The 58,272-nt window shown below is 35.8% G+C and overlaps 4 protein-coding genes across 6 annotated transcripts in view; 3 read left to right on the top strand and 1 right to left on the bottom strand.

Moving 5' to 3' along the window:
- The window catches only part of ccdc15 (coiled-coil domain containing 15), an 11,259-nt gene extending 9,220 nt beyond the window's left edge, over window positions 1–2,039 (top strand). Inside the window, exons 9-10 of one of the 2 annotated variants that reach the window (XM_015383595.1) lie at window positions 460–608; window positions 690–2,039. In XM_015383595.1, the coding sequence (XP_015239081.1) occupies window positions 460–608; window positions 690–739 (199 nt within the window). In that variant the 3' untranslated portion in view covers window positions 740–2,039. The remainder of the gene's footprint in view (window positions 1–459; window positions 609–689) is intronic. The other variant, XM_015383596.1, reaches the window with a different exon arrangement.
- Window positions 2,040–5,624: 3,585 nt separating this feature from the next.
- On the top strand, window positions 5,625–23,342 carry slc37a2 (solute carrier family 37 (glucose-6-phosphate transporter), member 2). Of its 2 annotated transcripts, XM_015383589.1 has the most exons (19): window positions 5,625–6,138; window positions 8,696–8,777; window positions 9,585–9,675; window positions 10,403–10,481; window positions 10,559–10,694; window positions 12,575–12,651; window positions 13,838–14,004; window positions 14,116–14,153; window positions 14,240–14,386; window positions 15,867–15,957; window positions 17,326–17,388; window positions 17,976–18,061; window positions 18,651–18,699; window positions 20,150–20,223; window positions 20,324–20,402; window positions 21,408–21,505; window positions 21,667–21,731; window positions 22,533–22,587; window positions 22,991–23,342. In XM_015383589.1, exons 1-18 carry the CDS (start codon window positions 6,080–6,082, stop codon window positions 22,540–22,542), a joined length of 1,491 nt encoding a protein of 496 aa, XP_015239075.1. In that variant the 5' UTR covers window positions 5,625–6,079; the 3' UTR covers window positions 22,543–22,587; window positions 22,991–23,342. The 2 variants fall into 2 exon arrangements, with proteins under 2 accessions (XP_015239075.1, XP_015239074.1); XM_015383588.1 differs by lacking the exon at window positions 22,533–22,587.
- Window positions 23,343–25,402: 2,060 nt separating this feature from the next.
- Window positions 25,403–50,461, bottom strand: pou2f3 (POU class 2 homeobox 3). The gene is made up of 13 exons (XM_015383586.1): window positions 50,325–50,461; window positions 50,096–50,152; window positions 38,148–38,176; window positions 34,134–34,235; window positions 32,903–33,008; window positions 32,542–32,630; window positions 31,339–31,515; window positions 30,967–31,108; window positions 30,488–30,621; window positions 28,990–29,154; window positions 28,521–28,563; window positions 28,231–28,348; window positions 25,403–27,485 (listed from the first exon to the last, which is right to left on the bottom strand). Exons 2-13 carry the CDS (start codon window positions 50,142–50,144, stop codon window positions 27,443–27,445), a joined length of 1,197 nt encoding a protein of 398 aa, XP_015239072.1. The 5' UTR covers window positions 50,145–50,152; window positions 50,325–50,461; the 3' UTR covers window positions 25,403–27,442.
- A 3,836-nt stretch (window positions 50,462–54,297) lies between these two features.
- On the top strand, window positions 54,298–57,973 carry LOC107090291 (E3 ubiquitin-protein ligase TRIM37-like; the record flags this gene model as incomplete). Its single annotated transcript, XM_015383597.1, has 5 exons — window positions 54,298–54,534; window positions 56,626–56,695; window positions 56,846–56,947; window positions 57,163–57,203; window positions 57,857–57,973. Coding segments are annotated over exons 2-5 (281 nt in total), but the record flags the coding sequence as incomplete, so codon positions are not given.
- Between the last annotated feature and the right edge of the window lie 299 nt (window positions 57,974–58,272).

Below are 58,272 nucleotides of genomic sequence, written 5' to 3'. Positions count from 1 at the left end.
AGCAAATACATACCAAAATTCAATTTGAAATGTAAAAGTTGAAAATGAAAAAGCATTTACAGAAATGCTTTTTCATTTTAAGAATGTGGCTGCATTATTTGGCTCATAAATGAAATTAGTACAATGCAGCCATATTCTTAAAATGAAAAAGTATTTCTGAAAATGCTTTTTCATTTTAAATATGGTAATGATTTGCTTCCATACTTATTTACTCACGTTTCACATATGAGCCTTTTACTCTCATGGCTGTAAAATTTTCTTTGATGACCATATTTAGGCCAATTTAAAAAAAAAAAAAAAAAACTCTCAACGAGCAATTTGTGGTTTACTTTGATTCATTTAAACACAAACCTCATTGTTTTTATTTTATGTATTATTATTTTGTATTATTACATGTGCAAACAAGCTGGATTGTTTACATTTAAAGAAGATATCAGCAGCTCTGATGAATCCCTGCAGGTTTGTTGAATCTCTGAGAGCTCAGCTGAAGGAGCGCCTGTCTCAGACAAAGCTGGAGCTCCCTCCTCTCTGCTGCTGTGCCTCCTCTTTTTGGGATTCCCACCCTGATACCTGTGCCAACAACTGTTCCTTCCACAACAATCCCAGAGGTACTGATGGCACTCTCTAGTCCCTGTAAACACACACTGCCTCTGAAGCTGTTTCTGAAAGGTTTCTCTCCTCTTCCACAGCATATGCCAAAGCTCTACGTTCAACGCTGGTGAGTTTGGATCTACAGTGAACGGAGCTGCATTGACCTAATGGAGATGGCTTCTTTTCAAACACACTAATCCAAACTATCCGAAAGACTAAATCTGGATTATTGCATATTTACCTTGCAGAATAATTAGTTTAATGTAACTTTCCCTACATGTTATTTTATTGTTTAAATGAAACACTTATTGGAAAATTAAGTCTCCACCTTGACTTTTCTGGACTGTTCTGAATTTTGCTAATTTTATTCATGTATTTATTGTAAGTTATGAGGTTTGTTAATATTTGAGCTGTGTGCAGCTAATGATTAACATAACTTAAAAGAATCAGAAACTCAATCAGGGATTTAGTATCTGTTTAAACTTGAACTCTGCTCTGTTTTACTGGGCAGGTTTACAAGATTTGACCTGTACTGCTGTTTTTTTCCATCTCTTTCAAAGAAGTATTAAAAATAACATCTCACATGTGTCTGTGTGTACCTGCTGGTTTACTGATGCTTTCAGTCAGTTAGTCATTTATAGTTTTTTTTTGTTTTTTTTTTGAAAGGCCATATCAAATATCTTGTGAATTTCTATTTAAACCATAATGTAAAAAAAGACATTTTGCAATTTTCAAAGATTGTCAGAAATGTGTTAAAGTGCAGAATGTTCTCTAGTGCATCGATTAAAACGTGACACCAAAACAAAACAGAGGACTGCCAGCTATCGCTAAGATTTATTTGAATATTACTAAACAATGCTGACCATTTTAAAGTGGTTCTATTGACCATCCATCCATCCGTGATAAAAAAACAAAACAGATCTTTGTAATTTGAGCCACATGCTGCCATATGTCTGTTTATCTCTTTGTTTTCTACATTTCCTTCATTTGCTGTTTGACTGGCCTGATTATTAGTATTATTACGTCTGTTTTTTTTATTGTTATAAATGAAGCTTAAGCATATATTCAATCTGGAGGACTCTGATCAGCCTCACCTTTATCACCTGCTGGAGTCCTCCCTTCAAACCTCAGCCAGTCAGCCTCGGGGCCGCACCTTCCCTGGAGCCAATCGATTTGCAAGGTGTCCTTCCAGCGTCATTCCATGTCTCCTGCTCACCAGCCCTCTCTCTACCCATCTCCCCCCTCGTTCCCCAAGAAGTGACTCTGGACAGGAACCATCCGATTCATCCTGGGCTTATTAAACCATCAGTGTCCGTACACCGGGGAAAGTCTTATCCTCTCTCTGTTAAATCAACCGATCTGATCATCCATCAGCTCTGAACACAAAGGTTTCAGCCGGTGTCCGAGCACCAAAGAACTTATATATTATTCATGGAAATAAACGATTCTAATTAGTACTTCTCTCTCTGTGAGTCTCTCCTGGATGAACTACCATTTCTCTGTTATTATTAGAGAAAAAAACATAATTTTTAGTTTACCAACTTGCTTTTTCCTGTTGCAATCATTGATCTGATTAACTTTACAATTATTGTAAATTTCATCAGCATACTTAATGTTGAACACCCGAACATGATTGTTAAAAAATTAATAAAATGAAAAATTTAAAAACCGATACTTTAGCTGAATTACCAACACTTGTACTTATGTAAATATTACTGTTTCTCATCACCATGTTTTGAAATTTTGGCAAAATATGTAATAAATCAGGAATGCTTTTAATTTAATTAGTAAAATAACATTCATTTTCAGCAGCGAAAAATAGGAATAAGACTTGCTTGATGCACATTTGCACAATAATTGCAGCCTGCTCAAGTGTCCTGCTATAAAAATTGTAATTAAAGCTTGTAATTCATTTTAAATATATCATCCACAGTTTTAGTCTGTAAAAGCCTCACAAAGCTGTTTTTTTTATACAGGAACCAGGTCAGTACATTCCTTTGGAGTGACTTGTTCTCAGTATAATGAAACAAGTTATTCCAGTTCAAAGTCGGTAAAGTTGCATAAAGCAAAACGCAGCACAGTTAAAATTTACCTGTCGTGTAATTAAATTAGAAACTGGCACAACCTTGTAGTCTTCTCAATGCTCATAATAAAATGCTCCAAGTTCTAATACTCAGGGTCATTAAAAACTTACTGCACTTTTTAGTAATAGTTGTTTTTTTATTTAAATATTTCCCCTCTTCCTAACTGGTACGGCAAGCTATTTATCATATAGTGATAAGTCAAAAAGTTATAAATCCACAGTTCAATTTCCTGTCAGTATGAACTTTTTGGCTTTTTTTGGATATCTAAAATGTTATCGCCAAAAATAGAAAAAACTTTTCTCATTCATTGAGCTCCTGCCTTCAACAAGAATGTAGGATTTTGAAACTTACGTTTGGAAGAAGCTTTATGAATCCTAGATAGACTTTAGGGGGCTTTGCCTAGTTCATATCTAAAGGTTTTACCCACATACTTCCATTTGATTGCATTCCTGGTAAGGATTTTCAGATTCATGCTGTAATTTCAGTGTATACTATTTACTGAAATTCTGTATTATATATTTTATTTCTGATCTCTGTTAATTAGTTAAAATTAATTAATGCTTGCTGATCTCTGATCAGAGCAAAAAGCTAGAGTAGATATTGAGTGGAGTCATTTAACCCGAGTTCCTTACAGTCAAGATGGATATATTGTAAAAAAAAAAAAAAAAAAAAGGATTTAAAAAATCAGTTATCAGTTAATAATCAGTTATTAAGCATTTAAGCATGTGTGATCCATGCATTTAGCCAGCTAGTGGTCAAGACAAAAACCTACAAATCAAGCAGGATGAGGAATAAGTTAGATGAAATTGTCTGATCATCGAGTAATGGGATGCCAGGCATGTCTTAAGGTGTAAGAAATTGTCTACTTATTTTCACATAGAACACCTCTCAGGTTTACAGAAAGTAGTCCAAAAAATCAAAATATCAAGTAGGCAGCTGTTATTCAAATATGAAAATATCAACCGTGCAAATCACAATGTTTTACAAGCAGGGTTCTCAGTCATCCATGAAATGATGGAAGCTGGATGACCTCTCCTTTTCCCTGAAGGCTTTTTCCTGCACCTCCAAAATAAAAGGCTTCCTCAGTTCAGAATGATGATTAGGAGTATAATGCTTCCCCATTTTAAATATGAGTGATCCCACTGACTTAAACCCTTCATCCTGTTTTTGCCTGCTTTAAAAGAACTGGGAAACCAGTGTCTGGAAGCTCAACACATTTCCAGCTGATGGTGCAAAGCAGCAGCAGCAGACCACACCTGGTTCTTTCCACTAACAACAAAAACAAGGCCATAGTTTAGAGTCTCCCCAGCATTGTTTTTTCTTACAGGTTTGAGTCTCTTCAGGTTGGTTGTGTAATTAAGTGGGGGATGTATGCTGGTACTCTTTGGACTCTTTTGTGCCACTTGAGTGTCATCTGAAAGCCGCAGATTACCTAAGTATTTCCACTGACCTGGTCCACCTCCTTTCAAAGTATACTCCTCCTCTGATTGGTTCACTGAAACCAGCGGGTTAATGAACCAAAACCTGAATCACCTTAAACTAGTGTCATGAACAGGTCACTGAATTTTAATAAGCCACAATGAAGAGCACCACTTGAATTTGCAGGCAAAAAAATCTACTGAATGATGCTATATCAATAAAGACCAGAATCTGTGGGTCTTTTTTTTTTTTTTGATACCTTGTCAAATCTAAACAAAGAGAAACCGTGGAACTATATTTTGATTAAATGTTCTGGATGTCTTTATATACAGCAGTTAAAAAATGGTACATGCATCACCCAGTGCCAGTTCTAGATCAAATTTGCCCCCATACACTGCTTATGTATGGGGGCACAGAACGAATAAATGACATGACCAACAGGGTAGTATTTCATTGTTTAATATAGTGAATGAGCCAAAGAGTGTCTTGCAGCCCTGGAGCTGCAGATAGAAATTGATCCTACCTAAATACCTGCATTTTAAAATCAGTTTTTAAGTAAGCCTGAAAGTCAAAAATATAATCTTTCAAAGGGAACAGTCATTTACAGTTTCTGTGCCAGCAAACATTATAGGATGTTTTTTAACATCTCTGGTGTTGCTGCTATTTTTTTTTGCACATAGCCATTACTTTAAAATGCCCACAGCTGTTTATTAAATATTTACTCTCCAGATACAGAGTATTTATATCATAAAAACACTATAACATACAGTACTTGTTTATTTTCTTAACTCTTTCACTTATTCTGTTATTTTTATACACTTTTCGTATGTCCACATTGTGTGACCACTTCTGCTATAACCTTTAGCTGCTGTAACACCACAATTTCCCCATTGTGTGACAATAAAGGGATTTTTTATTTGATTTTTCTATTCTAAATTCATTTAATATTATGTCTCTAGTATGGGGGCCCCAAGAGGGGCCAGGAACAGGTGTACTGGCCCTTATTAGCTCCGGTCTAGAATTGCCCATGGCACAAACATACAGATGATGCAGGTGGAAACTTTTTTTTTCAGGGCAATTTTTTTAAAGTCTTGTTATTAAATAGAGCTTTTTCTACAATCATATTTTTTGTGTGTTTTTCTACTCATAACAATTGCAATTTTTCTAATACTATTGCTGTATTTTTCTATTGAACCTAAACATTTAAATGTTTTGACTATTTTTCAATAATAACTTTGCAGAACTCATATTTAAGTTTGTATGTACATTCAAATTTTCGTATCTCTGTTTATTTTCTATTGCCTCTCTCGAGTTTCCTAATATAAGATAATTAAGGTCTTCTGTTCGAAGATTCGTTTTTTATTTATATAATATTGACCAAAATTTGACAACAACAAAAAAATTCTACACCACTGATTTAACCCCACCTAACTAGTGATCAGAAAGTGGCTGGATTGTTGTTAACAATGTCTTGCCATACTCGTTCTGTACAAAGCGACGCTGTGACGTAACAGCTGTTATTGACGACGGGAGGGACGCTCCTCCTGGAAAACCTTGTGGAGCAGTGCATCTCCTCCGAGTATTATTAGTAACTCTTTATTATTTTCCACCGTTTTTCCCCACCGTGTTTTTTGATTCAGGCTCGGGGAGGTAGGCTGGCTCTTCTCTTCGGTGTATATAAACTTAGAGGGACATTATGGAGCTCTGCTGGATGTTAACGGACTCTATCTCCGTCCTAGAAGCCGGGCAGCAGCCGCTTTTCACATCTAGCAGCTAGCGTCTGCTTTTATCCTTCGGCTGCTTTTACCATTCTTCCTTTTTTTTCCCACCCGACGACTGCCCTCGGAAAGCGTCCCCTCTGTTAGCTATAACTCGGTATTTAGTTACAAACCTCCTTATCTGAGTATCAGTTTCGAGGACACGATGTTTAGGATTAAGTGGTAACAGTTTAAGTTGAGAAGTTTTTAACCGGTCTTTAATCAACAATGAAGTCTCCTCTGGCTCCCGGGATTCGACTGATCACCTCCTTCTCTCGAGACAGCTGGTAAAGTTCCTTTATCTATTTATTTTATTTTCTACTTGGGTACAGGGCAGCATTATCTGTTTCTACATTATCTCCCGGCTGTAGATTATTTACTCAGTCCAGTCGATGGACAATGATTCTCTAAATAAACCATTGAACGCACCACGGTGTTTATTACATATTTATCTAAGATCTCATCGCTATAAGCGTTTCATTACTTGGTTTTAGTTTGGCATTATGTGTTTGTTTCAATCAGATTCTTTAAAAAGGGTCATTTTAATCTAATTATCGACTCATATTTGAACTTTAACGATCAATCCTGCCGTCCAGCAGTCAAGGAATCCGTGACGCGTTCAACGTCTGAGCCTCCAGCTCCTGATCACACAGCTGGTGCATGAGAGGGATTATTTACTACAGGATGACTTTATATTTAAAAACAAAACTCTGCCTGGGTTTTATTATACGTATACTTAAATAAAAAAAAAATTAAATTACAAACAGTCAAATAAATATCAGGAGATAGAAAATGGATTTTCCTATTTTGTATCAAACTAAATTAAAATGATTAAGGCCTAATCAGGTTCTACAAATTATGTAAACAGATCAGGAGCAACTCCACTCTGATTTTTCTTTATTTTGTTGCAGAAATTTGATTTATGCTTTTAAAGAAATCTTTCCATTTTTATTATTTGCCTATAATAGCAACCTGGAACCTGATGTTCGTTTCTTTTGATTGAATGCATACATTACAGTAACCTTTTATTACAACAAATTAGAACATGAGATTTCTTAGAATTGTCAGAGGTTTAAATTCCCACTAATCATCTACCAAAACAGTAAACTAGTCATTAGAACTCTGATAAACTTTTAATAATCTTAGCAATGAAATGAAAAACCAAATAGGTTGAAACAATTTCTGTTATGAGATGAAAAAAACTTTGTAAAAAAATATATTAATATACTTGGTTTTCACAGCCTCAACATTATGCCTGCAAATATTATACCAGAATAATGTTAATAAGAGTAAAATGAAAATGGCTTTCTAAAGCTAAAGCTGAAGTTGAACGTTAACACTTTAAAGCACAGAAAAGATCCTCTTTCAAAGTTCCTGTTTATGATGAGTTTTACAGCTTTTTCCAGGTCTGGATGAGTCTAGAAGAAGATTTATCTCTCCAGACTCATATATCTCATTGTTATAAATGTTTTATAAGACAGAAATACCGAAACAAGGAACCTAATTCCATGAGAGCATGAAAAAAAAATTGTGCTAACTATTGGAATCAAGCAACAGCTCACATACCTCCAAAAAACCATTACAGTTACTAAATTTGCTGTCACGAGACTGTCGCTTATTGAAGCATAGATGTTTGCAGAAGGCAGCAGCTGCACCAGATGTTAATATTTAAACACATTTGTCAGAATATAACACACTGAGAACTGAGGGCAATTAGATCATCATATGAGACGGATCGTGAGTCTGGAGCAGTCAGTGTGTAATTTATTTAAAATCGTACAATGAAAATTTGTCAGCAGGCAAACATTTGTTAGAATTAAGCCCGATTTTTACAGAGATTCATATTCAGTTTCAGGCTCTCTGTTCATGGAAAGGATGTAAACAAGGTCAGGTTGTGACACTAGATCCCTTAAACTGCTTGGACTTTTTAAAGCTTTGTTTTTAAACACAGTACAATAGCAAAAATTAACAACTTAGAGAGTTTTATCTTTCCAAGGGTTATCTTTCCTTACTCATCTGAACAGATTTTCGTGTCTCTTGTTTTAGACTAAAATTTGAGGTTTGAATAGGAATATGAAAATTGATTTTCCTATGAACTTTTGAAAACGTTTCTACAGCATATCTGTTGAGACATGTTATATATAAAGGTCTATTGAAAAAAAGCTTGTTTTGGAGTTATTCAAATGAACTTGATGGGATCATCATAACCTGTTGGAATTTAAACATTTCAACTTGTTTTTTGATTAATTATGTCTGTAGGCCACATTCGTTTATTTTGAGTCATTTTTCGTTTTGCTGATCCCGTTGATTTCCATCAGATTTTCAGTGTTTGAATGACAGCTAACAAGCGGTTTGGAGCTCAGCCTGTAAATCCCCCCTTAACTAATGCAGATTTCGTCCCTGTTAACAGAGTTTACTGACACAACAGCAACCATCGTGTTTCATTTGTAATGCCTAGATTGCTGCGACTGTTCAAACAGAAAAGATAGTTTTCCCTAGATTTCAAATAATTCAGCATACCAAAAGGTGTTAGCCTGCTTGGTTTAATGGCTGTCACTGTTTGTCTTATTTTAAAGCGTAAAATATGTATTTCCACTTAATTTCCAACCCCCCTGCATGGAAACGGTTCATCCACAACAGTTTGTTTTACTCTTAATGCCATCTATGTTATTCAAACACACATTGATACGTCAGTGGAAACAGAAAAAAGTTCTCCTAATGGATCCTCATCCACTCACTTCCCCTATTTCTCATTTCTGTTTAAAATAACAAAACAGTAAAGCGTGTTTTTGTTTAGATAATCCATTTTAACATGTGCTTATGTTTTATGTGCTTCTGTTGCAGGTATCGAGGTTTTATTCTCTTCCTTACATTCCTCTTCTACACTGCCTACCACCTGTCAAGGAAACCTATCAGCATTGTAAAGGTGACTAGAGAAACCCTTCTGTACACTTACCGAGATATATATTCATCTATAACTTGTAATTCTGTGTTAAATTTAGTGTCAGACAGTGGTTTTCAAAATAAGCTCAGGATTTAAAAACTTTACATTCACTTCTGAGGAAAATAAATGTATCATAACAAGTGGTTGCTGATATTTTTCTGCCATTTGCCAGATGAGAAGAGTATTCTAAATTGTTCATTGTTGAGGCTATTTTCTGTTGTTTGAGGAACAGCCTAACAATTTTAGTTCACTTTAAATAATGAAAGGGGTAAGAAAAGGGGAACTTTTTTGAGATAAGAATTAAGGTAAAATGAAAATAACGGCTAACTTTCCTATTAGCCTTGACCACATCCAAGTAAAACCTGGATATTTGCACTCTATTTAAAATTAATGAATACCATATGTCATTATATCTGATTAAATATTCCATTTTCAGCCAGTGAGAGTTTCACAAATATTTCTATCTGTTAAATGTCTTGCATACATTTAATTTCCTTTCTACAAGTTTACTTCCACCAATATCTGTAATCATTTAGTCAGATAAAAAGAAAACAAACTACTGTTGATGTTATTGCTTTGTAAGCTTCTAATTTGAAAATGCACTAGTTTTAGACACATCCATTTACAAGTTAAATGTTTGGCTATTATGGTGAGAAAATGGGAAGTTAGCTTGGGAACAGAACTCTAACTAATGTATGGGGGAGGCCGTATCATCCTGCATGGGTTTATGTGGCTTATCTGTTCCTTATCTGATTTGTTTGATCTATTTCTGTGTTATTTTAAACTCAGGGTGAGCTGCATAGAAACTGTTCTTTAGTCATCCGACCGGCTGACCTCAACATAACCAACAATGATACCTGGTGTGACTGGACGCCATTTGGTAAGTCCTTCATTAACGGGTCTTCATTTATGTTTTAGGCCATATGTGGGGCAGGTCCATGTGCTGAAAGAATATAGATGTTTTTTTTCTAACCAATTTCAAGAGTTAACTTAGCTAGTTAGTTAGTTAGTTAGAATTAAGGGTTAAGTTGATGACAAAGCCTCTTTACTGTCAGACTTTCTGCTTCACGCAGTAACTTTATGAGAGACAATCTGATTGGCTGTAGGGGAGGAAAGATAGAAAGTAGGTCAATAATAAAAAACCAGTTGAGGTATGGTAATAATTTTAAAATGCTGTTCATTCATCTTGAAATTAAAGCAAGCTGCAGTAATGGTCAAAATAAAAGTCTATTTCATCTGATATGTTTTTGATATTGTAGGTAATGGATATCATTACATTAGATAAAAAAGTTCATCATATTATATCAGATTTTAAGGACAGAAATTCAGTCTGTCTGTGCTTAGAGTGATGCTCCATTCAGCTGTAACATTATTTTGAAAATGACCTAATTCTGTGTATGATGTATTCATTATGCTTTTAATGCATGTGGTGTTTCGGTGTAAGTTTTATAAATAATTTCACATCACACCATAAGGGAACCTTTTCCATGAGTTAAACTACAAAGGATTCATTTTTCACATATTCCAAAGTTGGCCCACTCTGTCCTCTTTAGTATCATTAATAATAAACCGTTTTTTTTTGTTTTTTTTCTGTGTCCTTCCTGCAGATCAGGACAACTATCAGACCCTGTTTGGAGTCCTGGATAACTCCTTCCTCATTGCCTATGCCATCGGCATGTTTTTCAGGTTTGTAGCTGCAGATAGCTCTCCAGCTAACACTTTTAACTCACGCACTCACTCCAGGTCATCCTCTGTGTCCCCAGTGGGATCTTTGGAGAGCGCCTTCCTCTGCGGTACTACCTGAGTTTTGGGATGCTGATGAGCGGATTTTTTACGTGCCTCTTCGGGCTCGGCTTCTACTGGAACATCCACTCCTTAGGGTACTATGCCTTCGTGCAGGTATACAAACGCACCCCCCCATTCACCCAAGACTGATTGTTGGAGTTTGATTGTGAGAAATAACTGTTATCCCAAAAAAGTAAAACAAAACCAAAGTTAAGAATCATTCCACTGGACTTTGTTTTCCAAGTTTGAAGACATTTCACTTCCCATCCAGAAAGCTTTCTCAAAATGTCTGGATTAGCGTTGAGTTCAGGCTTAATGGAGTAACCCTACAAAGCCTTTTTATGGCTTACAAAACATGCAAATTGAACCAGAAGACAGGTCTATCCCTTGATAATGGGGAGTCGTTGAGGTCAATGTTGGCCTGCAATACCTGTTACTGTATTAATATTGATATTCTAAAAGGGAGTCGTTAGGGTCATTGTTGGCCTGGCTGACCAGGCAAGATGTTTTTGTCCCTAACGACTCCTTTTTCAGAGGCATAGGCCAGGTATGCATGTCATTATTAAAAGGGATTTATCCTTTTAAACTGTGGAAAGTAGATAAAACTTCTACATACATTCTACATAAATGGGAGTAAAGGTACGATAACAGAGCAGGACATTCTTTAGAGATCAAATTAAAAGTTTCACACAGCTGCAACCAGCCCTTTTGGTGATGCCAATGCGGATTGATATAAAAATTTATTTGACGTTTAACTATAATTAAACTGACCCTCATAATTCTTGTCAGAAACAACCTTAGATTAAGTGAAAAAAAGGGGAAGCATAAGGATCAGATGAGGTGTTTTGTTTCTGCTGACTAATATCCTACCAGAGCACAGCAGTCAGGTTTCTGTATGTGCTCAGATTGGCAGAAGTTTTGCTCCCTCCCTCACTGCACTGCTGCAAACAAAAGCAGCGTCAGGAGAGATTGTGTTTCACTTCACTATTTCAACTGCCTTTGACTGTTGATAATCAAATCCAGCTCAGAAGGATATACAGACTTGATTTCTTGTTAAACATTTATTTTTGTATAAAAAAAAAACCTTACAGAAACTAAAGTTTGTTAAAATCGTACTAGCTCACAGAAGAAATAAAAACTTCTCTACTAGATGGATGCAAAAACATCTGTATGATCTATTTCATCAGCTCCAGTGGTGTAATGGCTTCTTTTTGCCATTTTTCTTTCTTAAACAAACCAGTGGAGTTATTTAGTTAATTTTGTAAGGCGTTATGCACTTAAGATTTTCGGATCTTTAATTGGCCTTTATATTATTTCTATATGAATAATTGTTGATTCAGCATGCCAGGCAGTAAAACTAAACTTTAAGATATAATGTGCTCAACTACGCTTCAATTATGGTTTAAAAATGGATTTGTTATTTTTTTTTTTGTTTGTTTGTACTGACATAAAATCAGAAACAGAAAAAAACAAAACAAATGTACAAACACTTCTTTGTGTTTAGCATTTTGTTTTGCTTCAGAATTCTGCTCAAAGTGTGAATAAATTAGAAAGAATACAACCCCTTGAGTGTTGAATGGAATTTAGGGATATTTTTGTAGCTTCGCTTCAACACATGACCTCAGAGGAATAATAAAAACGACAAGAGTTGGTTGAAAAAGTAAAAGCTTTTGTCCAAAGACTCCTAAGGAATGATAGAATACAAAATTTAAGATAAAAAACAAAGCTCTCAATATGTATAATGAAAGTATTTATTAACAAGCTCTTTACTCCATTGCAGGTGTTGTAACTGTTGGTTAGTTAGGTTTTCCCCTCCTTAGAATAAAATGCTTACCCAGACTTCACCCACAACCATCACATGACTCCCAGCTGTGTCATAAGACTGCACATGCATGTCTGGGCTTATATTCCTGAGCTTTGGAATGTGATTAATAATAAGAGGACCAGATCCCTCTCTCTAACATAGGTGGGCTTCGGTGTGCTTCCCTCTGCAGGTCATGAACGGGCTCATGCAGACCACCGGTTGGCCCGCTGTGGTGGCTTGTGTCGGCAACTGGTTCGGAAAGGGGAAGTGAGTACGGAGAGGGAATCCAGCTGACTTTGCAGAGCTCTGGAGCCGTCTGAATCACACACTGATACTTTTTTCACATATAAATGTCTGGAGAAACTGGTCAAACTGGTTCATACTGGAACATTAGGGAGGCCTTGGTGTTCTTAAAGGTGCAGTTATAGATGACCCATGAAAACACGGCTGCTTCCAATTAGGTGAACTTAAAGAATATTTAGTTCAGTTTAAAAACAACTAAGAACATAGTCAACCTGGTCATCTTCATATGTAGATTTTAAGCATATTCATTAAGAAGAAGCAGAAAGTTATCTTTCTTTTAAGGTTGAATGTCTGTGGTTGTGGTTTTAAGTATTGCTCAAGATAGAAGGAGGGAAAAAGCCAAAGGAAAACACTAATTGGTAGAAGTTAGTAGATACCACTAAACAGCAATTTATGACTGACTCATACATATAAGAGCAGATACCCAGTATTGTTTCACTCATTTTCTCAGCATAGCAACATTAAGCAACATTTTACATGGTGTTCATGTGCTTAAAAAGGAAATACATACTAGAGCAGCATCTCTATACTTAGAAATAGCATCAGAGGATCTTATTCTGTTTGTTAATTTGGTTCTAAATATAAATTTAGATCCTTTTCAACCAGACTTATCTGAAAAAACTGTGAAAATAGATCTTTGGGCCAGAAGTTATCCTTCTCAATCGTATGACCCACTGGATCAGAGAAGAGCTGTACAATGATGACGCTCAACATAAGCTAGTACCACCTTTCAGGCTCTCAATTTCTATCAATTTTAGTATTACTGTTTGAAAAATGCCAAATTGCTGAACCTATTTTGTTTATTAAGTTCAAGAGTATTTGGTTTATGCAGAATGGCTTTGAGAAAAAAAAATGAGCAATTCCACTTCTGAATGATTTCAAATGTAAAAAAAATGCAGTGGCCTAGTCAAAGTCTGGCTTAGAATTGATTTGAGATTATGTTTGGAGAATCTTTGCTGTTGCAGAATAAAAAAAATGCAAAGATAAATCAATAAAAAAAAAAGGCTTGGGACATTTTAAAATACAAAAAAATTGATTTAAAAAAACAACAACTTTAGAGCTATTCCAACATAGATTTACAATCACACAACAGAAGCAGGATTGTGAAGATAACTGTTTTTTCTTCTTTGTGTGTCTCTGTAATTGTCAGACGTGGTTTCATCATGGGCGTTTGGAACTCCCACACATCCGTGGGAAACATCCTGGGCTCCCTCATCGCCGGAGTCTTCGTCTCCTCGGAATGGGGAATGTCCTTCATCGTCCCAGGACTCATCATCGCCTCGACTGGGATCCTGTGCTTCTTCTTCCTGGTTGAAAGTCTGTTTCCCCAAAGTTCAATTTTGCTCTTCTTCCACAGTCTGTGTTTCTGTTGTTTTTTTTTCTTTTCTATTTCAGTCAAAACTTAATTTATTTTTCATTCCCCTTCAGGGCCTGAAGACGTGAACTGCTCTCCTCCTCAGCATCATGTAAGCTTTTAACTTTAACCTTCCTCCGCCTCGTTTTGCCTTGTAACATTTGCTTTCTGAGCTCACAGCCGTGTTTTGTGCATCAGATTGTCCAGGAAAATGGTGAGACCGAGCCTCTGCTGCAAAACGGAAATGGAAACGGAAACATCAATGGCGCCGTCTCAACAGAGATTCCAGAGATCGTAGAGGAACACTCTGAGGCCATCAGTTTTGTTGGAGCTCTCTCTATACCTGTAAGAAGAAAGGCTTGATTTAACCAAAAAAATATTGAACTAGTTTGATTTAGTTCCAAATATTACTTTTTTTTGGGGGGGGGGAATTTCACGTTTCTGTGGCACCATCTACTGGTTTAATAGCACATTATACTTAAAAAAATAATAATTAGAAAAGTTAGAAAATGCTTCTGTTTTATTTGGGATAATCATATTATTTATTTATCCACCCACTCTGTTGTCGTACATGTCTCCTAAAATCGAAAACCCGTCAGTAACAGTATTATCAACATTTTACCTTTTAATATTAGTTCTCGCCATTTAACCAGGGTAGTTGTAGGAAGATTATAATCTATCATTTTACCTAATTATAGTATTTCATATACAAAAATGGACAAAAGAGCTTCCTAGAAACCAGTGGCTCACTTGAGCGTGATTTAAAAAAAATCCAAAACTCTTTTGCAATGGCTGGTAACAGTCGTCCTTAATTTTTATTTTGGTTGGTTTTTTTTTCTATAAGTAACTTTTTGTATTTTTTTCTTCACTTTCCAGTAGCTGTTTGCCATGTATCTAATACAGAACTGCTTAAAATGATTTGAAGGCTTGGCATATTTAGACTTGAAACTATTTACATCCAAAAAGTTTGATTCTGGTTGAATAAATGAGTAGTCATCACTAACAGACGATTAAAAAATTAAAGGAAGTAACAGTTAAAATTATAGCTTATTTTGAAAACTATCTATTTTACCCCAAATGCAAAAATCGGCTGTACTGCTAACAATCTCCTACAGAATCTCCTTCTGTAACTTCTATGCCAATATGGGATGAGTGAATTTCTCTGCTGTGAGATCAATAAAGCTGATCTAATCTAATCTAATTAATCAGAGATTATGTCCCTGTTCATCTGTTATTTATGTGACCTATTCCTAATTATGAGCTCTGGGACTTTTGAGGTTGGTAGACCTCCCTGCCATCACCCCAATTTTTAGTTAACTCAATAGAGTATTTATAAAATTTAAGCTGGGATTCTTCAAACCATTCATGGAAAAAAAGATAACATCTGCCATGAGAATAAATTATTTTAGGCTTGATTGTTTTTAGGGAACCAAACTACTTTTACATCCTCAATCCCTTTCTACCTATTTGAGATTTGAAGGATTATGTTTTATTAAACTAGTTAAAACTGTCAACAATAAGTAGTTAACATGGTTAACACTTTTAGAAATGTAAAAAAAAAAAGAAAAGAAAAGAAATGGTTATTAAATTAACCCAAAGGTGAAAAATTCAACAACATGAAGGAACTCAGCTGGTCAGACATAATCACCAAATCTTTTCCCTTTTTTAATACAATAACAGAAATAAGGACTGAATTCAAGCTTGTCTCCTTCACCTCTTCCTTTATTGGATATCTTCCTTATTTAATATGTTGCTTAATCTGGTTTTTGCCCTGTTTGGTGTTGAAGCCGCTTCTGTTTTTAATATGTGCTTCTGTTTCCTACAGGGAGTGGTGGAGTTCTCTCTCTGTCTCATGTTTGCCAAATTGGTCAGCTACACCTTCCTGTACTGGCTTCCTCTGTACATCTCAAATGTCGGTCAGTATTATTTCAACTTCTTATGATTTAAACCAAACATTATTTACTTAAGAAATCATCATCAATATGATTTCAAGTTATCAAAATAGATTAAAAATACAATATAAAACTTTTTTCTTTTATCCAACTGTCGATTGAACACAGACTAAATGTTTTCTGTTTTAGACCAGTCAGGATTTCTATAATAGAATCCCACCAGGAAGATTTCTTGTGAATTTCTTCAAAATGTGAGACAAAATTCTGGGAAGGTCAAATCTTTATGTCATGGCTTTGTAAATTTCTGATTTGCAACATTTTAGTTTAGAAGCTGTGGGTATTAAGATAATCTAAAAGTAAATAGATAAAATGATAAATGATAAATATAGATCTTCATAAGTCTGGTTCCACAAAGGCTACCTGTTGAGATTCCTGATTCAGATTCCAGATTCATCCCACTGTCCAGGAACGGCATTGATTTGTGTCTGGAAATAGACATGTTTTAAAGTGTGTTAGCTACGGTAACTGAAGCTACAATAGAGCTATTTTCAACAGTGAAAGGAGTTCTCTATGGACACTGGCTGAAAGAAAGGTAGAACCAATTAATCCGAAATCAATCGGAGGTCAGATTCCATTTTGCAGATGCATATAGATCTTAATTTTTAGAGACAGTTTCTGATTAAACCAACATTAGACTGTTTTGCCAAAGCTGCCACTGTTACTTTTTAAAGGAAGGGGGAAGCTTAAAAGCCATGCTACTCTGAGGCAGGATGGTGGCAGCATCATGCTGTGGGGGAGGAATAAGCGTGCTTCTCAAAGTAGATGAGAGAAAAAGATGTAGAAATAAGTAAACAGCCTCTGAAGACCTGAAAGTTAAAGATTTGGCACAAATAAGTCTTCAAATGGACACTCGCCCTGAATATCCCACCATCAGAGTTAATGCCTGACAGTGGTCATCAGAAAGGCCTGATCTCTGACACAGAGAAGGAGGCTGCCTAAAGCTTGTAGTAGGAAACCATAAATATTTGATGCATTTCAGTTTGAAAGACATTTGAAGAAATGGAATTTTTAAAGCTGTTCTCTTGATAATCTAAGATTTGGAAAATAATAATTTTATCAATCCTGCCTGCCCTAGAAAGGAGAACATTAGTCTGAAAGTCACTCTTTATGTATCATTTGCTACAAAATATGTACCGGTAAGTAGATACCGGTACATACATTATTAGTCTGGTTGGAGAAACAGGTTCAAATGTAAAGATATTAAGCCTTTTTTTGTTCATTTATGCAGGTTTATTTTCCTGAATATACATTTTTTTTTATGAATGTTTATTTTATTCTGTATAGAATCTGGTAATATCTCTTTTAACTAGCTGAATCTTTTCTTCTTTTCAGCTCATTTTCCAGCTAAAGAAGCTGGAGATATGTCAACATTATTTGATGCAGGAGGGATTCTGGGTAGGTTTGGATCAATATGGCATCTTTCTTTATATTTCAGTGATGGCAGAAAGTTAATTCATAACATGCAGATAAAACATATTTTGGAATTTTTCTTTTTATTGTTATCTAAAGATGCAAAGGATTTAGTTTTGGTTTAAAGGTCAAACTGCTACTGAGCATTTTAAAGCTGCAACTAACAATTATTCTGCAAATCGATTAATCTGTTAATAAGTTTTTGATTAATTGATTAATAATCTAATAGCCAAAGGTTCCTTATAGAAGACTTTTTATGAAATCATACCAGGTGAAACTAGCTTTTCCACTTGAAAAGGCTGGATAGAGCGTACTGACAACCATAGAGCTTTTATTTTCCACACAAAGAAAAGAAATTCAGGGTTTCAATGTGAAATTCAAAGCATTAAAAATTCAGGATCATATTATGGAGTTCTGCTCTTTCTGAAATGTTAACCTGTTAACAAAAAATCAAAGTTGTTTCTCTGGAGATCTTACATGACGATTTACATTTATAAAAACAGAGCTGATCTAGTGTTCTGTGTTTTATTTTTAAACTATTTTTAAACAGTCTCACCTCTTTTTGTCCGCAGGAGGCATCATGGCCGGCCTGGTGTCTGACTTCACTGGAGGAAGAGCCTCAACCTGCTGCGTCATGCTGATTCTCGCTGCACCAATGGTGACATATATCTCATTTCAGATTTTTTGACAAATATATGATGCGGAAAAACACAGTTGTGTTGGAGTTTTGTTTTTATCCCACATTAGTTTTGCCATTTCCTTCCTGGCAACCTTTCATCAGACAGAGACCGATTCTTTCCACAGAGACTTGTTTTCTATCATCTGCTCTGTGGGAATGTGGTTGTTACAGCAGTAAATAGTATAGCAGTACTGATAGTTATTCAGTGTTAATAAAGAAATTATAATCCCTATTATTTTACAAGTGACAAACTGTAGCCAAAATGATTAGAAATGGGGTATGAACAAAATATTCAAACAATAATTCTGATCAAACTATACGAGATACCAGAGAGTCTTTAATAGTTTGTGTACCTAGTTTTGTTCAAAATATTTGACTACTTCATAAATAAACTGATGCTCGATGGTTCATAGGTATAAATGGCTAATTTACCTTCAGCACTATTAATATATCACAGTATTTTTATGTTGAAGTAGTGATTTTATTAGCCCAAATATGATTTATAACAGCGAAAGTAGAAGGATGTCAGGATTTATTTTTTTACTCATCTCTTTTTTTTAACTTCCAGCTCTTCGTCTATAATTACATCGGACAAAGGAGTCTCGGGATCACAATTGGTAAGAGGCCCTCAATTTATATTTATATTTTTAAACAATCACTTCCTAACCCCCCACCCCAACTACGCAATAGCTGTCAAAACTTGAAACCCTTTGATATGTAAAGAACAATGCGTTAGGTATAAAATTAATCACCCATTTCTATCTAAACTGCTTTTTCAAGGGTAGATTATGGTTCAAGTGATTAATCGATTTTTTAAATAATCAACAACTGCTTAGGTAATTGAATCAAATCATTTGCTTAAAGATTGACCTACTTACAACAGTAATTAAGAAATACAATGAAAAAATAAAATCCTTTCTTTTAATATAAAATAAAAAATATATATATACACATATCATGCATGTGCATATTTAAAAGTTTGTGGTTTGCAATTTTTTCCAACATTTTATTGTCATTACATTGTCACAAGTACAGAGCAGCGAAATTAACTCTCTGCATTTAACCCATCCCCTTGGGGAGCAGTGGGCTGCCATTTTGGGGCGCCTGGGGAGCAGTGATGGGGTTAAGGCGTTTATGGGTCTTGTGCCAGTCCGTGGGAGTGGGGCTTGAACTCAGAACCTTAGGATTCCAAGCTGTATGCCCTAACAACTAGGCCGCCATTTCCCAAAACAGGCATTAGCATGAATGGTCTTGCCTAAGGACCCACACTGGCCGCTCCTGCTAGGCTAGATCAATGTAAAAGTTTTAGCATAAACACTTTCTGAAGGCTAATACCACAAGACATGACTGGAAATGACAGAAAGTCTCGAACCCAAGTGATCTACTTCCAGGAAACAGCAGCAGAGAGAAGCAGCACATTCTGCAATATCACAACTGATAACCTTGTGTGTGTTTTAGCATCTATAAATCGACCGCTAGATAAGACAGTCCTATGTGGTTTTATTTATTGATTGAGCATGTGTTTTCTTCATGGTGTTTATTAGTCCATAGGTTTAACACCTTAAAATTAAAAAGGAAGCTGAGTACTTTAAAAGAGTGGATAGATTCTCATACATGAAGGTTTGGAGAGATCAGCTTATTGTAAACTGAAAATAGGTCACTCAATACAGCATTATCTGACCTAATCTGTGCAGCTTTAACATTTAGACACTTTGGATTAATCTTTTATAAATATCTTAAGTTGAATGTAAGAAAACTAATTCCCAGGTGATAATTTAATAATTGAACCCTATGGATCTCACATTGGAGAAATTTACCTCTGCATTTAACCCATCCACTTGGGGAGCAGTGGGCTGCCATTGTGGAGCGCTCAAGGAGCAGTTTTGGGGTCTGTGGGAGTGGGGCTCAAACTCAGAACCTCAGGATTCCAAGCTCAATGCCCTAACCACTTGGCCGCTACTCCCCACAAAGGATTAGCTTGCAAGCAAGCTGTTATTTTCTTTTTTTTTGGTAGTTTTTTATTGTGTAGACTATTAATCAAGTTATTATTTTTTTTTGTTTATGTAGGTATGTTGCTCCTATGTGGCGGTCTGGTTAACGGACCTTATGCCTTGATCACCACAGCTGTATCTGCTGACCTGGTACGTCATAAAACCAGTATGACACGAGATCCTGTGCTGCCTCTGTGCATTACACCTTGAAAAATGATTTGATGATGACAATTTTTTCTGTTGGTTGCAGGGAACACATGAAAGTCTAAGAGGAAACTCCAGAGCTTTATCAACAGTCACTGCAATCATTGACGGCACTGGATCAATAGGTATGCTTTCCAAACGTGTATATATTCCCCCTATTGATTAATCCACACCATTTGTATCCCTATTGATTTGCCCCAAATAAAATTTTAACAGATTTTTTGATTGAATGAAAGGATTTTCAAATCGGAAACAGTCAAATAAAAACATTTACTTGGCAGTCTTGAGGTTTCTTTTTATACAGAATTACTGCCGAAAATGATATTTAATTGATTTATGTTTCTAGCAGTTTGTCAACCGCCCTGTAGATGAGTCACATTTTTGATCGTTTAACTGCTTGTCTTCCTTTAGAAAATCCAGATTATTTTCTAAGCCATCTAATGCAGGGAAAGCTGTAGAATCAATCGATCAGGTTCTTGTAAAATGTTATCATGAAACCTAAATTTTTCTTAATGCAGACAGGAGTGGGTCAATTCTTAGTTTAAATCCAACACAAGATGATAGCGTCAGTCTGAGATGTGATAAAATTGATCATAACTGGGTACAAATGTAAAGGTATAAGGACAGAAGCTTAAGGGGCTCTGTAGGCGATTATCGAAAAACTGCAAGAAAATCTTGCTTTTGTTATTTTCTGGAATCCTCTTTTTCATTTTAAACTGCATAACATTTTATTGTACTAAAAATACACATGCCTTACCCTAGCAGCATGCTGTCATGTCTCTTTAATTTTGGTCAGTGGTTAAGATGATTAAGTTAACTATTTATACCCCATAAAAAACGAAATCCATGGATTACTAAGAATAGTGATGTTCATAGTTATCAAAACAGGGGGGTTTGTCAAAACAAACATTTCTCACAAAATCGATTGTGAAACTCTGACTGAAGAAAAAAAAAATGTTATTTTAAACATTTTGCAGATTTTACCCCTGCAGTTAATTCTTAAGTATAGTATTACCATTAAAAGCTGTTTTGTGAACCTTTGAACCCTAAAACCTTAAGAATTTAACATTTAGGCGGAGTCTGTTGGACAAAGGAAAGCTGACATGTCTCTTATGTATGTATTTTTGCAGGTGCAGCGTTGGGTCCTCTATTTGCTGGTTTGATCTCTCCTACTGGGTGGAATAATGTTTTCTACATGCTCATCACTGCTGACATCTTAGCCTGCCTGGTCAGAAGCAACACCTAAATAATACTAATTCATAACATTTCTTATAGCAATGCCTGACATTCTTTTGCCAAGTGTTTGTTGGTACTTTTTACAGTATTTACTGTAAATGTTTTTGCCACATCCAGAGTGATAATTGGCTCATTTTCTGCTGTTTTTCACAGTTTTTAACTAGACTCGTCTTCAAGGAAATCAAAGGCTGGTGTGGACAACTCTCCCGATCCAGAGGGTGAGTTACTACCAGGATAAGAATTTGTACTGAAAAATGGTTTTAACTGAAATCTAACAAGACACTATCTTCGAAAAACTAATAATCGAAGTATTACATAACAGAACAGTTATATACAAATCTAAAAAACTAATTTTCACATCAGAAAAGGTTTAGGATTAACTTAATTGATGTTATGTCCTTACTGGGTTGATAAGGCTGATCCTGGAGGGTTGATTTCCTTCATTTTAAAAACTAGCTTGTGCAGCTTTTAGATGCTTAAAAAAAGGAGTAAAGAAAATTCCTTGGCCGTGGTAGAGGGGGGCAGAACCATCTTCTTTAACTATCTCTCTAAAAACAACCTTTTTTTCTCAAAAAACATTGTAAGGAAACACTGTACATAGGCTTGGTGTTGAAGGTACATGAAAAGGTACATATTTGCCATTTAAATTCTGGGAATCGGGTACCCCCACACTGGCATGGCTTCTTTAAAATTTGTTCATCCGCTCTTCTAAAGTACATAAGGATCACTGCACTGCAGGCAAATCTGGAGCCTCAATTTCACCTTCACCTTCAGGCAGTAGCAGCTCCATTGCTGAATATGGAGAAGCTGTGGGTACAGCCTAGCTTAAACAGACTGCTCTGTGCAGGTCGTCACCAGTGTTTGTTAGAGCTTTGATGGTGCAAACAGACCAGTTTCTGTCATTAATCTGTTGTGTATTATTACTAGGCGAAGTATTAGAACAGTTCCGATAGACCCATGTTAAATTACATTATTTATAAGAACGTTTAGAGGCTGAACTGTCTCTTTTTTTGCTTTAGACTCAGATGACTACCAGGTGCGTCCACCGCTGCATCTGCAGGAGCTGGGCTGAAGGTGAGCAACTGTGAATTCTATTCAGTTCAATTCAGTTTACGTATATAGCGCCAATTCACAACACATGTCATCTCAAGGCACTTTACAATTCAACAGCGAATGAAGGTATAGAACCTCGACTACTAAAGAAAAGTTTTAACCTTAACATTGGGTACTCAAACGTAAACATGTTACTCAAGCACAATTCTTTAAATAAGATCACAGATGACTGGCACAGCTATGGAAAGCCAAAATTTGTACTTATTCAGTACATATAGTACCACCTCTACCCTGGTCCCCTTCATGTTGGGGGAGAGTTCGATATTTCAGATTAATCCAAATTTTTACTGATATGACATTGAAAAAAGGAAGATCATGTAAATAAACTTTCATTTATTTTTTTTATAATTTCTTGTCATTTCAGGTTTAAAAATGATCTACTCAAACAATGAAAACAAACTGGAACCAAAACCATCACTGAACCAGATATCACCTCACTGTACAAAGGAAACCAAGCCGGAAGATTTAAAGCCACGGAGTTGATGATCAAAGCCTTTTTATTGTAAAGTAACTGAGACAATGACTCTCAGAAACAGGTTTTAAATGCCTATTTCTTACTTGTATTGTTCTTTTATGTTAAACCTGTAAATACCTTTGTCTTAATCTTGTATTTTTTTCTGTCTCACGGGTAACTCATTTAGAAATCCAATTATCTCTATCGGGGTGCTCAGACTTGCTGTAAAAATTTTTGCTGCACATTTCATTATGAAATATAAAATAATTTTGAAGTATCAGACAAGCTTTCTGTCCTTATTTTCTCACTCTTTATGTACAAACTAAATGCTATGGAGATCCAGCTACAGCTCACTGCATTATTCTTTTTTTAACTTTTTTTGCATTGTGTTTAAACAGCTGATTTATAGCTGTCAGCTTTAGCAGATAAACTTTCTCTTTAAGTCACTATATTAATTATTTAATACCAACCTGTGGCTTTTCCTTGTCCAAAGATTCTTGACCTTCACTTTGAGAAACCCACCTATTTCATTAAAACCAAATAAAATATCTACAAGAATATTCCAGAACATTTTTAAATTAAATAAATGTGACACTGAAACTTGAAACTCTTAACAATTACTCAACTTTTCAAACATTTAAATAATTTCAAACCTGATGAAGCTAACCCATTACATAGACTTCACGTTTGTCTTGAAGACAAAAAAAAAAAACTGGATGACTCTTAACTTTCTGATTCTGAATTCAGACAAAACAGAAAGTTATTGTCTTTGGACCGGAGTCTTTGAAAAAAAAAGCTGATTAGTCAGTCACTTAATTTGGATGGAATTAAATTGATCCAAGATAAGAAAAAACTTTGTTGTAATCTGGCGTCCCTGGTGGGACAGTTGGTCAGATTCCCATGTATCTTTGAGCTCCCTGCAGCAGGTGAAGAGCTGGTCCCGTGTTCCACAGCCAGAACAAAAACCACACTGAAGCCCAGTTTCGACAGTCAGACAGATTTTCCTCTCCAGCACCCTAGCATAGGCCGTACAAGGGAGGCTAAGAAGTGTGAACCACCCTTTAGGCCCCTTTATTATGAAGGGAAGCCACGACCACTGAAGGGACGTTCCAGCCATGACAGTCAGTGTGACGATTTTCAGAGACATTCGTTACTCAATCATGGCAGATCATGGATCTTGGATCTTAACCATCCCAGAAACTTTTCCACTGTGGAGTTTTTAGACCACTTCCAGCCTTGGTGATATCTACCACCACAGATGGGGTGTCAACCCACCCGAGGAATTCCTCAAAGCATCTTCCACTGTCCAACAATGTCCTCATTCAAGTTCAGCAGCTCCCCACTCCCACTAAAAACAGTTTCAGCAACGCATCGATTTTTCCTGTGGTATTGCTTAGAGGTTGACCAATAGTCTCTCTCCATGGCCTCTCCAAACTCCTCCCAGTTCAGAGTTTTTCCTTCTGCGACCGACAGGGTAGCAGCATACTTGGCCTCATGGTACCTGCTTGCTGCCTCAGGAATCCCACAAGCCAAACAGGCTTTATAGGACTCCCTTTTTCAGCTTCACCCTTTATTTACCATAATTATGCAGATATCACACAGCTCTACCCTAGAGATGATTATAAACCAATACAAGCGCAGACTAAATATATAGAAGATATTAATGTATCAATAAGTAAAAGCTTTTTTTTTGTTAAACTGAAGTCCGCTTTTGGACCAAAGGATAGATCAAAAGTTAGCAAACTGCTTAGGATATGAAAGCTATTCACCACTGATCACATCCAAAATCTAAGTGTAGTGACTGACACAGACCTTTAATCCTGAATATTTTCAGGATTGAAGGACCAATGTCTCAGCAGGATCTTGAAAAAGGAATGTTTGATATTGAACAGATTGCTGCATGTGTGATTTCACAAGTCTGCATGAAAACGGCTGCAGTTTATCCAGATGGCTGCTGCCCACATCCTTACTAAAACTTGACAAAGTGGAGCACATCACCCCAGATATATTGTCCTTACACTGGCTCCCAGGAACTTAAAGTCTATAAACCACTCAATCATCACCAAAACTCATTACATATATTTGGAAATGACTGTGTTGTTCTCCCATGATTTATGGGCTGCAACAATTGCTTCCCGAAATTGTTTTCGGCTTTCTTCCCAGACCCTAAAAACTCCCATACCTGCTGCTTTTATTGAGATGATCACACTAGTCACAGTGCAAAAAACTATGCATCTACTTTACCATACAGGTTTTTATGGAAGCAGAAAAGATGTATGTTGTTTTTGGAACTTTTACTTTCTTGATTGCAGGTGGTATCACAAAAGAATTTATTTACAGTAGGTTTGGCTTCATTTTAGTGAAACATCGCTTTATTTTGAAACATATCAGAATGAACCTCTTGTAAAGATACAGAACATAACAGATCTCTAGACCACAGCAACATTTCCATGCAATTAAATTAAACACATTAAACAATAAAAGGAGAAATTCAAAATCAAACAAGTCATCAAACGATAAAAAAGTAAGTGTTAGAGCTTCAGATGAAATCTGACAGAAGGTTGAATGGGATTTACCCAAAAAATAATATACAGTGGAAAATGTAGATGCCTAATTTTCGATCATTAAAGGTTAGAACTTTCTTACAAGTTTTGAAACATTTGGATAGCTCTAACACTCTGCTATTACTTTTAAAACCATCAACTTTTGAGCCTTTGGCAGGTATTTTACATAAATAAACTGGATGCACAAAGTGAAGCTCATTGTGCCTCGTCTTTAATCCATACAGAGTCAAAATAACAGTATACAGGTAGATACAGTCACATTTAGGTTAACTCCAACTAACAATTAGCTACAATTTCCTTAGCATAATGTATCTCATGTAGCTTCTGGTAGAATTGTGTCTGGATATGTGAGCCCTGTTTTCTGAACAAATGCTTTGTTCGAATCCTCTATCCAGTATGGCCCCCTTATGGTGCCAGTGCCCCCAGCATGATGCTCCCTATACCCTGTTTGAGGCAGATACGATGTAAGGTCTGAAAACCTCAGCTTGACTCACTCCAATATATTTTCCGTTACAGTGGTTAAGGAGTACAATTAGGTGTCGATTTCTTTCTTGGTCAGGCCCTATCAGTCTGTATCGCTGAGCTTAGTAAAACTGGGGTTCTAGCAATTTCTGGTTTATGTGAAATTGGAACTTAGCTTTTTTGGGGTTATTCTTATTTATGTTTTAATCTAATCCTTCTCTTTGTTGTCAGCTCATAATTGTGGCTCAAATTTGAACTTCAGCATTGGTTTCAAACCGGACAATTAAGGCCAATATGAAGCTACTGGATAGACAGTAACTTTAACCCTTGAACATTTACAGAAAAAACTTAAAACTGATGGTCAATGAACTTTTTTAAAATTTTGATTAGATTGGTTCAGTATAAAGTTGGAATTATACCAGAACCTTATAGATAGCAAAAAGTGTATGGTCACTCTGCAGCTTGGTAGTGTACATCCATGCTAATATTAGTCCAGGTGTATACAGAGTAATATTTAAAGGTATAGTGGAGGATTTTCGCAAATTTTTAAAGACCTGCCCTCTCCACTTAAAAAAAAAAAAAATGCACATGCACAACCCTGCACCCTCTTCTGAAAGGGGAACACCTATTAAATGCGTGCAAGAGCATGCACAAGCCCAATTTGACAATTTAGGAGGACCACTTATTTGATGATGCACCCGGAAAAAAGAACATCCTCCGCTATACCTTTAAGGTTGTTACTTTAATTTTAAGACATAATAATGGAAATAATTGAAACCCAAATCCCTCCAATTGGGGTGTAAAATCTAATTTGCAATATGTAAACAATTTCTTATGTTTTCTTGTGAATCAGCACTACCGGTATATAAGTTACATTTAAATTAAATATAAGCACACCCAAGTCAGCACTGTTATCAGCAGATAAACGCTTTGTACAAAGATGACTAAAGAAGAAGTTTGACGAAATTTCAGTGAATCTGCACAGGAATCCTTCAACATACAAAAAAAAAAAAAAAAAAGGTCTTGAGCTTGAGTACTCAAAAATTAGACTTCCAGCTGATGCTTCTGATGATTATTTTTCTTCATCCTTCATTTTTTCAATCGAATAAGGAATCCCATGAGCACGATTTGACTTTCTCCAGGCTCCTTGGAATATGAACAAATAACTGGCAGGAAAAATCTGCGTAACCAAGTCCTCTCCTTATTGTCCTGCTTTGTGTTGTGTTTAATTTTTGTTGATACAACATATAAGTTGTAACCCTGCTCAAAATAAGGAGAGTGTGTTAATCCATCTTCCTTCTTCTTTAAAAGCTTTGTATGATACAGTTTGTGGCTCTCAGTGGTGATAAGTGGGAGCATTCCAGGCGCGGTACCAGGAACTGAAAGTTCAAATAAGGAAATAAACAGAAATATAGTTATACATCTCATAGTTATACTGGGTAGCCTGCAATTTAAGTTGTCTAATCAACAGTTATTAATCTAGAAGTGAGATTTGACCACATATGTCAGTTGAGTATGCAAAGTTGGTTATATAAGACTGAAATAACACAAACAGCATCAAAAGCTAATGTCTATTATAAATTTATTTGGGCTTTTTTTGTATAATCTCAAACATTTGTAGCAGAAATATGATTTAAACAACATTTGTTGTTCATTTGGTTTTATAGACTTTTACTCAAGGCTGCTCAGTGGCGCAGTGGGTAGCACTGCTGCCTTGCAGCAAGAAGGTTCCGGGTTTGATTCCTGGCCTGGGGTCTTTCTGCATTGAGTTTGCATGTTCTCTCTGAGCATGTGTGGGTTCTCTCTGGGTACTTCGGCTTCCTCCCACAGTCCAAAAACATGACTGTTAGGTCTAACTTCTCTAGATTCTCTTTAGGTGTATGTGTGAATGGTTGTATGTACTGTTTGTTTCTGTGTTGCCCTGCGATGGACTGGCGACCTGTCATTCACCAGCACCCCTCGCAACCCCAATTGGGACAAGCGTGTCAGATAATGGATGGATGGATGCATGGACTTTTACTTAAGTATCAACTGAGCTAAGATAACCAGGAGGAGGTAATAAGACTTTTCACACCAGACAATATTTCAGCTTCACATAAGACACACTCAGTAGCATGTATTTACCCAGGTGTACTGTACGAAGCTGGGTTGACCTGGGAGGTCAGAGCAACAGAGGCAGCAACTGAGAGGCTGTTGGGAGATGGTTCCCGACTTGTGCTGTTTGGAGATGAATTTGATGAAACTGAAAGATAAAGGACCAAACATTGTTCAAAACCATAGAAATATTATTATAGAAGGATTTTCATTAGTGGAAGAAGTTTCATTATTTGAATTTCAAGGGAAACTAGCCAAACTGTCTTCTTTTTTGTCAGACAGTCATGACAGTTATCTGGTAAATTGAGGACGGTACTCACCTGCACCTGAGGCCAAAGGACTATAGGACCTGGATGTAGAAGCCTGAAACCGTTTCAAAACAGACGTTAGGATTGTACAAATGTTAAGAAATTGACATCTCTATAAAATCAACGAGTGCTTTTACTCAAAATGTCTGATATTGTTGTTGAATTAATGTTGCCCCATTTATAAATATCATTCATACTTTATTCTCCTCTTTTCAGGCTTCCAGAGATTCCAATTAAGAAACATGAAATTAACTTTAATCACCAAATCCAAAACTAGATTGAATTTATATGAGTAAAGGATTAAAATATCTCAACAAAGTAAAAAAAAAAAAGAAAAAAAGTGCACTACTAAACTCATGAAGGAGATTAAAAAGAAAATGTTTTTTATAGTAATGGCTGGAGGGGGTTAGAGGTTAGTCCTTAAAAGGTTTCATTTTATTATCAAATTCAAGTTAAGAGAGGGATGGGTTTGACAGTTTACCATTCTGGAGTTGTAGCTGTGCGATTTGACTGGTAAAGTAGCTACTGGGCAGTAGATCCTCTTCTCCTTCTGACGGCGGTTGCAGAACCAAACTCGAACCACCTCTTTCTCCATGGAAAGCTGCTCGGAGATCAAGGTTATCTCCTCTGAGTTAGGTTTTGGATTCTGAAACCAACAAGAAAAAAAAATCAGAAATCTGTCTGTGCTATCTGGATAATTACACTGACTTTCCAGAACAGTGTCTCAACAGGTCTCCCTTGAAAAAGAGATTTTATCTCAAGTGACTTCCTGGTAAAATAAAGGTAAAATAAAAAATAAATAAAAATAGTATGATAATCCTTCAGTCTTTAGACTGATGGATTTGATCACATTAACTTCACAGCATCTTATGTTGACAATGGGTATTGTCACCATATTAATTAACATGCATTGTGACAATATTAACATGCTTAGATTTTCTAGTAATCTACCATTAGAAATGCTGTGAATTTGATTGTAAATTATAATAAAGGCTGTTAAAATTAAAATTTTCTGGGGGGGGAACAACTCATCATTTCTGGATAACAGTAGCTCCATATGATCTAATTCTGACAAAAATCAGGTGTACGTTTAAAAAGATTGACCATTTAATGCTAAATTTTTATCTCTGACAGAAAAAGGGTTTAAGGTTAGCATTTTAGCAGGTTCACCACCCTAAGGAATGGCTTATGTTTATTGATTATACTAAATTTCAACATTATTTAATGTTAACGGTAAAGAAAGGCACATTTTATGAATTAAAAGTGGATTTTAAAGAGCTAATGGTTTATTTTAGAAAGCTGGCTCGACTTGCAACTCAGACCATAACACATGAATAATATTTGAATTTTGTTTGGGAATACACCTTATTAAGTACTTCTTAGTCATGGATAAGATTTTTTGGAAACGGCTCAGCTTTATAGATTATATGGTAAGATTAGTACATATAAATGTAACTATTTAGATCTTAAACTTTGCATGTCAGAGGTTCAAGCTCACATTCAGTAGCCTGACCTGCACATAAAATCTAGTTAGTTGGAGGATTTCAACATTTCTTTCAAGTTGATATTTATTGTATATATTTATTTTATTTAAAAAAAATCTAGCCTTTTTTTCTCTCCAAAAGTACAAGATGAAAATATTGTGCGAAACCAAACGATCACAGTTACATATTGCATTATTTCACACCTGTGAGATCGGCTGAACATTAGCTAGAAACATACAAAATCAAAAGCAAATCTATTATATGATGTTCCTGAAATTATTTAATCTTCTTTAGAGGTCTTCTTTAATTCTGAGTTCTCGGTGGGTAAAGTCAGGTTGTTCAGGGCTTCCAAACAATCTGACTAGACCTCACAAACCCAGTTTTTTTTTTTTTTTTTTTTTTACAATATCGTCATCCTTTCATTGGCATTTTAACTTTCTAAATCATTTTGTTTATTAAATAACAGAATTCAACGTTTGTTTGTCTTGATCTTACGTCAAGAAAACGTTTCTCCAACGTCAGCTTGATGTTGGTTTCTATGCTTGTCCTCTTTTTCCGTTTGCGTCCGTATCCCTCCATCAGAGGAGGCAGAGAGGTTTGAGTGTTCATCGAGTCAGAAGGTGAGTTTTCTAAAACATGAGAAAAAAAATTATCGGTGTAATCAGCTCAAAAAAGCAAGAAAACAACACATTAAATATGGTAAATTATATTCCATTGCAGTAAGCTTCTTCTAGTGTTCTAAATATTTTGTGAATTTTGTCACTAAAATTCTTTTTGAAGTGCCTCCCTAAAGCATATTTTTCTATTACCGATCCTTATTATAGATTCCCCCAGTGATGAAGAACTATGATCACCCTGCACTTCAAAACCAATAATCATGATGCAAATAACTAACACGTTTTGGGAAACTGATATTTGCCTTTCAGTATTTTTTCTCAAAGGCCAAAGCTCTCTTATTTTGTAGTTCTGTGTACCTGCATCACTGAGCCACTTCTCCAGCAAAGGTTTGAGCTTGCACATGTTTTTGAAGCTGAGATTCAGAGCCTCAAATCGAGATATTGTGGTCTGGCTAAAATCATTCCCATAAAGTTTTCCCATTGCCAGGCCCACGTCTCCCTGTGAGAAGACAAAATAATGACAAGACGAATGAAGCAAGCAGAAAATAACATTTCTAAAATCTCTGGACTGGTCACCAGCCCATCACAGAATAACGGAAACACAAGTGAACAAAGACCTAGGAAGATATTCACATTTAAATCCAATAACAGGTTAACCAGATTTTCAAACTTTTGGCTGGTTTTCAGGATCCTCAAAGTAAATCAATGTTATTATCTTTCTTTCAATACCTGAGTGAAGCCCAGCTTGATGCGTCTTTGCTTAAATGCTTTGGCAAACTGCTCCAGTTCCTCCAAATCATTGGGTTCCTCCTGCGGGGCCACAGATATGTGTTTGGGCATCTGCAGGTGTGACATGTCCATGTGGTTCTCCATAGAGGGTCCAGCCAACCCGGAGCGACTCATAGCCTGCATTGGAAAACCATCCCACAGACTGATCTTCAGCTTTACGAAGGCATTAAAGGGACAATTCAATCATTACAAGCATAAAAAGGAACCCACAACTTATTTTAATACTTTCAGTGTTGTTTTTCTTTGCAACGCACAGAACCACATCTGGTGAAAACCCTTGCTAACTGTCATTGAGCATGGTGGTGGAAGGCTGATGATCTGGGCTTTTCTTCCAGATAAGATCACTTTAAATTAGGCATGAGCTTCTAAATACACTGAGGCATTCCTCAATTAAAGGTTTATGGTGAAACTCAATATAGGAACCATTCATGGGAGAAAATAGTGCAGGTTACTTTTGAACTAAACAGAAAACCTAGAACACACTGCAAATACGACCTAAAAATAAGTCAACATTTCTTAAATTAAGTGTATTTATTCTAAATTTGAGTAGGTAAATAAGATAATTTGCAAATGGAATTACTATTTTTACTCTTAAAATAAGATAATTAGATAATTATGCTCTTGAAATAAGACAATGCAAGTTTTTTTTTCTCATTTTAAAAGTAAAATGTCTTGTTCCATTGGCAAAGTCCCTCACTTACCTACTCAATTCCAGAAATAATGCACTTATTTTAAGAAAAAATTACTTATTTAGATTTCAGTTTTTTGCATTGCATAATGGCTAAGAACAAACAAACAGAAAATTATTACTGCAGTGTCCTTTAAGATTAAGAGCAAAGTGAAATTTTCTCTCCTCGGCTAACAATAGCAGTGCATGAATAAACACCTATAAACCTAATTTCAACTGAATCAATACAGGTATGAACATGAGGAATCACCCCACAGGGATTTTACGGGATCAGTTGCTTTAACAGGTTGTACCATTAAAACCACTGAATGCTTTTAAGTGAATAGTTTATTTAAGCAAAAGGAACTATTCGTCTCCACTTCTGCACGCAGATGCTCTAACACTGAAAGCAGGCCAACAGCAGTTCTATCATCTTCTGACAATTAAAAACTGTGAGAACTGAGAGCAGGACTGACCTGTGGAGTCAGCGCTAGCCCAGACTGATGCTGAAGGAGACCTGGTGGACTCTGGCCGGGAAGGGAGAGCAGGTTCGGCTGCAGGAGGGCTGCCAAGCAACACAGCAGGAGGTTTATCAATAACTGCTTTGGATGGACAGAACTGAGCATCTTTCTGTACATTTACATTTAATTCCATGTTTTTTTATCTCTTCTCACACTGAGATTTATCAAACTATATCTTTGACTACCATCTCAAACTGCATTCTATCTTCAAACTCAATTGTTTTTTTTATAGAGGAGGTCATATTTTTTCCCAGTAGTTATTTGCTTAAGTCTCTACTTGAACTCTGGAAATAGAGGAAGCTCACTGAGACTCCACCTTGGTGGCTGGAGGGACTCTGGGAGATTAGGAAGGGGGAGGGAGTCGACAGGTGAGACGGCGGCATCAGAACCAGTTGCTGCATTGGATGGAGGGAGGTGAGCTCCTGAAAATACAACATGTAGAGTTGGGTTTATTTTAGAAAAGCAAAACGGGAAGAAAATTTGTTTATATTTAGAAGTTATAAGGGTGTTTAATTTCTTTAAGTAGAGAAAACTTTCTGGTAATCTCTGATTAAAAACCTACAATTTTAAATAAAAGGATTGTATTTTTTTAAATATGCAAAAAACCAAAAAATCTCAGATGTAAACGTAAATATGCAGAGTTGGTTAATACGAGTCATTTTATGTGGTCAGGAGAGCTTTTTTAGCGAAAAAGACTTATAAGCACGGTGGAAGCTCTGTAATACTTGGGGCTTACTTCTCCTCAAAAGGCCTTATTACTATGGTAATAAGATTCCCAGGAAATAGTTTATCTCACACAAAATCAGACTTCTATGGTTGTCTTGGTCCACACACCTAGATCTAACAAAAATCCCCATGGGTGAGCTGGAGAGAAGGGAGCACAGCAGAGGAGGAGTCAGAGATCTCTCTCTCTTGCTGTATGATCAGTGTTTGGCACTGTCTGGTAAAAAGGTGGTTTATACAAATTGTAAATGGGAAGCAAACTGGTAATTGTAGAATGAGTGATTTTAGATCAGATTACGAATCTTAAATGAAACATAAATTATTTTTTTTCTCATCTTTGTCTGTGATGGTAACAGATATATAATGAGAAATATAAGCTCAGACTCTATTTAACAGGACTTATTTTCCAGCAGATGGAATGGAGCCACTTTGAACTGTTATCCGTCTAACGACCAGCAGGGGGCGACTCTTGTGGCCTCAAAGAGAGGAAGCCTCCACTGCCTTTATTGCCATGGGCAAGGATTTTCCTAATGAGTCCATGGGACAGGTTTTGGTTTTCAAGTCATGCTCATTGCTAAGTGTTAGTAAAATATGACATCATTTAGGGAAAAAAACAAAACAAATGAAAAATGTTTTTTATGGCAAGCGCTATAAGATAGTTTAATGCTTTTTTTGGGATTCTTAATGTCCCATCTTCTTGTAATACATCATATGATACCATTAAAAAAATTTTTTTTTTCAAATTGTTTAGGATAAGTCAGTGTTACACAGCATGTGGAAACTTACTGACAAAGGAGTGCATAATTTAATGGGCTTTGTCTTACCCCTGTCAGCTGACCCCCATGCACCGGAGAGCTCTGTGTGAGGTGACATGTCTTCACAGAGGAGGTTGAATGAGGAGAGTCGTTGAGGTCTTCTGTTTTAATCTAAAGTGCAGCAAACATATAAATAAATAGAAAAGTGGAGATATGAGAATAATTGTCTAAATGTGACAGAGGCCATAGAAGCAGGAAACCTATGTTTCCGACTGCATTTTCACAGCATAGAGGCAGACCAAACTCACAGGCCTCACAACCTGTTTGGTCGCTCTTTGTGATAAAAAAACACGATAGACGGTCAACCTTCCCTTTGGGCGAACCGCTATGCAAATATCCATTCCCCTAACTCCCCTTGGCACTTCCTCAAAATACAGAATGAAAAAAAAAATAATAATTACGGTGCTGCAAACTGTGTAATTTGTTTCTAATTAATCAAACTGACACTTAAAGTTTGTAAACCTTTTGATCTGGAAACATTCCCAGACATTTCTTAACACCATCAACTAATCTTAAAAGACTAAAGCAAATGCTTTCTGGCATAAAGAACACCTACCGGTATGTTGTCAACAAAACAGCACAGTTAAACTTTATTGCCATGGAAATATGTTCAGTTGAAGTCATCTTCTTTATCTAAAGAATCACTCCACGGTTGATTAAATAATTTTAACTTTAAAAAACAAAAACATTGTGAGGTTAGTGAGAAGGCATTTCTGCAGCACCTATTTTAGCTTTATCAGTGTAGTTTGCCGTGTCACTTGGGAACCATGTTTCTAACAGAAAGATTAATATTTGACTAGTATAAGACAGTAAAACATTTTTATATTTACATTTAAGTCTAAAAAGTTTAAAATTTTTATCAAAGTGAATAATTTTCTATCAAATAGCTCAGACAAAGGATATTTTTAAAAAGGGATATTATATCAATCAAGAAATATTTAAAGTTTATTTAAGCCATATGTGCTGCGACAGCATCGATCCAATCCTGCAAATTGAAAGCATGTGGTTTAATATTTTAATCCTTGCTTTTCACATCAATTAAGATAATAATATTATGTTTAGATTTTCATATATCTTGAAGTTTTAAAGCAGACATTCAGTAGTTTTTAGATAATTGAATGATCAACAGGAACTTGGTGTAGATCCTGGTTTGCTCTGTCAAAACACAGCCTCTTTGTCCTTAGGAACAATAAGAGGTTCAGCTTTTTGTAACTCAAAACAAAGGTTATTTAATGAACAAACTTGGAAACGGTTCAGCAGGCCAGGCTGGCCAGTGGCAGTGGAAGGATGCAATATTTTTTTTTTATCTACAAATATGTTATTGTTCATTTCTTTTTTATTAAAATCAGCTGGTTTTTAAAATGTTGTTTTTGTACTGCAACAAGATGTTTCCTCCCATTGCAGCTGAACATTTTGTCCATGGTTGGTGCAAAAACATATTAACGTTCTGGCATTTTACGCATCATTGACTAATTTTTCAATCAAGCATAGATTGTGTAAAATAATGCTAAATATCCTCACACTATTCCAAATGACTCTTATTATCAGCCTGTTGACTAAGTTTAATGTTTAGCTTATCTCAGTGGTTTTCAGACTGAATGCCACCAATGGGGGTCATGGTGGAAATTTAGAGAGGGGAGAACAAGCTGATTTATGTTATTTACTCATTCATTGAATACATGGTTAGTAAATTTTACTTTGATTTTTGAAAGCTCACTTTTAAGACTTTAGAAACACTTCTGGGTAAAAGTTACATGAGGGCTGGTTATGATTGGAAATGCTGAGTTAAAATAAACATGTTGAAAATTACATTAATGGTGCTTTTGATTGAGTGTGATTATTCCAAAAATCAAATACACTTGCACTAAAATCTGAATTTCTAAGTTCAGATTCAATATAGGGTCACCAACCTTTCTTATATGTAATGAGAACCTTGTGTTGACTCCATTTGACATCTATTGTTTATTAGTCATGTTTAATCTCTTTCTATATCCTAACCCTGACAATATTCATAAACCCAATATTTACCAGTGCATACCTAACCATTTACTTCATCTAAATTCAATTTACTTTTTAGCTCTAAACCTAATTGAAAGTGGGGATGAGCAAAATTTCCTCTCTTTGATACAAACCGTTCTTAAATTGATGCAGAAATAGTTTAAATGATCCTCACTCTGATGCTAAAACAGGAGCACACTTCCACACACATGATGTTTTGTCCACCTACACTTACGGGGACTTTGCCTTCTCTTCCATTTCAATTTATTAGCCCTTCATACCAGATCCACACACATATTTGCTGTTCCCAATCAACTCAACCTAAACTCAGCTTCTCACCTCAGCCCTAAAGCCAACCCAGGAATAGAACCTTTCCTCATAAGGAAACACAATTTAGCATATTCCTAGTAAAATTGCAGGGAAAACAAAAAACAGGAAAAAGAGGAGCTGATTTTATTCCCCACAGTGGAAGAGTTACCCTTATCAGTTTTTTCTGGTCATGGTTTTCCCTTTGGACTTCTTTTTTTGAGTTTCTTTTTTAGTTTTTAGTTATTTATGTCTGTTTTCTTGGTCATTGGTTTATTTTCCATTTTGTGTTATTGTAATTGTTTTGTAGTTATATTTAACCAGTGCTGTGTTTTTGTGTTTCTCTCTGCTGCCTTCATGTGCCAGTCTCCTTTTCCCTTGCTCCCTTCTAGTTGCTTCTATCCAAACCTGCTCCCTATTAGCTGATTACCTCAGTCTTTGTTCTGTCTCCCATATATACAGCTACTGTGCAGTTCCCCGGTCCTTGTTTCTCGTCGTTACTATGCTCCTCATGTGTGTTTTCCCTGACGTACTCTGGTTTTTGTTTTCTGTCTTTTGTTTTTCATTTTGCTTCTGTTGCCTTCGCATCTTCATTAATTCAGCAAAAACTCATCTTCGCCTCCTTGTACTCTGCATTTGGTTCCACAACCACATCCACCAGCATCCATCCACTGTTTTGACACACAATATGTTTGGAGCCAATACTAATTCACTACACTTTTTAAACATGAGAGTGGCGTCACTCATATGGTTTTAGACACAAAAGAAGGAATTCAACAAATATGCAGTGAATTGTCAAAATGATGTCCTTATCATCATCATCATGCAGCAGGAAAATGATCTAAACTATCACGTACTAGTTTAAAACACAAAATAATGCCCAGTCAGAGACCAGACTTAGATCTAACTGAGATCTAAGTCAGCCTATTTAGGCTTGAAACCTTTCCAGATTTGCTGAATTGAGACAATTCTGCCAACAATAGTGCTCCAAAATTGTGGCAGAATCAGTTATTAGGTTTAGATTGCATCACTTTTCTTTTATAAAGGTTCATATTTTCTTTGTAAATATTCCATATATTAATCAAGTGTAATTAGCTGTTGGTAATTCCTTATGTTATCTCTGTCATTAAAATTTCTCTGGTGTAGGGCTAAAACAATTAATCATATTGATCGGTTATTGAAATAATCGTCAGCTAATTTAGTAATCGATTAATCAGAAAAATAATTGATAGATTAATTGATTTGTAAAATAATCGTTAGTTGCCGCTTAGTCTGGTGATTATAAAGCACAGCCATAAAAACCAACACATCATAGATCCAACTGTGGCTCTGTTTTGGCACATTATACTGTTTTTTCCATCTATCTAACTGTTTTGATTAACTGTGGGCTCTTTTAGTTTGTTTTCCAATAAAGATTTTCCTTTCAGTGAAGAATCATTCTCCTAAATGTACGGTAAGCCATACATGCATCCTCTCTGCGATACAGACAACCCAGCATTGCATGTGGTCATCTTTGACTATCATTTCTCTTTCATTATGAGATGTATTTATTTCACCAACAGCACAATAAACAAACATTGGATTGCATGCAAGCAAAGAGGAAGGGATCATATGTATAAAAAAAGATCATCCTGAGTCATAGCGTTGGAAACAGAGGCCTCATTCACACAATCCTCATTCATAAGAATTTGGACACTGGAAGTGATGTCAGGCACTCACCTGTCGATTGAAGTCTATTCCGTTTCGTTCTGCATATGGAAAGAGAGAAAAAAGGAAAACAGATCAGAAATATACAGCCTTCTGTAAAATAAAATCCAAAGCAAATCAACTATAAGACCATTATGAAGGAGCATGTGTTGGACTTTAATGTATTTTTTGTTACCGCTTTAACTGCAAATTCGAATTAGAAAATTTGTCAGAGTTTTTTCATTATTATAAAGATTTTGCCCTTTAAAATACATAATATTTAAGCATTTACTCTTTGATATTTGAAGAGTAAATAAAGCCTCTTTAATTTTTCGATTCAGTTTTTTGTGCTTCAAGTTCAAATACTACCTTCAGAAAATACATTTAATAATCAGAGGTTCACCAATCATGCTTTTTTTTTTTTGGATTAATACAATACATTTGTTTTCATGGCTTCACTTACTCATTTCCTTTTTGGCTGACTGTCACATTAAAAAAAGAAAACAAACTGTAGATTCCTCGCATTAAGTTGCTCATAATGTGAAGTTGATGTATATAAAAAAGGTGGGAACTCTTGATTTTAAATGATTAAATGTGAAAGAGAGGAAGGCAGATTATTACGTTTTACTTCCAGATCACAGATGAGAAATTATCAAACAATAAATGAATATTCTGGTCCCTGACCAATAATCTGGATCATGTCTATTTTTAATATAATAATGCACAGTTGAAATTCTTATCAACAAACCGATTAAATAATGCTCTTTTACAGGGAAGTTCATGAACTGAACAAATTATTGTGACATTTATATCAATTAATAAATAAAAACAGAGATAAAACAAATAGATACAAATAAGAACTAAAACTATATATTATTTTAAACTCATACATGAGGGCTGCACAGTGGCACAATTTACAGCACAGCTGCATCCCAGCGTAAAGCTTGGGATCTTTCTACGTACACTTTTTCTCAATACATTTATAGCCTCTTTTTATTAACTTCACCAAACAAAACATAACTGATTGGTTAATAGCCTTGGATGCATGATCGTTTATCCTGTTAGTGACCCAAGACCTTGCATGACACGTGGGTATAGACAATGAGCGGATTTCTGATGACTATGTTCATTCAAGTGAGTGAAAATGTTCAATGGGACTCTGCAGAGTTATCAGTGGGTAAATTTAAACAAACAAGCTTCACTGAGAACATAAGATGAAGAAGAGAGCGTAATAGTTGCACTGTGGTCTGTAGTCAAATTCCTACGTTTGTTTTACATAGCCCTTAACCAACTAACCAATTAATTAATATACTTTCAGTTATATAATGATAAATAAAAAATGCATAGGCATTTAGATATATTTTCAGTAAAAATTAAAAAAGTAATAAACTTGATTCATTATCACATTTATTTCTAAATACATTACTTAGTTCAAAAATTAAACAACTGATTCATGGATTAAATATTTTTATAGAGCTTCAGAATTTCTTCCAATTGTTCATAGATATACTGGATTTTGGATATTATGCTTGTTTTTGTATTTTCTTTTTATATAATGCTTTTAAATACATTTAATTAAAACCCCAGTCTTTCAGCAGGCAACTTAAGTCGTAAATTGAGTTGATATAATTGTAAATATATCTACTGTGCTGTAAAGACCTCAGTGAGTTTTTATTTAAAACATTAGTTGAACAACAGCATTATGAAAATGGAGAAACACTGCAGACATATCTGACAGAAAGTTATGAAAGAATATTCTTTAGCTCTGTAATCTCATGAACTCTGTTCATATCAGTCATCTGGACATAAAAAAGAATATGACACAAATTCTAATCCAACAAGACAGAATAGTTCACCTGGTTTAAGAGCCCAGCATTTAATAGAAATAGCCAAGAGGCCTATTTTTCCAAGGGGGCTTTAGTTTTCTGCAGCTTTGGTGAGGGGGGATCTGGGACAAACATTAGTCCTACTCCATGAATCCAGTCGTTAATCAATGTAGGAGAAATTGTAAACATGTGAAGGAAGATGCTTGTGGCAGAAGAAACCAAAAATGAGCATTATGGTAAACATTTAAAGCTATATTTCTCTAGGTAATCTAACCATGTGCATTATCTAAAATATAGGATCCCTATAGTGACACATGTTGGTGGCAGCATCATGCTGTGGGAATGCTTATTTTGAATGAAGCTGCACAGAGATGTTTGGAGGCAATCCTGAGGTAAAACCTCGAGGTGCCGGTGAGACTAGAGTGGGGGTTCATTTTTCAGCAGAGCAACCCCAAATACAGAGACTGAGCTAGAATGCTATGGTTTAGATCAGAGCGGCCATCTTCAAATGGTCCAGTCAAAGTCCAGACCTAAATCAAATGGTTTTAATGTGGCCAGACTTAAAAACTAATCTTCCCAGATGCTCACTCTATAAAAAGCTTTAGCTCTTTTTAAAAAAAAGGAATAGTAAAAGATGGATATTTTAGTTTTACAGCAGATTGAGACTCAGTCCAGTGGTAACCAGGGTAACAGGTGGTGCAGCAAAGTACTGAATGGAGTGCAAATGAATGTTACATTATTCAGATTTATTTCAGAACAAATGTCTCACAATGAACCACTAATTTGTGTTTGTTCCCCACATTAAATCCTGATTAAACACATGGAAATTTGTGTTGCTAATGTTTCAAATGTAAAAAGGTTTAAGCTATCAACATACCTTTGCAAGGTAATAGACATGTAAAAAAATGCACATCTTTTTAAGAAGATTCACAGATAGAAGTCAGTGTGTGTGAGGAGACGATCACAGAGGACGGTGGTACAAAGGTTTACTGGGTAAGCTCACATCATTTGAATGTCAAATTGGGCCTATTGGGCTGTGTGTGAGAGACAGAGAGAGAGAGAGCAAACGAAAGAGGCAGGGAGCTGCTTTAAACACAAAATGCAAATACACTTTTAACCCCCTACCCTACCCCCACCTCTCCAAACCAACCCTTCACCCCCTCCCTGCAGCACAGCCAGCTTCACAGCCAAGGTTCCAGTATGGAAATGACCAGAACATGCAAATCAGCTCTGAGTGCAGGAAGCCTCGGCCTCAACACGCACGCACACGCCGGCACACATGTGACCTGCAATAGTTACACATCAGTGCGCAGACACAAAAAGTCACTAGCTACATAAAATAAATATTTTTTGTTTTGTCTAGAAAAAAAAATCTGTAGGTTCTAATATCAAGCAAACAGGCAAATTATCAAAAAAGCTGGAAAACTAGAAAAGACCAGAAAAAGAAACAGAAAACATCTCTAAAAATATATTTTTTCAAATATATTACGTGTGAAATAGATTAATGACTGCTGTGTACAATATAAAAGATTTTTTTTTGCTACCAAAAAGTTCATTTTATTCTTTAAAAGTATTAATGATCATATTTTCTGCCTTCCTAAAGATATTTTAGTGTTTTCCTTTAAGAAGAAGTTGTGTTTTCCCTTATTTCAGAATAGATCCTAAATGTTTATCAAACAAGTTCTATTTCTACTCCTGATTTACGCCTTATTCAGTCATTAAGAGGGTCTTAATCTCAATGAACCTCTGTTGGGGATACATATAAAAGGCAAACTCATAAAAAATCTAATAATATAGAAACTGTAGGCCCTTTGTTTCCATCAGCCTGTTAAAAAGAGTTAGTTTCAATTTCTTTCTCCAGATCTGGGAGAATAAAAACGTTCATATTTTCCATGTTCTGAGGTTCTGACCCCAGTTTGGGCCAATTATTGACAGGAAAGATGAAGAAACCAAAATAACTACATGACACCTTGTGAAGATAAATATTAATTATTGTGGTACTCCACATTTCTGCAGTAGATTATTAAAAGATTGCTTCAATCACTGACTTTGAATAAATGCAGGAAACCAACAAAACTGCAAACATATGAAATGGTGAAGAAAAATGACCCCCATCTGTACAGAATCCATGGAAAAATGAGAAAAATGATTTTTTTAGTGAGGGAACAAATCAATAAATATACACACTGAACTTCTCAATATGTTCTGTTATTGCATTTGTACTGAAAGCAGTTTTATTTTCTGGCCATATCTAAAAAAAAAACTGTTTTTCCCAATCTGGAACAAACATTTTCACCTTGGAATGTCATCTGGTCCCTTTACCTCACTTTTATCAGGATAACTACAACTCACAATTTGTTAAGATCGTATGTTTAAATGTAATTATTTAATTTTTTTCGATCATTCACACTAATTTATAGATGTTTTCGTTGCTATTGTGTCCACTTAGTATACCTAAAAAAATGGCGGTGGGTGTTAATTTATATCTCTTTTTTTCCTAAAAAAGCAGTCTGCACGTCTTGAAATGGTCTTAGTTTGCAGGGATGACATATAAGGTGAAAGTGTGTTGGTGTAACTAGGTGGAGCATAATATTTCTGATTAAGGGGTCTAAACAACATTAAAGGCTTATTTAGTCAAGTGATTTGCCATAAAAAAGACAGAAATATTCCAAATGAAGTAATGCCATCTTATTTTGGTTTAAGTTTGTAATAGCATAATTACTGAGATATGTGCATCAATGAGAATTCCTTTGTGAATCTGCTGCCATAATTAATCAGGTTAGTTTAGATGTTTTTTATTTCTACTTCTAAATGCTCTTAGATTGATTTAGATCAATTTAAAAGGATCTGTCGGTTCAGATAATACACCTATTATCAGAAATCTCAATCATTTCTACTAAACTAATAAGTATATTTTTGGATGGTTACAAAGGCAAATATGGCTAAATATTGTTTAATACAATCTAAATAAACTGGCAGTAATTGCAGACGAATATTTGGCTTTGAGCAAAAAAAGTTCAAGCATCCTTATCTTACAAATGTGACTCTGCAGCATAGCTCAAAATGTGATCTCCAGCTACTGATTTTTAAGACATGATGCTGAGACATCATCCAGATGACTCTGTATCCACAAGACTTAATCTTTGTTTTATTTCCTGTTTCACTAGTGTAGTCCTGGGAGCTGGATAATAGCCCAACAGATTTGCTTTAATAAGTAGTAGACCATTATGGTTTGTTGCCATAAGGTTCCACTTGGTAATTATGTATGAAGTTTTATTAGATATGGTTTAGGTAATAAAATTATATGCATTGGACAGAGAGGGAGGTGAGAAAGGGAGAGGGGAGGAGAATTAAGACGAGAGAAATAGAAAGACAGAGAGGGAAGAGGAGAAAGAAAACAGAAAAAAAAAATAATCACCACAAAACAAACAACACTGAAAATGCACAGTAGTTCCTAGAATTCTGCTTCCGCAGACAAGACAAGACAACAGTAAAAAGAAGACAACTTAATCCAGGCTACACCATGCAGATACTCTGTCTGTGCCGTTCAAGATTTGCCCATGTCAGCATGCTAACTGCAGGAAACTTCTGACTTTGCATGAAACCTGTTTTTATTACATGATTGCTTCCCTTGTTAATTTTTAGAGCACATGAGAGCATTAACTGTTTGTAGATCGTTAAACTTCAGACCAAGACTGTCAAGCAAATTATAAGAGTGGAAATGAAGAAAAGAGGCTGTAACATTAGTAATGGAGTAACAAGTCTATACATTTGTACATATACTGTACAAATCAGGGACACATTAATAACCGTGCACATATTTCATAGAAACTTCTTTTTTATGTTTGGAATCCTGTTTAATACTCTTAGATATGCCAACAGACATGGCAAACAGAAAACAAATCATCAGCTGACTATTTTATGAACTATTCTTATTAAAATAGAATATACTCATTATGATGAAGTTCTTTTGTAATATTAAGAATACCTTTTAAACTAAACAAACACAACCTTTCAGCAGACATATAAAACAGACTTTGAAGAGTCCAAATTTTAATGTTTTTTTGTGTCCTGATTTAATATTATAACCTTAAATTCCGGGTTTTCAAGTGGAAAAATCATCATTGCAAAGGAAATATTTAAATGCATTAGTCTTTGTGTGATTAATCAAGATAATTCTTCACATATTTAAGTAAGTTACTAAAATACATAAAGTTTTAAATAATATTCTTCAGGATTTCATCAAGTAATTGGTATAAATATGTTTTAATCATAACTTGGTAATTTAAAAAAAAATCATATTCCAGTAGTAGAAATGTGTAATATTAGAACTACATTTAGAACCATTTTAATGAATATGAGGGCTATTTTAGGTGCTCATACTGAGCCTTAATGGATTGTTGGTTTCTTTCTGCTAAAAAAGGAGCAGCTTGTCTCTAAACTCGGATAGATGCAGACCTGAGTTATGTGAGGAGAAGCGCAAACTTCATTAAATGCTCTGTATCTGTCCACATTAAGATTTATATTTAGTTCAGACCGGCTCAGTAGAAATAACTGAATTTAACCTCACTGAATCAAAGAAACAAAAAACTGAAAACACACGAGAGGAATTTAACAGTTTTAAATGAGATGTAAATAATGAGGTCTCATATAGAAGATGCCTCCTGTCTTTTTTTTATAGGGTCAATTTGATTGGATTTGATACCAAAGAACTGCATAGTTTTCCTTTATGAAAGACCACAGGTTTGCAATGTTCTGTCTGCAGCACTGCTGAGTTTTGTTAGTATAAAGAAATAGATCAAGGCTGTGATCCTTTGATTGGCCCCGCCCAGTTCCAGTCCCAGAGGACCAGTGTCCTAATGGTGCAAATGTCTCCACAGCCTTTTGTTAAGTCTTTAACAATAATTACTCTGATCTCCCATTCCTGTAATTTAAACCATGAAGGGCACCACCAGCTAAATAATCACAGTTTTCCTAATTGGCCTGAAGCTTTTTTTTTTTTTAAACAAATTCAATTTAACCTAATTTGACTCTTCTTGTGAAATATGAAGGTTTAACTGAAATGAATTTGGCCTTCAGTCAGTTATTTTCGTTTATATGTAAAGTGGTATATTGTAACATCCTCTGTGATGAAGTACTAGAATTAGAGAGAATTAAAAATAAGTTGGACTGAGTGGCTCCTTCAAACAAGAAAAACCCCTTTTCTTTTCTATTGAACTGAGCTCAGTTTTGTTCATTACTTTACTGCAAGTTCACAGTTAATTTAATTTCAAACTACTTTACAAGATTAATAGCTTCAATCACCTCAAATAGTATGAAAATAAATCTCATTATTTCAGTCCTGTCCAGACAGGTCCAGTAAAGTAGTTCCAGATCAGTGTAAACCCATTTAAAGTTAATAAAATACAAGGCATTTCTACAGGTTATTAAGGTGCACTACATATCTACAACTCTACCACTCTAGATCCTACATAACAAGTAGTAATATTGTAAAGTCTTTCAATAATTGATTCTCACTTTCGATGTGTTTTACAGTAATCCAGCTTCTTATTATTGGTAATCACAATTTTAGGCTGTTAAATATTCTTCAGTATGTCCATATTTACCATATTAGGTCCTAAAAAAAAAAGCATCTTTAATGTGTATTGTGTGTTTATTAATTGCTTAATCAAACCTCCTTTTTCCATATTAAAATAGGAGCAATATAAAATAAGGGGCTTTTTTGGCTTCTATTTCCATTAAACCAAATTAAGGTCCTTAGAAATGATTAAACATATCCAGGGTATTTAAGCCATGTGATAAATTAGATTCAGTTACTTCTAAATTGAAGCAATTTTTACTTTTCCTCATTGTAAGGGAGTTAATGTTTCTGTAATCAGATTATCGTATGTTTACGCAATAACAATAAAAACATTTTTTTGGATTTTATCTATTAGTTGTCAGGTCGTGCAGGTTTACGGTAGTTTGTTTGGTCCATTATAAATTCCCAAATACTGTTATTTTTGCCATACTAGTTCTGTGTTCTTGTTGTTGTTTTTTTTTGCTAGGTGCTTTCTACTTCTCTTGTATATTTCTTAGTTTTTTTTTTGCATTCATTTTTTTCTTGACATAATTACTGTATATATTTGGATACATTCTCTTTGTTTCTTCTTTGAGTTTTTCCCTGTTTATCTATGCTCAATCATTTGTCCCTCAGCCAGAGCATTCCTTTAATAGGAAAATTCAGTTCACCTGTGACTCCTCAATTTGTTCTTCCCTGTTTTCTCTGTTATTCTGAAACTCACAGTGCTTCCTCAGAACATCTGTCTGCACTTCGGTCCTGAACCTTACCCAATTATTTCATAAACTGATTGTGTAAAAACACAAAGTTGTAATGAACCTGAGGATATTAAATAATTTGAAATATCACATTTTTTATTAAATATGAAATATTATAATCAAAATAGTCAATTAGCTTTGTTAATACATAATCAAACAAATACATGTAAATGGTTAATTTAATTTATCTATACCTATTAGGAAAAATCAGGTCAAAACTAAAGCAGCTCTTATACACAGACCAACTTTAATTGTCGGCCAACACTATTTAGCTTTAGACATTTGTTCGTTTGAACAAATTGTAGATTTCTTGAACAACTCCACAGTCTTGACTCCCTATTTTCCAGATATTGTTGCCATGTCTGAATTTTATGCCTGTTTTATCACAACAGTATGATTGAGGATAAAAAAGATCCTCATGCAAAGGTTCACTTGGAAAATGTACTCTATAGAAGAGGTTACTTTATTTGACAAAAGTTTTTAAAAAGTTTCAGTGAAGCATGCAAAAGATGGGGGATAAATTGCAGAAAAAAAGACATCTACAGATACAGTTTCAAAAATGTATTTAAGAAGATTTTTCAGGTGGCCCTCTTTGGTCAAACAAGCTTTATTAACTGTTTAGGCTAAATTTGGTCGGACGAATAAGCTGGAATTTGTCTGAAAAATTCCTATTTAAATTAAATAATGCGATGTCAACCTAAATTAAAAATAAAAAGACATACTTGTTGTTGGGTCACTAGACTTTAACTTTAAGTTTGTAACCATCAAGGCAAAGGAAGTTTGTTCACGGAGCATATGTCAGTAGCAAGACATTTCGAAGTGCTCGAAATGGGATGCCTTAACAAAGCTGTTCTAGATTCATTCCAGCTTTGTAAGTCAGGGTGGAAAAATCATGCTGTTAAAATTCTCCTGAATGATCTGAATCAGCAGAACTTGAACTCTACCAGGTTATTTTATTTGAATAAACCCGCCTCGCACATGGTTCTGGATACAAGCCACAGCCGCCTGGTCTAAGAGTATGAATAACACACATTGTCGCGTCGCGTGACACTAAAACTTTTCCCTTTTTTCCCTTTTCTTTCTTGCGTGCCATTTTCATGCTGTGGTGGTTTTCTCTGGGTGTTTCACTTCCTACCACATTTCAAAAACATGCACGTTAACTGGTGGTTTTAACTTTGCTCCAGGGAGCCTCAGTCCGGTGGCCTATTGTCGTACTGCTAACCAGCTTAAAGTCCAACAGGTATTTCGCTCAGAGCAAGTTTAGACATGCTAAGGAAAAATAAAAGCAATGATTTTAGGCCATAATTAGATTCTAACAGCTGTGAAAATTTGCCACCGTACAGATTTCTTCTTTGTTTTTGATTTGTCACTGTCTGATAATTCAAATCTTTATTTAAATTTGATCTATTTAACAAAGATAAACCAGATTAATAAACAAACAATTTCAAAATGATTTGTTCAGAAGTTATTAAAGGGGAAAAACTATCCACCCAACTCAGCTCTCTGTATAAAACTAACCATCCACATTGTTAAGTCATGAATTAACTCATAAGAAAAATTTTTTTTTTGATAAAGGCTTAGATAGATTTAAATTAAACCTGTTTAATAACATGTAGTGGTGTTTTTATCCTAAGAGAGAGTCTTTGACATCCATCGTTTTATTAAAGGCTTTCTTTGAAAACTCATTATCCACAAACAGAAGCTACCAAAATTGCTCCAAAAGAGCCAACAACATCACTCAATCTGAAGGTCATTAAAAAACACAAAGCAACATCTAAATAACTGCAGGCCTCCCAAGCCTAAAATGGTAGTGAAACTTATTTTTAATTTAAAAAATTTAAAATAAGATCCAATCTCACATTTGAAAAAAAAAAAAAAAAACATCCATTAGGGAAACTCTTTTAAGAGAAAACTCTTAAGGAAGTTGCATATCCCATAAATCTGGTGTAAAGTTAATCTGAGCTTTTTGGGGGAGTGGCGGCCTAGTGGTTAGGGCATAGAGCTTGGAATCCTGAGGTTCTGAGTTCAAGCCCCACTCCCACAGACTGCCACTCTGGGTCTCTGAGCAAGACCCTTAACCCCTGATTGCTCCCTGGGTGCCCCACGATGGCAGCCCAGTGCTCCCCAAGGGATGGGTTAACTGCAGAGGTAAATTTTTCCAATGTAAGATCAATAAAGTTCAATTGTATTATAGAAAAAGAACATCAGGACAGCCTTATTGCGCTAATTCTTACACATCAGGGTCAGGACGACCACAGATAGGCTTTTAGCTGAAACAGCTGGAAACTGTTCAGTTTGGCAGCTCAGCTAATTGACTAAAAGTTCTGGTTGGCTTCCATTAAATCAGAACAAGCAAACACAGAGCTGCTTCAGAAACTTGAAAACTTACTAGAATGAATGAATTCTGCTATATACCAAAAAAATAAATAAAAAATCCAGAAGGAGAGCGGAATTCTAGCATTTCATTATCTTATGTCATTCAGACTTGGGTTGTGAAGCAGAACAATGATGCAGAGCACGCCAGCGAGTTCACCTCTAAACAGCTTTAAAAAAAAGAGTAACATGTTGGTTTTGAAGTGAGGTAGTCAAGGTCCAGGCTTGATCTGAATTGAGATTCTTTGATATGACCCCAGAAGGTTGCTAATGCTCTAAAAGCCTCCAGTTTGAATGAATTAAACCAGTTCTGCAAGGAAGAATGGGCCAAGATGTCTAGGGCCAATTACTGTTTTCCACACAGGGCCAGTTTGGTTGAATAGCTTATCTCTCTTAATATGTTACATCATCATCTAAAAAATATATTTTAGAATTGTGTAATATAGAAAAAAATCTGTAGATCTGAAACAGCTACATGTACAATAAACAATCTGAGATCTAAAAGGGGAAAACACTATAAAGCACTATAGATATGGACTTGATGAAATGCATATTTTCAGAAGTAAACTTCTTGCACACTGGTTCATCAACGCAGCTGGTGGCTTCATCTCCAACTCGTGTGTAAACAAAACTTCTAGGAGGCAAGTTTGCGGAGGGAGCAGGTGCAGGTGGAGATTCACCTGAGATAAACGTTTTTTTTTTTTTGCCTTCTAGTGACTCCTCACCCAAACCATGAAGAAAACCCCCATCTGTAGTGTCTCGCCTTGGAGGCACATGTGGTTTTGTTTGTTTTGGATCATCTAAGATATTTCTATGTTATGCTTTTGTCTGGAAGACACTCTATAGAAAACCTGTATAGAGACTTGATTTAAAGGTCTAAACGAACCAAAAACAGAAAGACATTTATCACTTCCACGAAACAGATAGATCACTTCTCTCATGGGTTCATTGTTTTAAATAAAAGTTCCACATTTTTATGCTGCTTCTTCCTGGTTTTTCATTGTGGCAGGCTGGTTGGCATCCTCAGCCTGTGGGCATTCAGTGTCATTGAGAAAAATAGCTTCAGGCGTGAACAGAAGCCAACTGCCAAATTGTCTGCACACAAAATCTCACAAAGCACCTAAATGTTTCTACTTTTTGTGACAAACCAGGCCTCATGCTCATTAAATACAGCAACGATGCTGCAAATATCGTATAGGTAAAGATCCTAAGACACCTAAAGGTCAAACACACACTTGCAGATCATCTAAAAAAATATATTGTTTTCACATCTCAATATCAAACACAGGTCTCCAGTTTAAGAGATCAAACCCACACCTTAATTTTCAGATTTGTAAACAGCGGAGAGCAAACTTGCTTAGTGGAGAAACTCCAGCAGTTTCACAGCAAACAAAGCAGCTTTCCTGACTCACATCTATGTGTTGGTATCCAGATTCAGCTCTGCTGAAGGTGAAATTTCCTTACCTGTCTGTTCAGCCGGAGCCTCCGACTGCTCCACCGGGTCTGAGCTCATCTTAATATCTGTAATGATAAATATAGCTGATTTTCCTACTGGATTGTAACTTAACAGGGACAATGAGGCACTCAGGCCACCCAGGAAAATGATCTTGAGTTTATTCTAATGTGCCCTCCCCTCCAAACTGCTGCACAAACCATAAGCATCCATAAGCTTGGTTCTCAAAGAGGGTCTTACCTTTGGTCAAAAGTTTTGGAGCCTCTTTCTATCTTCACTTTATTCAAGCAGATGAGGGTGTTGGGATAAAAACTTTTGGAAATCCACAGCTGCTCATTGGCATTTTCCTAAGTGGAGAAGCGTTCACCTCTGCAGTGCACCCTGCGCCGCCTGATAAGCTGATTTGCATATGCCTCTGTGCGTCCTATCCTCATTCAGACCGTTTGCATAAAACAACAATAGGGTTACTGCAAATATACAGCGTTCATTTCTGTGTGTGTGTGTGTGTGTTCGTACAAAAAGGGCTGAGTGGAGTAATCCTCGGGGTGCTTTGGATAACAAGGTGATGTTTGTATTATTCCTGCCAACTGAGATAGCTCAGTGATGGTGAGGAGCAGCTCATCTCTATAAACTTGTCAATGCTGATTTCCATACAACCCTTTTTCTAAAGAAAAAGGTTGGAAACTGCTCGCTTTGAAAACCTGGGAATGGGAACTGAACAAAATGGATTAGTTTAAGCCTTCTTTAATTGTTAGAAAAGAAGTGTGATTTTAATATCCTGCAAAAAGACCCTTTTTTCAAACAAAAACTGCTTCTTTTTTTTAAACTAGATATCATATTAACCTTTGCTATAGGAGCCTTGATAGTGTTTAGATAAAAGACACTAAAATCAGAACAGATTTTATTTTCTGCAAGCTCAAAAATAAACCAAGCATGCAGTATTTCAACTGTCAGATTTTTTTTTTTTTTAAGAAAAGTTCAGGCAAGACATTGTAGATCTAAAACTTTCAGGTTCTGATGTTCACAACTTAAATGCAGACAGATTTTAAGAAGCAGCATGGTGAGTTTGAGAGTTAAATGAAATAATGTTAGCAGGAAAATAAGGAAACAGGCATGGAGACATAGAAATTAGGATGAAGGGGGTCAAGTGATGAGGTCAGGCTATTTAAAACACAGGTGAATGGAATACCTGAGGGTTCTGACTGAGAAACGGTAATCGAGGAAAAACCCTAAGAGGAAACTATGAGAAGCTACCTAATAAAAAGAGGGAAAACACTAGAAATATGCAAGAGAAAACACCTGACAAAAAGTAGGCAAACGGAAACTGTATGGCAAACCCCAAATGGCAAAATTTTATCAGAAACTTATGTGGTAAGACATAATGAACCATAATCAAACCAGCAGATCCTGACAAAAACTCAAAATGTGTTTTACAAAGTTGCCTTATCAAAACTAAGGCAGCCACTCTTTATGTGATCAACTATTTTTGTAAATATGACGTCTAGTATAAGCTATTTCAATCCATTGAAGCAGATCTATGTGCAGTTAACTCTTTTTGAATAAAAACCTCTATAGATTTGGTCTTATCAATATCTTCACTCTGCTGATTTTGAAAGAAGATATGAATGTGTTGGTAATATTTTTTGCTCTTATTAAAAATAAACAGTCTCATTCTGCACTTACCACCTGGGGGCCATATAAAATCAGCCCAAGGGCCACTAATGGAAGTGGTTTCGACACCCTTGACTGAGAAGAAAAACTAATACAGCTGTCCTCTGCTTAGCTTTTGTTACTGTTTTACATCATTGGTCTCAATAAAATGTGTCTCCAACAGTGTACCTTTCCATTTATTCCATCGATATTTTGGCAAAAGCACTCCTTGATTCACTGTTGAAGATGATTTAACACTTTAACTGAATCGTTGAAGTTAAAGCAGCTGAATTTTATATCTTCTTATGGCTGCATTTTAAAAAGACACACACCCCTAGTAAAACACTTTGTTACTGTGTTGTGGGGAAAAAATGAGAACACCATGGATTATTTCAAAACTTTTCCACCTTTTCCTTTTAAAAAGAACTAAACAATATTCAAATATAAACAAAGTGGAAAATATAAAAAATTATATATATAAAAAAAAAAGCCTAAGTGTGCCTAGTATGTTCTTTTGATTCACCTACAGGGTATCTAAACAACAGCAGCTCTCAGGATTTAGTGTAATTCCTCACATGTCCTTGTTTTGATCCTGGAGCTAAATGCCTGCTTTGCAAAGAGCTTACAGAGAGATCAAACTGTTCAAAGGTATCAGACAAGTGAAAGTTTATCTGCTGCTTTATTCATGTTTTCCTGTCTTACTTTATAAAACTGAAATCTAACAATGTTTTAGTAAAAATGCTGCAAAAGCCCCCGACTTCCATCTAATTTTGCAGATCTTGATGGTATATCTAACTTACTTACGATGGATGAAGAGGTGTCTAAGGGGCTACTAAAGGATTTTTAGAGATGAGTGGTCAGGAAGGGGCCAATGTGCACAGATGGGTGGCTGAAAATATGGCACCAAAATATCTTAGGGTCAATCTATACTAATTAAAAATCAGCCAACAAGAAAATGAACTTGCACAATCTATATTTTACAAATAAATAATTAAAGACAGAGTATATTTTCGTTAGGGTCCTTGCAGATAAAGCTATGTGCATATTTATACATTAGTGTTGTTTAAATTAATTTATGCTTCCACAAAATATATACATTAAATGGGTTGAGCGATGTTCTTTATTTTTTAGAAAAGACTGCTATGTGTCTACAGCACATTTGCAGTAAATTATTGTAAATAATTTTTTCCACATTTTTATATTCAGTTTTTGGTAGATATAGCAGCGTTAAAATGTCAAAGTAGGAGATTCCACATGATGGTATCACTGCTGCCACCATCAGACTTAGTGGAGAACTGCTTGTTCCAGGGTATGGAGTTAAATCCAAGGTGGCCACAGGGGTAGCCAATTATTGGTTAGGGGTGACCATGCCCCCCCCCGGATACCCCTCTAGATCCGCCCCTGATTATAGGGAATATTGAGTAGCAGAGATTCAGGTTTTATTTCAAGAACACGACTTTATCACAGCAGTCTGAATAGAACCTTCACCATCAAGAACAAATATCCATTGGTGCCTGTATCGATGTCAAGAAAAAAAAATTGTCCACAGAGGCCTATTAAGATGAAGAAAATGTTTCTTTAATTTTAAAATATGACATAAAAGTGTGCAAACATTACTAAGACAGCTCTGCTACAGAAAATCAGAGAAGGGAGTGTTTTTATTGATCATTGCCCGACTAGAAGAGATAAACAGAAAAACAGAGAACATATGTAGGTATGGAGGATTTTATAAAAGTTTGCTACAAAACCTTCAACATGAGAAATGTAATAAATCAGACTACAATTGTTGAATCTCAATAATTCCTAGTTCAAGCATTTGACGCTTATAGTTTTCTTCTTACTTTTGCTTTGTTGTCAAAAATTAAATGATGACCGTCTCTAAACGCAAAAAAAGGTATAATTGGGTAGGTGACATAAAAATTAGAAATCAACAAATGCCACAAGTGCAACTGGAATGAAAGGGTGCATGTTTAAAACATGTCAAGTTGTTTAAAATTTGCAGTTTTATAAAAGAGAGCTTTATTTAACTTGAATGTATGTACTGTTCTATTTCTAAAACTGTTTGCACTTTTCATATATATGTCCAAGATGCTCATCTAAACCATCAATTATTCTAATTTGCAAAAAAAAAATAAAAATAATAATAATAATGTATGCTACTATGGTCATTTAAATAACTGAACACAATTTTTATTTTCCTTATGTGGTAACTTTGGCCTTAATATACTATTGCTTCATTGTATTTAACTTTTTATATTTTTACCTTTGTGTGAATTTGCATACCTTTATTTTATTTGTCACTTAGTTGTCAGTACAACTGAATTTCCCAACTAATCTAATTTGCTTCTCTTCCAAATGTTGTTATTCTTTACATTTTCAATTGAATCTGACAAACAAGTCTCATCGTAAAGAACAGTATGTTTTTTGAATTGCCTTTTAACTGTTTAAATTTGCTTTTCTAATGATTTCTTACAAAAAAATATTGTAGTGAAACACACTAGTCAACAGGGGGCGCTAATAAGTCACAGAGGAAGGGTGACAGTGGCGTTAATCCACAGAAGAAGGTGATCGCTAAGGGACAGTTCAAACCGCTACATCTCCAGTTTGGCCCAGAAAGTGGGATTTTTTTCAACAGTAAACCCAAACGCTGCGTCTTTATTAACTTATCCTGTTGCTTTCAGACGCGATCCTTTCGGTTGACAATGATTTACTGATGGAGACGATGTGATATGATGCATCTGTTGGTGGCGGTTTGTTGATCAGGTGAAGCAAACGGAGCCGAGGAGGAGTCTCCGAAGAGGTGAGGCAGCCCCTCCTGCTAAAGGCTGCTACATGATGGCTTCACTGCTCCGAGGGAGGAAATAATATCTCCTGTTTTTTCTTTAGAGGGTCGGGATTAAATAGTCCGGTTTCTGTTGAGTTTTATTTGCAGCATTGTTTTCCGACATGCTGGGCCCCTTTATGCTAAAAGCAGCAGCAGCAGCAAATGTCGTTTATAATAACTGCAGTGGTGAGGAAAAGCTATAGATGTGTGTATATATATGTCAGATTTGACATTATTATTTAACTTTTTTTATTTTCATTATCTTTATCATGATACACGATCATAGTATAAATAAAACCTGAGCCGTTCTCTGTGATTATTTACTCTACTAATGCAAATATTATCATATGACCTACTAACATAGCAGGGTTAAAATAACCTATTTGACGGTTAGAGCTTAAATGATCAAAGCCAGATGCGTTGTTAAGACGTTTGTAAATTGGAGGCTTAGCCCTGGCCAGAAATACATGGTAGGAAACAAAAAAAATAAATCTGATATTCACAATTCCAGGAGGATGTCTCAAGGAACCACAGAATATGTATTTTAAAAACAAGTTTCAGAGACAATTATATAAAAAAACACACACATATGTGCTGAATGGTTTGTTAATATTAAACTGCTCTATATATTTCAGGTTTAAAGAGGTATAAAGAGCAGTTCCTAGTAAGTAGAAGTAGACCTACACCTTTAAGTAGCTTCTACCTAAAGGTGTAATGGAGGGTTTTCACAGATTTCTTTAGACCCACCCTCTCCACTTAAAAAAAAAATACACATGCACAACCCTGGACTCACTCCCGATAGGGAAAGTGTGCAAGAGCCCATTTCTCCTCGTGCACACCCTGTTTAAAAGTTGCTGTTCTCATAGCTCATACAAGCTGATAGTACCTGAAAGTCCATCATAACCCCTAAATCTCTCAATCACTATATAGAGCGGGAACTATATAGTGAACTCTATGGTGAACTCAGTTAACTGACCGTTTGGAGAGATGATCACTCCTTTTTGCTTCCCGTTGGTAACCCGTCCACTGCGCGGTGCCATATTTGTTATTAGTCGGGTCGCTGTGACAGCAAATCCCATAATGCTTGGCGAGGGGAGAGCTCTCTGCGCAAAGTATTCCTGGATATATTTTTTTCATTTTCAAAGAACCGCTGTGAGAAAGGTGACCTTCAATGACTGTCTGAAACCATAGCTCACCACAGATATTCACCTGAAAGTTCGCATGCGCAGAAAAAAGATAGCTGACGGGACGAGCATGTCGAACGGCCTTACGTAAACATATCACCAGAATGATTGACAATAAGGAGGACCATTTATTGAGATGATCCACCCGGAAAAAGAAAATTCTCTACTATATCTTTAAGTCCTATGCAGCCAAACAAGCCCACATCATCACATGTCCATCACTGTGCTTGAAAGTTGCTATGAGGTGTTTGTGCTAATGCTTATGGAGCTGCGCTTTATTGCAAACCTTCAGTATTTTGAACTTATCTTCCTAAAAGACTTTTTGAAAACCAAGATAATTCTACTTCTTCGTTTAAAAAAAAGTTTTCTTCTTCAACCTTCCTAAAAAAGTCCTTTTTGTTCATCCTTTATCAGTTTGCCTTTTGATGGACCCAATCTGAGCCTTGTAGAGATTTCAGCCTTTTCTCGAGCGTTTTACGGTCGGTGTTAATTTGCTGTGATGTAAACTCCTGGGAAGAGGAGCAGTTTTCCCCTTGTGAAAGGTCTTTCTAATCCATACAGTACCTCCTAAAAAACACATTTATTGTTGTGAATGTCATCCAATTCAGGGGTTGTTTTAACCTACTTCTATACAGCAGATCAAAAAAATGATCCAAACTTCTACTTTTGTCATGATGGTCAAACATTAAATCATGTAACAACAGCAGGGATGTGCTTCTTGTTTCGGACAGTACTATTAACTGAAATGTTTTGACTTGTTTTGCCTCTGTTAGTTAAATATTGTATGTTTTTTCTCCACATGAAGTCCTTAAAGCCATCAAATCACAGCTGAGTCACATTTGCTTGTACTTAGAACTAAAGGAATGTGTTTTTTTTATTGCAGAAGTCCTGTTTTAAACCTAATTAAGCCCAACAATCTCAAACTGGCTGAAATGGACGAGCAAAGTGTAGAGGTGTGTATTTATATGCCCTTTCTGTATCGTCCAAACTGTACAGTCAATTGATTTGTTTTCATTTCTATTTCAATGACATTTAAATACGTGTCCAAGAAGTTGGCCCTGCTGCTGCAGTTGGTGTTGGATTCATCCTCTGTCTCTTTGCAGAGCATCGCCGAGGTGTTTCGTTGCTTCATCTGCATGGAGAAACTGAGGGATGCTCGCCTGTGCCCGCACTGCTCCAAACTCTGCTGCTTCAGCTGCATACGGGTGAGTGTGGCTCCAAGGGGCAGGAACTGGGCTGTTTTTCCTGCAAAGCTCCCTACTTGAATCTGCTGTGAGCAAAACAAGTTATGTAACTGTTAATTGGGAACAACAATGTTTGTTATAGACAAGATAATAAAACAGAATAGTCTGTACAAAAAGCAGTTATGAAAAAGGTGATCCATGATTTTCATTTTAAGCTTGGGTCTCTTGTTTGACAGCGATGGCTGACGGAGCAGAGAGCACAGTGTCCACACTGTCGGTAAGAATGTTTCACCCTAATATCTACTCATAGATTCTCACTTTCAGATTTTTCTTTTTATTTAAGTCCTTTATCTCCACCTTAAGATAACAGTGCAATATTTTTATAAAAATAATTTTGTAAGAAAAAAAAACAAGCCCCAACCCCAGGAAAGAGAGCTATAGGAACCAAAACTATTGAATGTTGCAGTGGTAAACATTCATTAAATGATTCCTTTAACAGCGTTTGCATATGTTATATTATATTTGACACAATTGAACATTTTTATATTTAAGGAAGTCCAGATGTTTATTCTGCCAGGATCCAAACAGTGTGTAGAAAATATATCTGGCAGAAATTCCTTAAAGGACACCAAAAATAGTTTTATTTAGTGAATAATGAGAAGAAAATGTGTAAGAATAAGCAGAATAACGGGGGGGAAGCCATCTTATTTATAAAGATGCACTTGGAAAAATCCAGCAAACGTTTTTTTGTACTGTGAGTATTCCAGCTGTATTTGGCTGAAAAAACTGTCATCTTACGTTTAAACTATTTTATGCTTGAACCAGCTTCAGGGTTTAATTTACATGAGCTTAATGTAACATTTCTTCACATGCCTCAGTTGTGGATTATGTTTTAAGATCTAATCGGATGTGCTTTTTGTTGTGCCACAGCGCTCCGCTGCAGCTGAGGGAGCTGGTGAACTGTCGCTGGGCCGAGGAGGTCACTCAGCAGCTGGACACCCTGCAGCTCTGCAGCCTCACCAAACACGAGGACAATGACAAAGACAAGTGAGCGCCTCATAAAACCCGTTCACTTCTTTTGTTCAGCTCTTAACATTTGCCCCATTTACACTAGCCCTATGAAATCGATCCGTGGCGAGTTCAGACCGAGCTTGGATCAGTTAACCGTGCTGAGCTTGGTTCTTACCACCAGTCACACTAACATGCTTCCTTGCCTACTATCGGTTGTCCATGATACTGCAACTCTCAAGGCGGGAATTGTGTAAAAAAAATAGTGGCGTCCATAACATTCAGGAACTTATGTGTCTGGATAGCCTCTCATCCCATTTACACTACCCTTGAAAAAC

The sequence above is a fragment of the Cyprinodon variegatus genome, unplaced genomic scaffold (genome assembly GCF_000732505.1).
Source record: "Cyprinodon variegatus isolate N-32 unplaced genomic scaffold, C_variegatus-1.0 Scaffold288, whole genome shotgun sequence".
In the NCBI taxonomy this organism is placed as follows: Eukaryota; Metazoa; Chordata; class Actinopteri; order Cyprinodontiformes; family Cyprinodontidae; genus Cyprinodon; species Cyprinodon variegatus.
The sequence above is the reverse complement of the archived record's forward strand: the minus strand, read 5'-3'. Positions and strand labels throughout refer to the sequence as shown.

What these genes read in the sequence shown, in the direction of transcription:
- slc37a2 (XM_015383588.1), top strand. Translation starts at nt 6,080, where the DNA reads ATGAAGTCTCCTCTGGCTCCCGGGATTCGACTGATCACCTCCTTCTCT. An exon ending in GCCATCGGCATGTTTTTCAG is followed by an intron (nt 10,482 to 10,558) that starts GTTTGTAGCTGC and finishes CTGTGTCCCCAG; the next exon opens with TGGGATCTTTGGAGAGCGCC. An exon ending in CTGACATCTTAGCCTGCCTG is followed by an intron (nt 21,506 to 21,666) that starts GTCAGAAGCAAC and finishes TGTTTTTCACAG; the next exon opens with TTTTTAACTAGACTCGTCTT.
- pou2f3 (XM_015383586.1), bottom strand. Translation starts at nt 50,144, where the DNA reads ATGAGCTCAGACCCGGTGGAGCAGTCGGAGGCTCCGGCTGAACAGACA. An exon ending in ACAGCTACAACTCCAGAATG is followed by an intron (nt 28,564 to 28,989) that starts GTAAACTGTCAA and finishes AAACGGTTTCAG; the next exon opens with GCTTCTACATCCAGGTCCTA. An exon ending in GCTTCGTACAGTACACCTGG is followed by an intron (nt 27,486 to 28,230) that starts GTAAATACATGC and finishes TTGAACTTTCAG; the next exon opens with TTCCTGGTACCGCGCCTGGA.